The sequence below is a fragment of the Gobio gobio genome (assembly GCF_949357685.1).
Source record: "Gobio gobio genome assembly, chromosome: 9".
Taxonomy (NCBI): domain Eukaryota; kingdom Metazoa; phylum Chordata; class Actinopteri; order Cypriniformes; family Gobionidae; genus Gobio; species Gobio gobio.
The window spans coordinates 19,136,948-19,209,036 of NC_137115.1; the positions used below are offsets into that span (position 1 = coordinate 19,136,948).

Below are 72,089 nucleotides of genomic sequence, written 5' to 3' on the forward strand. Positions count from 1 at the left end.
GTTTTTTCTTTGAATAGGTGGATGAGTATTTCATTAGGCTTTTCATGTAGCACCTGAAGATTGAACATAAAACAGTTTTAAATATATGTTTGCTGTAAATTAAGCAACGTGGCGGTAATGACATACTGTTCTGGTAATGACATAGTGTTTTGGTAATGACATAAATGAAAAGTGCACTGATACATAATGCAAATTTAAAGGCTTAAATAATGACTTCTGGTGAGTGTTGTTGAAAGAAATGGACAGATGTGAGGAGATATATATAAATATGACACAACCATCAACTTGAACATGTTTATTTCAATCATGAAGAAAAATATGTTTTAGAGAATCAATTGTTACAATGGGATAAAACAGCATAAACATCCTTCATAAACTATGACTATTACCATTAGGTGAAATATTATATGTTTGGGTTGCATTGGGTTAAAACTAACAATGCATAATGAAACGTGTTTGCTTTCAAACACACTCAAAAAATTATTTTATGATGCTGTTCACTTTATTTAAGCAATTCATCTTGATTTAACACAATTATATCAGGTTTCTGGTTCAAATGTAATTGATTCATGTTAAACTGACTTAAAACCGTTACTCTTTGACATAACTTGATGTTTTCATTTTGAAATAACACGTTTCAATCAAGTAACCCAATCAAACAAGACTTTCACTTCCCATCATGCTTTGCAAAGGGGCTGAATTCGGAGAGTAAATGTTTAAATAAAGTGCTATTTGATGCCTTTTTAACAAGATGAGAAAATGGAGAGACTTTTTAATGCTTAATGTTTTGTTATGTTGGTATTTAAAATGTTTTGTTATGTTAGTGTTTTTGGAGGTTACCATTGTGGTGAAGTAGAGCATGTGCTTGGGATGAGGACATGCTAATAACAATTAAAGCTATTTTAATAATAAAAACAACTACTTTGGGCATGCCATGGATGTAACAAAACCATCTTCTGGCAAGCCAATAAGACCTTGTAAAAGGTTTTGTAAATGTTGTAAAAAATAGTATTTGACTAAATAAAAAAAATCAATTAAACTGTATTACTTGATTTGGTTTGTTTTTAATATTCATTTTAGAATAATTAAATTGAGTAGTTTTGGACAAAATTAATAATGTTAAACTGATTTAACTAAATGGCATTGAATTAACCTTACGTAAAAAACTTAAGTTTACTGAAATATACAATTTTAATTAAATTCAACATAACCCAATTACGTGGAACCTGTTGACATAAAAAAATTAAGTAAAACCCACGTATCTTTTTTGAGTGCATGTATTTGAACATTCAAAATGTGAATTAGAGATGATAAAGGGAGATGGATGGGATGTGGAGAGAAAGAGATACTGGGCCCTAGTTTAAATGACAGGCATAGTGTAGTCACTCAATGAGCAAAGTGTCCTGAAGATCAACTCCAGCCTTTTTTCTATAATCTCTAGAGTCTAGACCTTTCAGTTGATTTCTTGGGAGCCATTCTGGTTAAAAAATAAGAAAAATTGTTTTAGGAAGTAAGGCATCTCACTTAAGTTTCATTGTAAAATCACACTATTATGCTTCTTTAACTTAATTTATAAACACATAATATGATATAGATAGTGACACAGAATATGTCATTACCACCATCACTTGTCATTACCATCACAACAAGTTGTGTGTTGGTAATGACGTGATGCGGTAATGACATTTTTTTTATTTTTTTCAGGAAAAAAGATGCTAGGTCATGGATTTGTTAACATCATTCAACAGCTAGTACAAAAAGAACTTTAAATACACATAAATCATGTGAATATAAATATATATTTATCAAAATATTGCTGCTACAGCATTTATGGTAATGACGCTGAATAAGTCTACTCCATGATCAGAAGGAATTCATGATTAAATTACTTACTTTTTCAGACATCAAATATCACTGTTCTTCCATGGCTGACATGTGCTCCCCTGCTAGTCTTCATTTCCATGGTTACATCATAAACAAGTCTTACCCTCAAAAAAATCCTTGTTGTAATCATAGACTGTCGCGGTAATGACAGTATTGTTATGGACAATTCTAAATTGTTAAAAATATTCACAAATTGCACAGATATGAACCAGAATTATGCATCAAGTGCCTTTTTAAGTTACTGTTTAAACATATATTGTGATTTTTTAATGAACTGATAACATTTTATCACATTTTCAGAGCAGATAAGTTTTAAAGTCTGGGTTGGGGACAAGGCCTGAGTAGCCAAATATTAGCGATGAAAACATTTTTAAAAATGGAAATCAAACTGATTTTAGTGTATAACATTTTTTGGTGGTGCAATGAACATTATTTGAAATAACTAAACTATTTATTTTAAAATATAGTAATTTTAACATGAATGTATAACCTGGGGACATAAAAGTTCCCCTAATTGAAGAATCACCCATTAATATGTTTAGCCTTTATTTTCAAACATAAAATTGTAGTTCAATGTTCATTTTCTATCCTCAAAACAAGCAGCAACGCAATGACATTCAAAGATTTTTAAGCATGGCATGATTGTCAATACTTCTGGTGTCACAATATGCTCAAGAGTACATATATTGTTTGCCTATATGATGGAGTGTTTCAGTGACTTGACTCATTAGTAATGTTTATAAAAACTTAACTGGACTACAGAGAGCTGAACCCTGAGAGAAATGTTTACTGTCATTTGGAAATAAAGCATTTTTATTCCTTTCAATACAATTTTGCATTCTTCAAGACTTAGTCTATTCCTTTTGTGTACTGCAAATTCAGAGCCAAAAATATTTATTCTTTCTCCATTAGCAAATTATTATTGGTCTGCTGCAAACATAAAAGCAATCTCTTGAGGAAAAATATATTAATTTCTACACAAAAGTAAAACATTTTCATTTGAGCAGGTTAAGTAGCTAGGAAAAATTAACAAGAAAATCTACTTTAAATTAAGCTTCTTACCAAAACAGGGGAACAAAATGACCATATTTAGCAATTAGTTAAATGTTGAATATGATGGACTTGTCCGGTAGCATCCACATGATTCTTACATTATACAAACTACTGCATGAAAACATGTAAAAAAAAAAAAAATCTTAGAGTCACCTCAGTGTTTTCTAACATGAGGATGCAGCACTTAGAATGTTCCATTTAGGCTTTTGAAAATCTTTCTGCTCAGTGAGAGAGGGCATGTCACTAACAGTACTGAATACATGCATCCCATTTAAGCATCTTTAGTTTGTTTAGGTGGACAGGACCTCTGGATGGCTTCAGCATAGATGCAAAACAGATTTATTGATCTCAGGGTTGGTCCAGTCATTTCGTAGGTCATCCAGATGGTTGTCAAAGTCTATAAGACTCTCGTATGATTTGTTTTCTAGAAGAGCCGCTGTAATCTTCTGTGCCTCTAGCCAATCCTCAAAGCAGTCACTGCAATTTAAAGAAAGTTAGACAAAACATTATTTTGTCAAAGCTTATATGATCACATTAATATATATATATACCCAGAACCAAACCTCTGACACGCTCACTGGACACAATCCAACCACTGGACTACTCTGGACTGATAATATTGTATTATGCTATAGTTGGCCATGTTTAGCATGGGAATCCAACTCTTTAACAGTGTAAAATAAGTCAGAATGCATGAAATAGAATTAGACCACCCCTTTAAGACAATAATCAACACAGTCCTCAAAAATGAAAATCACAAAATAATTACTACATGAATTAAATGGCTTGAATCTGTCTTTCATTTTTAAAACGGGTCATGGAATACATTTTCTGGATCTTTTGGTATATAACACATCATTGTATAAAAAACTCAGAACTACATTCTTAGTCAAAAAACAGCTTTTGCTTTTCCTCCTCTTTATTACATGGAGATGAACCACTGCCTGCAGATCTACAGATCTCTGCCTACTACTTAATCATTGCCTTTGGCACCACCCACTAGTGCAAAAGCAGGTCATAGCAAGAGGCAGGAGAAGGATCACTGGATTATATTAGTGATGCACCGAAATTATTATTTTATAGAAAAACAAGCTGAAATTAAAGTTAATTTAGCCGAAAACCTAATACGTAACAGTGCATATAGTGAGCAATAAGCTCCTCTCTAGACCACTTTCAATAGTACTGCCATACGTTAGAGCAGTTTCAGGCCAGCAGTCTCAGACCGGAAAGTTAGGGCAGAGCTGACAATGCCCTAACCTGCCCCCAGCACTAAGCCAAACTTCAGTACAAACATAAACTCCACCATAACGATTACCTAACCTTAACCATAATCTCAATTAGGCAATAATCTCTATTCTAAATTTTGTTCTGAGATGTCTGGCCTGAATCTGCTATCACTTATGGGCTGCATGAGTTGTGAACACTAAATAGCTTACATTTCAGTAAGTTGTACGGTTTCTTTCAACATACCTTCTGATGTTCAATGTTTATTGCGTGTTATAACTAGAGGAAGAGATGATCGGTTCACATGCTCTCTGCACTGACGCTTGGACTGAGACTACAACAACGATCTGTCATGCCATATTAAAGATTTATAAAACTTACAGAACTTGAAAGCTCAGACTAATGGCTCGTTTCCACTGAGTGGTACAGTACAGTATAGTATGATTATAGGCGTGGTGTTGTAAACAACAATGGAGGACATACAGCAGATCTTGTTCTTGCTTGTCGGCATGTGGCTGTTTGTTTAAAGGGGCACTTCAGCGCTGGGAAGATGAATGTGTATTTAAACTAAAATTTACGTAGTAGAAATGTGAAATTATTTTTTAATTTGGTGCCTTCTAGACTGAGAAAAGACAGAAAATGCATTTTTGTCTCATGTGGATGAAAGACAACAACTCCCAGAATGCACTTGCTTCGCTGCCCTACGAGGCCACTCTCAAAGCCACGGCTATTGGTTATCACTTGCCCACCACGGCACCGCCCCCAACGTCGTTTTGATATTCATAGTAATAAAATAATTTCATTCAGTTAGACAATAGGCACTACAATTAAAAACTGAACATGTCTTTTCAATAAAGTGTGAGTGAGCCGAATGAAAGTCACGTCACAGACGCAGCAGGAGTCAGATTTCATTCATCACGAGAATTTCATTCATCACAAGCTGAGCAGAGCTGAGGTAAGCGCGGCTGTCATTCTCGGTGCGTGTCCAGTCTGGCGCGTTATCAGATCGCATGTGGAAGCTAAACTTTCATAGGAATTCATTGAAAAGTTGAAACACTCACTTTGCTCCGTACCGCTCCGTTATGAATGCCCGAGCCGAGCGGCAGCGGGCGTGCGCATTTACATTCTGCCAGGCAAAACACAGCAAGAGACAATTCACGTGCAAGTGACAATTCTGTGTCAACCATTCGACGTTGTGCAGTGAGTCTTGCTCCACCCTTTAGGTACCGTGCTAGGTACCCCAACGGAAGGGTCCCCAAAAAGTGGTACACCCATTTCTACAAATACATTTCCATGACTTTAGAAGCAAATATTCATGACCTAACATTCCATGAAACGTGTATACATATAAAATAAGATGATCATACTATATCTTTAATTAATGTCATTAATTAGTTATTAATTACTAATTAATGTTATTAAGTATAAAAACCATTAAAGCTATGTGGGTTAATACTGAAGGGTGCGGATTCTGAAATATACCATACTAATAAATGTATAAATCAAAGCATTTAATCAATATTTATAATGATTTTTAATGATTCTTTCCAGTTATGATATTACTTAATCGATGGAACCACTGCTGTTTGTTTCTTTATATGTTTTCTAAAGTTTGAATTTGCTCTCTGAGGAGTGACTGAGGGTCTGGGCTAGGGATGCGTGATGTGTCACTAAACACTTGATAGCAGAATATGTTGTTGTGTGTTTGGATTTTGGAGGAATCACACATCCCTAACATGCCAGGAGTGCCTTAACAGTGACAGATGGATATAACTCATTCGTTTACATTATATAAAGCATTAAAGTTCTGCATAATTAAAGGCATGGGCACTTTGAGTGACAGGTGGATAGCCATTTATCTGCTGTCTGTTAGTCATCTTCAGCTCCGCCCACGTCCGGCCTTTTTGCCCATTATCTGTTATCAGGGATTGACCCGTGATGACGCGCTGCCAAGATGGCAACGGCCATCTCGTCCATACTTTGCGCTTCAGAACGGCTCATCAGAATCCTATGGGTGACGTCACGGACACTACGTCCATATTTATTTACAGTCCATGTTCACAACTAGTCTTGGGTCCTAAACTGTTATCCCCTAACAATACAAAATAAACATTTATTTAACGCTGACACACCAGCAAGACAGTTAGATAAAATACAGTTCCCTGTGTCTGATCCTCAGAACTCCACAGTGCAGCAACAGATTAACATACATCAATTGGAGGCAATGTTAAAGTAAATAAAAGCATCCGGTAACACTGACAGTAACTTTACAAGGGGACAGAGACAAACTTTTGGGATACAACATTTGGTAACTAAGAAGATTTTAATACAGATTTGCCTCCTATTTACCATTAATCTCATTGGATAACCATCAATAATCAATAAGATCAGTCCAGTTTTTTTTTCCATTCCGGCAAATTACACCCAAGTACAAACTGCAACTGCCAGGCGTTACCCCATGCACTTTTCCACTTTTTTTAAACCTTTTTAGAGTGCAATTTTTATGATTAACGGTGTTGTTTTTTTTGTCAAAAACTTACATTTAACCAATTATTTAAATCAATCAGAATACTATATAGACTGTTACCAATTATAGAATTATATCATTAACACAAGTCATCTTAACAGTGCAAAGGTGGAACAGAAGCTGCATCTGAAATAGCATAAAAGTTTATTTACACAGACTGTTTAATGTTACTTATAAATTATAAAATGAACAAGAACTCATTACAGGGTCATTGCTGTCAATTAATGTTCTTGATATTGTATAATGATTATTAATGTAGATTCATAGAATACATACAAATGTTTTTGTGTTTGGGGAACTGCACATCATATTCTGGCTACACAGATAAAACAATCTAAGAACCATTTACACATTAGAAAATGAAGACTACACAATCTTATTTTTTACTTTTTTAGTGTACATATGATACGCACTTTTTTCATGCATATGATACGAAATTATACACACCCAACCAATTCTACCCAATGGGTAAATTTTGTGTACCAGATGAATGTAAAAGATTACTTTTGCATATAAAGAGCACCTCAAATAAAAGCATGAACTCATGCTATAGATGCGCAGTACCAGGAGCGATCGTGAGGCTGTCCATAACTTGGGTAACTATTAAGTCTCGGTTATACTCCATTTCGGACGTGTGTGTGGACAGCACAGACAGGATCCCCTTCCAGCGCATGCACAGTTGGTGCTTTTGTAGCCTAGTGACCGCGTACATGGCCCGGTCCCAAATGGCACACTTCATATGCACTTTCAGTCTTGTGGACAATAGCTGCCACGTGTCCGTTAAGTCCACGAGGCGTAGGGTGCACCCCCTTTGTGGTTGATATGCGCCCTCGATGTGCACGATATAATACCCGAGACGTATATTATTTGGGCCGCCACAGTAACAGGACAGTTTTGAGTGTCGTTGTTTGTTAACAGCAAACTAACAACAAACTCTTGCTTGTATATACTCTTGTACTTTTGTTCTTCCTTGCCGTTCGTTTTTTCATCTTAGTTTTATTTTTTTGTGAAATGATTTTGCTTTGCTTCAGCTATGGTAAAGAGACATTCACTCTTGCATTGCATGTTTGTGCATTTTGGAGGCGGAGCAATGAAGGGAGGCCGAGGATGCGTGTATTTGGGTTGATTTCAAATATCAACAGTGCTTCTCAGAAATCGCTTGCTGCACTTTAAAGCAAAGGCCTGATTGTTTCAGAGACTTTGTCACAAGTCCATTATTTTTGAGTTTCCATTTTACTTTTGTCATATATTTTCACACTTAAACATTGCCTTGGTAATCCTGTTGTACCACTGTTCTCTTTTGTACAAAGAAAAAAGATTATTCTCTACCAAGTGATGCCATTGTGCTCAGCATTAAAGGAACACGCCGACTTTTTGGGACTTTAGCTTATTCACCGAATCCCCCAGAGTTAGATAAGTCCATACATACCATTCTGTTGGAAAATGTTGGCGTTATTTTGTCTCTTATTGAGCAGTAGGCTAGCTGGAGCCGTTTATCTTCAGTCTTTGTGCTAAGCTAGGCTATCAGGGGTTTCGACAGACAGAGTTATGGCACGCACGGAGATGGGAATGGTATATGGACTTATCTAACTCTGGGGGATACGGTGAATAAGCTAAAGTCCAAAAAAGTTGCCGTGTTCCTTTAATTCTGAGAATGATTCAGTGGACTACATAACACTTAATTGTCAAGAAATTACTAGGAACCCTTAGAAATAACTAGGTACCCAAATATGTATTCCACATATCGATTGCTGAATTTGTTAACTTTCAGAGGGGGTGTACTCATTTAGTACTGTATATGTTCTGCTAAATATCTCCTTTGGTGCTCAACCAAAACAACAATAAATAAAGTTAAATTAGTTTGGAACAAAATGAGCCTGAGTTGATGACAGAATACACATTTTGGGGTGAAATATGATTTTAATCAGTTTCAAAATAAAGTGTACTCACGTGCTTGGCTCTCTGCATTTCCACTTGTTGTCATGGTGATCATAGATGAAGAGAACAGGTACAAAACACTCCATAGTGAATCTGCTGTTGTCCAACTAGTGGTGACAAACAATGCAGTATTACTGTCTGGCTATCTGACATGGTTGTAATATGTAGTGTATAAAATTACCATAATCATTGCAGCCTCACTGAAGTTTTCTGAGATTCTGGCAGCGACTTTCTCAGCAACCTGGCTTGGTCTGAAACAGTTGTAAAGATCACAGATGAAAAGATTAAACAAATGTAAAGACACATACAGACAACTTATGTAATCATGTAAAGCACATGAAGTAACCCAAATTTTACCTGGCTTCCTTTATACGCTCATTTGCTTGATAATAGCCAGCAATGACATACTTGTTCTCTTTGCACCATGTATCAATCTGAGGAAAGAAAGGCATCAGATCCTTCAATTATTAAGATCACCCGCCTTATACTAATTACAGGGACAGTCCTACTAATTACAGGGACAGGGACTCTTGCCCTGCTAAAAAGATCAGTGACTTATCATGAACAAGCTGGTGGGCCAACATAATCATGCTATTCCCCAGTAAAATTTCAAGGTAGGATCATGGTATTTTGCCAACAAAGATGGTGGGAGTCTCAGCACCCCAACACAACATATGCTGGTGGCAAGCTACTCAAAGTGCTGTGGTGCACTTTTTAAAGCATTGTTTATACTTTCACCTAACTCTGCTTTGCCTCCGCTGACTGTGTGTGCACCTCCCCAAATGAACGAGGTGTAATACCATTGTACTATTCTTTGAAACGACAGGGGGCAAATCTGAGTAATTGTCCTCTAAACCATCAGGAAGCACCTAGAGAATCAGTAAGGTACATATGTGACGATGTTTGTTTTAGCCAGGGCTTAAAAACGGAAAAAAATATCAATCCGTTCACTCCGAGCAGAATCGATATTTTAACGTTTCCGTTTTTGCGTTCCTCATTAAACATTACTGTTCCGAAAACGATTTGATTTGAAAAAATAGCGGTTAATAACGTTATTTTAATTTAGCCTATACTTTAAACAAATATGTATAAATAAAGACTTATTTTCACTCAATAATAATATAACGCATGATAATTAAACTTGAATATTTATTTCATAACATTTTTAAAACCACAACAGAAATACATGCATTAATTACAAAGCATAAACAGCGGGACAAATATTGTTTTAATGGAGCGGAAAGTGGCCCTCTATATGCCTATTCTTTTCAGAAGAGTGATAACATTCTTTGTACATAACTTTTTTTTCAACGAGACTTGTTTTAAAAATTGCATGAATAAAGAATAAATAAACTGGATAACCATTGCTCTTTTAATGCACCGTCAACTGGTATTTTCAAAGCAAACACTGCGCAACACGTCCTTGCATCCCATAATCAAATTCAGTCAGCTAATAAAGCTTGATCATTTAATGCAATATAACATACCATTTAATACGAAGCATCAACCGTCTATATAGAAAACATTGAGCTGTATTGGCAATCTGAAAGACTATAGGAAAAATGTGCGATAGATGCTAGTAACCTACTTGGATAGGCTTAAACGGAATCGACAAACTAGCCTAAATCAGACTATTTGAGCTTAAAGTCCGTACTGCTTATTTAAACATACGAAAAGAATGTCCTTCAATACCTGCGCTTTCATTGTAGACCTCAGTGGGGAAAGAAATGTACTTGAGGCATGAAAATGCGTGCTCTACACTGACTTGCGTTACCAGTAGATTCATAGATGATGGTGCGCGGGCATTTCACTCACGCTTGATCCGTCAACGTCACATGCTGTAGCTACTAGCCTACTCTATTCATTATTGGTCACTGCCAAATTAAAATATTAAAGAGAACGATAAAATAACGCTATTAACCGGTTAATGGTCATTTCAAATTAACGTTTCTGTTCAGAACGATTCAAATTGATTTTGATTTCGTTTTCGTTTTTGTTCCTCTTAAAATTTCATTCGTTTCCGGTTTTCGTTTTCGTTCCTTGAACCGGTTCAGAGCCCTGGTTTTAGCAGACTTCAACAAACCCACACTACAAAAAAAAACGTAAAACCCAGTAAAGCTTGAGATTATTACTTGTGACATTAGAACAAAATACACTATATTGCCAAAAGTTTTGGGACGTCAGCCTTTACATTCACATTAACTTTAATTACATCCTTTTCTTAATCCATAGGGTTTAATATTGTAGTGGACAGCACATTCCAGGGCACAGTTTATGGCCGGGCCCCTCTCTGTCCATAACAGTGGACAAAGGTTTGCTACATTTTGATTGGATCTTGGTGGAGACAAACAAACTGTCCAACGCCATCAGATAAAGATGCTAGGACAACATCCAGACACCTCTTAGAGGGCAAGAAGAAGAACTCTTGTACCAAGCCCAGGAAGGACAAGACAGTTTCTGCCCTTCACCCAAACCCCTAGTGTCCTGGTCTATGACTGCCATAAAAATTCCACAGGACCTCAGCAGTAGTGGGTGAAAGAAAGACCAAAATGATCTATCCAAATCCAGTCATAACTATGTTTGGAAACCTTAAGACTGATGTAAACTACACACATCCATTTCATACTTATTCAGATAAATACTTACATACTTAAATACTTACACAGAATCAGCTGTTAATGAACAAATGAATGAACAGTTCAATATTTTCCCATCATGTTTGGTTTCTATTTGTTTAGAATATTGCCACGGGTATTCTGATGGTGGTTTGAAAAGTGAGAAATGCTTTGGTAAACTTTAAAGACACTTTAAAGACTTCTAACTGTGTACGGTATACAAATGAGTTCCACAGGAGAAAGGAGGGTGAGTCACTGTGGACCCCCTCTGATGCCAGCAGCCAATCGCAACACTGGAATGGAGAAGCGCCAAATTGCAATCTCCTCCTATTCGGAAAAGGATAAAGGTACCCTTTCAACAGACACACCTTGTTCTGAGTCTCCCTTCAAGAGAGACATAACAGATACACCGTAATGTTCTGAGTTTCTCCTTGAGAGAGACAAACAGTTCACTAAGTTCTGAGTCTGTCCGACGAGGATGAGACTGTGACAGAGCAACCAAGTTCTGAGCCTCTTGAAACTTGGTGACTTTTCTTGCATTAGGTATGTAAACACACAAAAAAATTGGGGTCATGATTCGAGCATGCTAATTGGTGGTAAAAAAAAAAAGTAGCGTTCATTGTCTTCGGTCATAAATGACCAACCATAGGAAATGAATGGGAAATCTGCAAAAACACAAAAATTCACTGAATATTTGTGTGTGTACAATCTACAAATCGGCCACAATGCTGAAAAAAGTACACAGCAGTAAAGGGGTGACAGTCTAAAACATCAAGAGTGTGATATTGACACATCTACTCACAAACACACGCACACTTACACACACGCACACTTACACACACGCACACTTACACACACGCACACTTACACACACGCACACACACACACACGCACACACATGAAAAACTGAACCTATGAACCACATTTGGAATTTTTTTAAATCACAGCTTCATCAGAATGATATGAAACTTGGTGACTTTTCTAGCATTTAGGCCATGATTCGAGCATGCTAAATGGTCGTAAAAAAAATACTCCCACTTGTGCTCTTCGGTCAAAAATGACACCATAAGAAATGAATGGGAAATCTGCAAAAACACAAATTCACAGAAAAAAAATCTATATTTCTAACAAACAAAAAAATATCTAAAACTTTATAATAGTCTTTGAGATTTTTTAAATATATATTCAAATCCATCAACAAAAAAAAAATCATTAAATGTGTCCAAAAGAGAACTAGGGAATTCTCAAGCCTCTCCATAGAGACCTTTAGTGATTACACACATGGTTGCATGATTTCTTAAATAATTCCAAAAGAGGGTGCTAATCTGCCTTCAAAAAAATTTATTTTGAAGACCTAGTCTCTATTTTAACCTGAAATACTGCAATAAAATTTAAAAAAAAATTAAATTACAATTTATTTTTAAAAATAATTTTCAATGGCAAAAATAGACCATACTTATTGCATAAATATTAAAAAATACCATAAAATCATCTCAAAATACAAAATTAAAAAGAAAAAATATTATTGAAGAAAAATAAATTGCATTGGTTTTACTGGGGTGGAGGCAGTGGCGCAAAAAGTGGGTATGCGCTATATGCGGCGCATAGGGGCGCAGCACCTTGGGGGCACCAAAGCGATGGTATGAAAACATTTTTTTTTTGTGGTATTTTCTATATGCTGTTGTGCGTTTCTAAATAATTTCTGTATTTCCTCAATATTATATAACATTTTAGAGGACTAACAGGCTAGAATAGGCGCCCTCATAAGATTCCATAATAGAAATTTGGATAACAATGGAATATCGCGAGTAGGCGCGCCGGCGGCAAGCCAAAGTGTTCATACACCCTACGCTTGGGCGGGCGTCTGATTGCGCATTGACACGTCAAAAGCATGCGATTTGACAGCAAAACGCGTGTCCTTGACGCGTGATTTACCACAAACACGATGCAGGTTTTTATATCAAAGTGCACGTCCTCGACGCGTGATTTGCTATTTAAAAAACCGACGCGCGTTTTCCGTGACCCCAGTGCGCACGGGGGCTTATATGGTAAATCGCGCGTCGAGGACGTGTGCTATGAGTCGGACAAAACGCACGTTATTTAGGCTAAACAGATAAACCAAACAGGCAGTGCAAACTTGTGTTTGAAGAATCCAAACAGACTAAAGAATGTGCTCTTTGTGTCCTCAAAATTGCATGCTTACTTTTTAGGGCACACCTCTTATAAAGTAAAGTTACATATTGTTGACCACCTTTTTAAGTCATTACACTATTTACCACGATACACTATGGCTGTTATAAGAATTAAATTAAATTAAATCAGTATCAACAAAATCCATCTTACCATTTATCAAAATCCACTTACACTGTAATTACAATTGCCTAAATAATGTAATGAGATTTTTAGATTTATGTTCTAAATATAATATTTCAATTATAGAAATTTGAAATTATTCCAGACCTATGAAACTATAAACTGCCAGTACATTTGGCGGCGTGAGTGGATTCTAGAATCATTCAACTAATTTGTTCTAACCGACTGTTCAAAAACGGTGAATTATTCCAGAACGATACCTATACTTTGTTTGAATCTATTTTGTTGGAAAAATAGAGCAAAACTGTAAAAAATGACAACTTGTTGTTTATTGAACGGTTGTATAAAATTAATATTGCATTTTGCAATTGTGCTGATATAGGCTACTCTGGAAAATAGCACTCTTGCTCGTATGATACTGCTTAACGCATAATTTCCTCTTTAATTACTTTCAAACAGATGTTTATTTTTATGTTTGTTATTAGCCTATTAATAACTAGCCTATTTGTTTGCTGCTGCTGCTGCTGCAAAAAATTGTTGCTGCATACCCCTCTGGCACTGGGTAGTTGCGCCCCTGGGTGGAGGAAGATCAATTTTTAAGTGTCCGGTCACTTATGACCGGGGAGACAACCAATGCAACCCCTAAACGAAGAGCACCAGAGGGTTAAGGCTACCAACATTACAAAAGGATGTTGCTGAACACTGCAATGAGTTTAAAAACACTTGCAACATGGATCACAGTTCATATCCAGACCAGAGCGAGGGAGTTTCAAGATTTTATGGACCTTCTACTTTACAAAACACATTCACATATTTAAGAAACGGAATATCAGGTAGTTGATGATGTAGCGAACAAGTTTGTGAATATTTTGAAAATGGAAAAAATTTATAAAAGCGATACACCTATCATACGGCATACGTGTGTCACATGACAAGCATAACACGTCGCCATAGAAATAATAAGGTGGTGGTACGTTATAAAATAACGGTCGCCTTAAACTGGGGGGGTCAGCTAGAATATTTTGAGAATATTTACTTGCGTGTGAAAAGGTTAATATTTATTACTCTGTATAATGTGTTGTAGGTCTGGTTTTATTGGTTGTATAAAACCAATATATTCCGGTATTATTATTATTCTTTTCTTTTTTCTGGATTGTAATGGAGTGCTGTAATTTTATGTAACAACATCCTGCCCAGGGACCACAGATGCAAATTAGCTATTTAGCTAACTCTGGCACAGCATTTGTGTTTTCAACTATATTACTGATCTGCCCACATTGACAGTGACATTATATGATAATTGAACTAAGCTGGATGACATCACTGTTTTCTCCAGAGCTGAATCAAATTCTGTTGCATTATTTTCCTGTTACCACTGTGAAGCTGCTTTGAAACAATCTGCATTGTAAAAAGCGCTATATAAATAAAGGTGACTTGACTTTTGTGTTTGTAGTGTATTTGTGGTGTATGGACCATTTTTAAAAACCATGGTTAATTTTCATATGGGTCTCATGTAGTAAACAAAAAGACTAAATTCTCTGACAAGCATGTACATTGAGAGTGAGGGAGTTTCTGGCATAAGGGACTTAAAATTTATACATTTATCAGTTTAAATCTATACTAAAAACATCTCTTTACTATGGCATACACATAGAACATTATCAATTTATATTATTCAAATTAGTTAAGTTAACAAATTAGTTAAGTTTAATGATTGTTTTAGGCTGCATTAACTAGGTCTGCCGGAACCGGGAACACTTCCCATAACACCTGATGTACTCGTTACCCGTCGTAAACCCGTCTCTGGCGTGATGACTCCGATCTTCAGTCAGATGGAACTGGACAAATATTCTGAATATTCCGATTTAATATGACTTCTGACTTGTAATGTTGCCAGAATCATAATCACACACTATTTGTTTGTTTACCAGAGGAGAACTGGCACCCCGACTGAGCCTGGTTTCTCCCAAGGTTTTTTTCTCCATTCTGTCATGGAATTTTGGTTCCTTGTCACCGTCGCCTCTGTTGCCTTTGGCTTTTGGTTTACTTAGTTGGGGACACAAAATATTCAACTATATACTGATCTGCCCGCATTGACACTATATGATAATTGAACTGACCTGGATGACATCACTTTTCTCTGAATCAAATTCTGTTGCAATTTTAATGTCATTCTGTTTTATTTCATAGATGTTTCGTGAAGCTACTTTGAAACAATAGGCATAGTAAAAAGCGCTATATAAATAAAGGTGACTTGACTATGGTTTGTCCATATTTTTATATACTATACATTTTGAAGTTCTGGCACACGCTAAATTAACTTTTGTTTAGTTAATTTGTTCCTGCAAAATTTACTTACAAACTTACTTGTGTTTGTAAAATTGTGTTAATATGGCTCAAATATGGATCTATATAGTAAGCCTAGGGCTGGGCGATATGGAGCAAAAATTATATCTCGATATATTTTGCTATATCTCGATATACAATATATATCTCGATATCTTTACCGGAAAAATAACCCCCCAAAAACTACTGCAAAAACAAATATGCAAAGTGCAAAGAGGTAGGCAGTTCATGTAGGAACAAAGTAGGGATGCAACAATACAGTAAGTCCACAGTTCAATACATACCTCGTTTTTTTTTACCACGGTTTTCGGTTCGGTTCTGATGGCTAGTCGCATCAGATTTTTGCTATTCTATTCTTAGCCGAACAGCAAGAGCTTAAGGAGGAAAAAATACTATTTTTTTTATTGCAATACTCTTTCTTTATTTTACATAAAAGACTTGAAAAACCTTACTTAAACTTAAAACTTTACTTTTAAAAAACATTGTACACATTCCTAGTGTACTGTATAATATAAAATAAATATATATAAAGATTTACACTGGCAGCTCAGAGCTGTACAGCAGCATTTAAGTATGAAATTGAATGAATAAATGTAAAAATAAAACACTACATAGACTTCACTATAAAATACATTGATTCTTATTAAAGCTATTGTATTAGTTTTTCAGTCAAGAGCAGTGAGTGATTTTCTCTTTGTCTTTTGTTGTTGTATTAACATTAAAGGGACAGTTCACTCAAAAATGAAAATTCTGTCATTGATTACTCGCACTCAAGTTGTTTTAAACCTGAATAAAGTTATTTCTTCTGTTGGACATATTTTTAAGAATATTGGAAACCAAACAGTTGCTGGTGACTGGTCCCCATTGTCGGAAATAATAATATGGATGAAAATCGCTACCATCAACTGTCTGGTATTCAACAGAAGAAATGAATACAGGTTTGGAACACCATTAGAGTTGGTAAATAATTACATAATTTTAGAGGTGAACTGTCCCTTTAAGGACAAGTGGCAGCGTGTTCACTATAGGCTGCCCTGCTGTCAATTTAAGACTTGCACGCATCTAATAACTTATACAGACACACGCCGATTTTACTTTCACTTTAGACATAACCGACTGTGTTTATGTTAACCTTGTGTGTATTTGACATTATTAGTGCAGTAAGATTTAGTCCAGTAATCACTTTTGTTTGACAGGCTTTTAGTGCGCGCGCATTACTTAAGCCGCTCTCTCTCTCTGTAGTGTACAGTCGCGGGAGTTCTTGTCTCGCAAAGTAATGCCGACTAGGTAAACTGTATTTTGAATCAAGTGTTTGAGAACCAACTGTCGGCATTCATGGCAGTAGACATCTGTCTGCTGTTCGTCCGACTTCTTAAAACCGAAGTATCTCCATATAATGGAGCCAGTTGTCCAGACGAGTTCTGTAGCCTCCGAGCTGGTTGCGGACGCCGCCATGTTCAATGAGACACGCGAGGGGAGGGGGAAAAAAAGCAAGGAGGCGGGGGGCGAGCACAGCACAGAGAACGCAAACAAGCAAAGTGGCGGAATCAGAATTAAATATAAACAATATATCGATATATACGATATGTCAAAATCCATATCGTGTTACAAAAATATCTCGATATATTTTAAATATCGAGATATCGCCCACCCCTAAGTAAGCCTATGCATTTTTGTTGAATATACTGCCACAAAAATGCATACAGCATATGGGCCCTCAAGGGTTAATAATACTGATAGTGTGGACCTGCTTGACTGTACACCAAGTTGTTATAAACTGAACAAAACCTTACAGGTTTCATAACCCTCAATATCACCAAGTAAATTAGTAACTTCAACCTAGAACTACTATCCAAAGTATAGTTGGATATATACAAGCGATACATATTATAGGTAATCTACCTATATGTATCGCTATATAAATATTAGGGCTGTCACCGGTCCGCATGCGATTAATTTAAATTCCTTAACGCGTAAAAATAATTTAACGCAATTAACACAAATAAATTAGAGAAGTACGTGAAGCTGCGTCATCAACGTAATTTGTGTCACGCAGTTAGATGATCTTAGAAGTCTGGAGTTTACACACTGAGCATCTACAAGCACCTAACCCTGGTAGGAGGAAATTTTCATTCTAACTCTTTAACCCAAATCTGCTTCTCTGTTTGTGATCAGGCCATTTTAAGCCGTTAAACTCTGGGAAAGTTTTCAGTGATCCAGTAATCCAGTAATCGAATTCATTCAAACAGCCCAAAACAGCACAATGTAAAGAAGGCCAGGCTGATTACATCAGACATATCAAAGGGAATAGAGACTCACATTGCGTTTTTAGTGAATTATTCATTCCAGTGTGCGCTTTGCTTTAAAACACGAGCTCTGTCGTATTCTGCGATTGTTTCTTAAGAGCGCAATTTTGGTGACGTACAGGAATCGTACAGTAAGAGCGTGAGTGTCTGTTATATTGATGCACAAAGAACAAACCATGTATGTGCGCGCTCTCGATCACTGATCGCACACTGCATTCTTGTACAGACACACAGTACATTTGTGTTGTTTCCACACATACTCTGGAAGGATAATGTTTGATTTGTCATGTGTACATTGCTGTGTTTAGTAATCATAGGTTTATGCAGTCAAAGCGGTTGATTTAGGAGATTTTTGGCGTCTCCATGTGGTCCTGCTCGGTATCTCAGCTTGATAAGTCTAAAATGAAAACAAGCTCTTTGTTGTTGCTCTGTACACATACTATACACTGAGAATTCTGTAACGTTTTTTCTGTAATGTTTTTTTTTCATGGGTACTTAGGTGTGTATAAATTTATTATATAATATAGTTATATGGACTCCTTATATTTGGTGTCCTTTTGAAGTCTCCAATGATCCTTTAAGCTTGCAGAAAATACAGTTGTTTTCTGATTGTTTACTTTGCTGGATATAGCAAATGATGACAAAATGAATGTTTAATGAGATAAATGGTGTATGCTTAATTTCATGATAAGTGTGCAATTAAATCACAGAGCAAGAGTGCGGTTTATCGCAATTAAAAGATTTAATCGATTGACAGTCCTAATATATATTTATGAAATGAATATATAAAGTATTCACAGCGCTTCACTTTTCCCAAATTGTGTCATGTTACAGCCTTATTCCAAAATTGATTAAATTCATTATTTTTTCCCCCAATTCTACAAACAATGCCAACGTGAAAGAAATTTGTTTGAAATCTTTGCAAATGTATTAAACTGGTGGAGTGCTGCAGAGATGGTTGTTCTTCTGGAAGGTTCTCCTCTCTCCACAGAGAAACGCTGGAGCTCTTTTACAGTGACCATCGGTTTCTTGGGCACCTCCCTGACTAAGGCCCTTCACCCCCAATCGCTCAGTTTGGTCGGGCGGCCAGCTCTAGGAAGAGTCCTGGTGGTTCCAAACTTCTTCCATTTACGGATGATGGAGGCCACTGTGCTCATTGGGACCTTCAATGCTGCAGAATTTTTTCTGTACCCTTCCCCAGATCTGTGCCTCGATACAATCCTGTCTCTGAGGTCTACAGACAATTCCTTGGACTTCATGCTTGGTTTGTGCTTTGACATACACTGTTAACTGTGGGACCTTACATGTGTGTGCCTTTCCAAATCATGACCAAACAAATGAATTTACAACTAGGGATGCACGATATATCGGCAACATATCGTTATCGGCCGATAAATGATTATTTTTGATGTTATCGTTATCGGTCCAATAAGAAAATTTGACCGATATAGTCAAGCCGATAGATAATGTATTATCTCCTTCAGCTGAGACGGACGCGCTGTCCACCATGATGGGTTTGAATTGCTCTAAATATGTTTGGAATCACTTCGAAAAGGAAAATACAGTTATGTGCAACATGTGCAGCGCAAGTCTTCTATAATCTACATAAAATGATAATGAGAATAGAATAGGCTGTAAAAGAGCATTGTGTTTCAGCGCGTTTGTTGAGGGAAGAGCGCGCCCACGGAGTTACACCTTCATGACGAGCACAGTCAAGTTCGCTTGTGCATTCACAGCCTTTTGTGCCATTGTAAGTTGTAATATTATATATATTATTATTCTGTGTATGTAATATCATATAGGATGCGTTTGGTTGAGTTAATAAACGATGCAGTAAAGCACTTCATTGTACCGGTCTTTAGCTTCAGCGCGCGCCCACGGAGTTACACCTTTCATGACGAGCACAGTCAAGTTTGCTTGTGCATTCACAGCCTTTTGTGCCATTGTAAGTTGTAATATTATATTTATTATTTTGTGTATATAATCCCATATAGGATGCGTTTGTTTGAGTTAATTAACGATGCAGTAAAGCACTTCATTGTACCGGCGCGCGCATTTCAAACAGAAATGCACAGCATTAATAACTACTGGGACTGTCCTATACATAACACTGCAATGAGAATATTTCTGTTATAAAACGTAGTGAATTCTCTGGGTTTAGTTGTTTTTCAGCGCGCTGTTGTGGGAAGCGTCAACAACGCATTCTGACCAGCACAGTCAAGTTCGCTTGTGCATTCGCGTCATTTTAAGCATATGTAAGTCGTAATATTAAGTTTTTGTAGTATAAACATCTGATTAAAGTCATATAGGATGTGTTTGGTTAAGTCAATAACCCGCAGTGCTTCACTGTACCGGTGATCATCTTAAGTTTCAGCACGCTCTCAAACAGGGGAAGAGCATCCACAGGAGTTATAACCCTTCACCTATGCGTGATTTTGTGCTAATATAAGTTGTAATATTATATTTATTTTGTATAAATATCTGATTGTTCTCATATATGATGCGTTTAGTTGTTAATTAAACTTCTAAGCGCTTCAGTTTATGGTTTTTCGTTCATTCTCTCCAGCTTCAGCGCGCTCTCAAACAGCAACATCATTCCTAATAGACTAGACTAATATTAAAGATGTTTACTATTACTGTAATATTAAACATATTTTTTTTTTCAAAAACACAGAAGCATTATTTTTTATAATTAGCACTTTTATTGTTCTCGGATCATTTCCATCAACAATATGGTTTGATTAAAACCATTTCTTTATCGTCTGTGCGGAGGTTATTTCATGCACTTGCATTCTGATTCTTTATTATGCAGCCTAAGTAATGCTGTTCAATTACTTGTTTGCATTATTTAGGTATATTATTTTTATTTTTTAGACAATATAATTTTTGGTAACATTTTACAAATAAGGTCTCATTTTATTAATGCATTAACTATCATGAAAAAACAGAGAGCAATAACCTTTGTTTCTTTTAGTAATAAAATGTTTGTGTTTTGTAACAGTCCATTCACAGTTCATACCTAATGTTAAAAGACACAACTTTGGGTCTGAATATGTTGAGATTAACATAAACTAAAATTAATAAATCCTGTTGAAGTATTGTTCATTCATTGTTGGTTAACTAATACTAACAAAAATTAAACCTTATTGTAAAGTGTTAAAAAAAAAAAATTGGCCATAGGACTGTAAAATTAATTTGAAAAGGTAAGGAATCTCACACTGGTTCAAATAGGCTACTGTAGTGTATAGGTTTGATTTATGTTGAAGTGTTTGGGACATGGCTTTTAACGGTGAGCCTTTTGTTTTTGTAATCAGGCTCTCAGAGTTTATTAAAATTTGTATTTAGATTTATCGGCCAATATATCGGTTATCGGCTTTCAAATATTAAGAATTATCGGTTATCGGTATCGGCCAAAATGTTCATATCGGTGCATCCCTATTTACAACAGGTGGACTCCAATCCAGTTGTAGGCTGCGTCCGAAACCTGCAAAATGCTACCTTCGGAGGACACATTTCAAGGCAGGAAGGCACCAAGGCAAGTCTGAATCTAATGTTAGCTTCACTTCCTGTCTCTCGAGAGACACCTTCATCTGATCGATTTTTGAAGGCAGCATATTTGTATCCTTCGCTGCCTTTGATATCCCACAATCCTGTGCTTTCCATTCTGTGACAGTTGAGCTGGAAAAAAAAGATGGTGTCCCAAAGTTGCGTTTGCTGGTCAGTTTGTGTGTAAATGTACGTTTATTTTTATTTATAACATTTTCTACTTCTGATGTAATTTCTAGCGAGAAATTACTAATGTAGTAATTAAATATTTGTTTAGTTCTCACTCTCTATTTTGCTGTAGATCATTAAACAGTTACAACGCCTAAGAAGTCGGTCCGAAATTTCGTCAGGTGCCTTCATGCACAAACGCTGCCTCACAAGACATTGTCTGATAAAGGCAGCGAGGCAACGAGTCAGCTGCCTAGGTTTTCGGACACAGCCGTAGAAACATCTCAAGGATAATCAGTGGAAACAGGATGCACCGGAGCTCAATTTTGAGTGTCATGGCAAAGGCTGTGAATACTTTTGTACATGTGATTTTTTTCGATTTTTATTTTTAATACATTTGCAAAGATTTCAAACAAACTTCTCTTTCACATTGTCATTATCACCAGCTTATTGTTTGTAGAATTTTGGAAAAAAATTATGAATTTAATCCATTATGAAATAAGGCTGTAACATAACATAAAATGTAGAAAAAGTGAAGCTCTGTGAATACTTTCCAGATACACTGTATATAAATTGGACATATAGTAGTCCTACATACAGCATTACCCACATAAACAAAGTAAAATCTTGGCCTTGTGAGATATTTATATAGTAGCAAAATGTAAAGTACAGCTCTCTATATAAAGTTTGACAGGCCTATACAAGTATAGAGTTTACTCACTTAATGCTATGTATTTTCGCCCTATAATATGCTAAAGACATAAAGGTAATACATTAAAGGTGCAGTGTGTGAATTTTAGCTGCATCTAGCGGTGAGGTTGTGAATTGCAACCGTCCAACGCTCACCCCTCCCTTTAGCAGCACAGAGAAGCTACGGGGGCCGACACAGGACAAAAATATTGTCGTCGGGAGAGCAGAGAGTGACTAGTGCTCTGTAGAGAAATTTGTCCGTTTAGGGCTACTGTAGAAACATGACGGTGCAAAATGGCAACTTCACTGTAAGGGGACCAGTGGTGTACGGAGATGGAAATGGCTCATTCTAAGGTAATAAAAACATAACGGTACATTATGTTAAGGTCTTTATACACCACTGAAAACATAGTTATGTATATTATATTGCATTTCTGTCAACAGATCCTCATAAATACTACACCTTTACACCTCATACACTACTGCACCTTTAAGAAACATGAACATTATGATTTTCTGTATTTTTCACAAGGTGTACTGTGAATATCATATCACTAAAAATAAAATTGATTAGACGACTTTATATGTGATTTCGAGTGAGTAATATGTCAATATTTAGTGAATTCTTAAACAAATCTTTTTGATTTGCTCATAATTCAGACAGATTTGTGGTCTGGTTTAACCGATTCACTGAAAAGAGCCGACTACAAAGAATAATACGCTTACAAATCTGACATCACTATGACCCAGAACATTACTTTTAAATTAAATTAACAACTTTTCCATGCCTGGAAAACTCAATATTAAAAATTCTCGTCATTTCCATTTTGTGTGTCTGTGTGTAGCAACAATGAATTTAGCCCCAGAATGAATAAAGAGTCATCTTACCAATGTGAGTGCCACCTCTAGCATGGGGGCTAACGCCAGAGCCCCGTGGAACAGAGGCACACAATCCACACACAGTACTGAGTCTCTCGGGCTGTCCTTCTTTTTTTGTTTCTCGGCCACAAGCAGCCCGTTCACGGCGCAGTGAGGATATTTAGCAGCGTGCAGCAGCATCTTACAGTATGCTTGAGTGGTCAGCTTTAAGGACATGTTTACAGATCTTACTGTAATCAAATGCCTTATTCTCTTGATATCGTGTTACTTGGGAATGAATCAAGTGGTGTAAACTGTGGATTCACTGTCTCTAAACTATAGCATCAGACTAAAGTACCTTGAACACGCTTTTCGATTAATTACTACACGTCAAACACCATTCTAAATCTGACATGAACAGCTCAGCCTTCCTCCCTCGAAATCGGGTCTCTGTCAGGACCCCAAGCGATCCCATTGGCTCAAAATAATTTTAATAGGTACTCTCTTTAGAGCCTGCATGCAATTCCTACAAAACCATGTTATGGTAAATACCATAGGCATAGACAGTAAGGTAAATGCTGTTAAAATGACCATTAATGTCATTAATATCTATATTAGTTAGCTTATGTACTAGCATAGCATTCTCAATTAGCCTGATAGCTTAGTTTATATACGCATCTGCACTTATCATACATGTATTCACAATAGTCTTTAATGTAAGTTGATTTGGTTAAATTAAATGTTTATGTTTCACTTAAAATCAGTTTAGATTTTATTTTGACAAAAACAATGTACACTGAAAAAATGCTGACATAAAATGTACTTAATGTGGTAAAAAAAAATTAACTGTTTTGACTCAAATTAAAAATTATTAGCCTATCATGTTTGAATCAAATTGACTACATTAGGTTAGCTAACTTTAAGGGTTCAGATTACAGCAACACCTTGTTGTCTTGGAACAGAATGGTATAATGATAAATTCCCGCAACGATTGCAGGTCTCGTAATGACAACCAATTTTTTTGGGGAAATAATTAGTTTACATATATAATTTTCTGTTTGATCTCATTATCTCTTTACCCAATTAACGTTAGTATCTAATAGCCTACAAACAGTACCACATAGCCTATGTTTTGTAAATACTGTACAGTCATGCCAATAAAGCTTTGATTATAGGTTATGACTTTTGCCAGTAGGCGCACAGGAATTTTATAGGAAGTTCACTTTACGGGCATTTAACATGTTTCATTTTATTTAGGTTTAACAGGCATAATAACAATAATAATAATAATAATTATAATAAAGACACGTTCAGTGAATGGATTTAAAAGTGAATGGATGATAAAAAATGTTTTCTTGTAGGCCTATATTATTTAATGTACTTATTCTTGTATCATTTAACAAACTTAATTTGAATGCTGTAGGCAACATAATCATTTCTTATGTCCGCGCTTTTTATTAATTAAAAATAAATATTATTATAGCCTATCCATTTCTGATAAGATCGTTATGGTCTCGCAGGTTGTTTACACATTTACCTCGCCATGAGAAAAGAAGTTGTGGCCACAAAAAAAATGTCATTCCCTTAACATATATCTCGAGGCCACACAACTTATCACGTTTCCATGAGTTAATGCCATTCCCTCAACATAGGATCTCCACTACATACACTCTAAAACAAAAATGTTTTTTGGCTCGTAATCATAGGGGAACCTTTTTTAGTGCTATATAGCACCAATTCTTCAGCGGTTCTTCAGAGGTGCTAATATTGACATATTAGACATTCTCTGGTTGTACTGTTTTTGGATTGTTATGAAACACTGCAAACATGTCTTTCCGAGAAATTTCAGTAGACAAAAAAACGGCCATTTTGAGCTGTAAAAAATTATAAGTGATCTTGGAGCTTTATACAGCTTTTTGCAGCGGTAAGTCTATCCCTCACAGCCGCACGGCGCTGCTCTGAATAAGGTCTATGAACTGTAATCTTAATTTTTTTTATGTTAAATTATACATGTTTTATATACAAGTTTGCGTATGTACAACAATATATAAAACACAATATGATGTAAAATATTTGATTTGAACACTTGAATAATCCGTCAGCCATAATGCTCTGCCCATCTATTTCCTGTTCGCGTCACTCACTTCCTTTACCCTTCCTGAGCGAGCAACGGACGGAGGCGCTAGGTCTGTGAGACAATATTCTTTTTGCGGATTTATTTGATAGCTGTGGTTTCTTCGTTGTCTGATTCAAGTAAAGCTTTGTTTATTTAGCTTTTTATTTTGTTCTGTCGAGCGAGTGATTGAGCTTGTTTGAAATTGTGTTAGTGACATTGAGGCTGCAGCGGATTGGGTTTGATGCTGTATTTTAGCATTAGCATTAACGTTAGTAGTAGCAGGTAACGTTACATGTGTCCTAATCTATCCAGCAAGTATTACATCAGTTTAAAATAGACTTTAGTATACACAGTCACTGTGTTCATTGATTTATTATGTGTATTATAGTGTTAAAATGTTATGTTTTTATTTTTAGTAACTTTTAATAAAGACATGACCTTGTAATGTTAGTTAGCCGGTGTCATGACAATTCGGGTCCTGTAGTATGTGCTGACCTACCCATGATGAAATGAGGGTAACCTCAAAGTACTTGTACTATTTGCATATGTATATAACGTTGTATTTATATGGTTTTACAAGATACTTGATGCATGATATTGACCTGCCGGCTTTTTTTTTTTTTAATTGGTGAAGGACTCATCACGTCATAATAATACATGTCATATTGGTAACCGTTTTTTATTTAAATTAGTTTCCTTTTAAAGAAGCTGTTTAATGTTTAGTTTTCAGTTGTGATTTTTCTAGAAAGTATAGAGACAGAGCGACACGCGTCATAATCTGAAGACCACGCCCACCGGGCGCCCGGTGGGCGTCACATATCAGCTTTTATACATTGTTCAGTTTTTTGTAATAAGTCCGAAATGACGGTTTGATTGCCCCCCCCCCGGGGGCAATCAAACCGTCATTTCGGACTTATTACAAAAAACTGAACAATGTATAAAAGCTGATATGTGACACAGTGAACTGCAAACAAGCTAAACAAAACCCAGAAGCAAAAACCCAGACTTTTTTATAAGCTGTTGACCCAAAAAACGAGCGTTTAAGGACAAAAAAGTGGATTCAGGCCATTGAGACAGAGCGCTACAGGTCATATTACACTGATAACTACGGCTACTAGAGCGGAATGTAATCAACTTTAAGGCACTTTAAGCCTCTGACACTCGCTTGTCACACAGAAGGAGAAGAGAGACAGTATTTACGTGCTTGCCAAAACCATAGACATATTATGTATATGGACAAAACCATTAACACACTTTTTGCTAACTGGCAAGCAGCATTAGCAGTTCATCTTCTTCTTTGTCTACTTACTACTTCTTCGTCGTATCAATGTGTGCTCGGCAAGACCGTTTTGTGCTTGAGCGCCACCAAGTCGTGTTTTACTGTCACTTCAGCAGCTCCAGGCACGTGAACAAAAGCGCCGATCTCATTGGTCGGACAGTTTTTTACGCGCCGCGTCAAAATAAAAAAACAAACCCGAGGCGTTTTTTTTAAATGACGCTTTTACGCCTGCCGTTTTGTGCGTCGGTGTGAACACTCACATTGGCGCCCATTGTTTAGTCCCGAGGCGTTAAACGTCGGCGATAAACGCGTGCGAAAATCGTCCCGGTGTGAACAGGCCTTCAGGATCCCAAAATTTACCCATTCATCCTGCTGAAGCGTCACTTTGTATTGCCTGTATCCACTTTTATCTTCTTAAGGCCTGTTCACACCGGGACGATTTTCGCACGCGTTTATCGCCGACGTTTAACGCCTCGGGACTAAACAATGGGCGCCAATGTGAGTGTTCACACCGACGCGCAAAACGCCAGGCGTAAAAGCGTCATTTTTAAAAAAACGCATCGGGTTCGTTTTTTTATTTTGATGCGGCGCGTAAAAAACTGGCCGACCAATGAGATCGGCGCTTTTGTTCACGTGCCTGGAGCTGCTGAAGTGACAGTAAAACACGACTTGGTGGCGCTCAAGCACAAAACGCTCTTGCCGAGCACACATTGATACGACGAAGAAGTAGTAGTAAGTAGACAAAGAAGATGAACTGCTAATGCTGCTTGCCAGTTAGCAAAAAGTGTGTGAATGGTTTTGTCCATATACATAATATGTCTGTGGTTTTAGCAAGCACGTAAATACTGTCTCTCTTCTCCTTCTGTGTGACAAGTGAGTGTCAGAGGCTTAAAGTGCCGCAGCACCATCTTGTGTACCGGGAGCGCATCTACTGAATGTGCACGTTCACTCGGCGCAGCGCCAGTGAAAATCGCTTGGGTGTGAACACTCAAGATGCGCCGAAAAACGGCACGAAAAACGCTGGCAATAAGCGCGCGCGATATTCGTCCCGGTGTGTACAGGCCTTTAAACGCTCGTTTTTTTGGGTCGACAGCTCATAAACTTATTTCTGTGTTTTTTAGCTTGTTAGCTGTACACTTTGTCACATATCAGCTTTTAGACATTGTTCTGTTTTTTGTTATAAGTCCGAAATGACAATGAGGCAGCCTCCCGTAATGCAAAGTCAATGGAGAGCGTTGGATTGTTTCCCCCCCCCCGGTGTGGGCGTGGCCTAAATACGCTCTGTCTCTATAGTGGATTCTCATGAACTGTTTGTGTTGTCTTGCTCTCACACAGAATGTTGGCAAACAGAGTATTTCATCTTGTTGGTAAACGGGCCTTATCCACTTCCATCTGCCTTCGTGGTGGACATGGTAAGTAGCAAGCAAACAGTTCTCTTCGCCTGGTTAAAATAATATGTTTGTCTGTGTGTGTGTGTGTGTGTGTGTGTGTGTGTGTGTATATATATATATATATATCTCTCTCTCATGTACGTACCTCAGTTTTGTGGTCACGTTTTGATACGAGTTCAGTACAACACGGAAAAAGCAACAAATCCCCAATGCTAGGTTTCGTTTCATTTATTTTGAACCGACAGTTGTGCAAATTACAATTTGTTCCCCCTAGAGGCCGTTAGTCCCCCCTGAGGTAGCTGGTACAGTACTGCCTCTTTTAGTGTAGTAAGCACAAATCAGTAAACAGAATGCACTCTTGCAAAGGTCATATTGTTTTGTAGGTCTGATAATAAAAACAAACAGTATTTTGTGCAGGTACAAAACTGAAAAGCATCTCGTGTTATAAAAATAGAATAATAAAAAATAAAACGGCAGGGATTAGTTTTCTTTAGAGGTCGAGCGATAGTCAGGGTACCCGCGGGATCTTAAAAAGTCTTAAATGTCTTTTAAATTTCAAAATCAAAATTTTAGGACTTAAAAAGTGTTAAATTCGCTGAAGTATTGAGTTCTAGGTCTTAAATAATTTTAAACGGGTCTTAATTTTCATACGTCCGTGTAACTCTACCTCTTGCTCATTGAAATGCTCCGGCAGCGCTTTACTGTGTGTGTGTGTGTTGTAGTTCGTTCTTTTGCTAGTCCATCTATAGTTCGCTGTTTTACAACTACAAATGAGACCAGCATGCATCTTATATTGCAGCCAATCAGCTTTCATGTTATTGGCGCGAGGCTCTTTTGGATTGTACCACAGACACCTCAAACAGATTTTATTCTTCAGCTTCAGTTCTCCAGTTCTTCCAGTTCACGCAATCGTGAAAGCGAAGGTGAATCTTTCTTACCTGCCATCTCGCATAATGACCAAATAAAATTATGATATTCCCGATAGCACTAAAAAAAGCGACGTAAACCCCGAACTGATTCGCTACTGCCACACGGACAGATGTCAGACTGGCTGTGGATTCTGTGCATGCGTTTGCCCCCTGTCAGCGCTCGCGTGAGTGAACTACCGAATGTGTGCATTACTGTAGGTCTTAAAGTGAAAGCAACCCAATATAGCTTAGCCTATACACACTCCTGTCTATGTAGTTCATATTGATCAAACAACAACAACGGGGGAAAACAAACAGTAGCCTACCTAAACTAAAGCACTGTTTGTATCTGTATATTTAAGTTGTACTTATTTGTCCTATTGTCAAACAAGATTCATGCATTTTGTTTGTTTTATTGCCATGTGTGACTATTGTGCATCTGACATAATGATATGGTAAATGTGGCATCCTAATTATGAAAAAAAAACCTAAAGAACATGCACATTTCTGAATTTTGATCTCACAAAAAATTATATATATATATATTTTTTTTATAATTGTTTAATTTTTTATATATATATAATACACACACACACTCACTCTCTCTACCGGTCAAACGTTTGAGAATGGTATTTAAAGAAGTCTCTTCTGCTCACCAAGGCTGCATTTATTAACTTTTTTATATTTGAATATGCAGTTTATTTCTGTGATTCAAAGCTGAATTTTCAGCATCATTCCTCCAGACTTTAGAGTCACATAATCCTTCAAAAACCTTTGTTTTACTTTCTATTTCAGATAAATGCTGTTATTTAGAACTTTCTATTCATCAAAGAATCCTAAAAAAAAATTTTACACAACTGTTTTCAACACTGATAATAATCATAAATGTTTGTTGATCATCAAATCCTCATATGAGAATGATTTGTAAAGGGGCATGTGACACTGAAGACTGGAGTAATGATGATAAATTCAGCTTTGATCACATGAATTAATGACACTTTACTATATATTCACATAGAGAAAAGTCACAACAGAACTGTCACAATATTACAGATTTTTTGTATTTTTAATAACATAAATGCAGCATTGGTGAGCAGAGACTTCTGTAAAAACATTAAAAAGTCTTACTGTTGTCAAACTTTTGACCGGTAGTGTGTTTGTATATTAATCCTGATAGGATTGAGCTATGAGGAAGTGCAAGTTTACTAATACTTTGTTCAATTTTAATGAATGAATTTGCTTTGCAAGTCATTTTGTGATTCTGCATTTCCTATTGTACGTTTTTTTTTTTTTTATTGCGTTATATAGGTCTTAAATTTATTTCATAATGGTCTTAAAAAGGTCTTAAAAAGTCTTAAATTTGACTTGGTGAATCCTGCAGATACCCTGCACTAGGTGGCAATACGCACAGTATTGAGCACAGTGTTCAGCCGTCGAAGAAGAGTGCGAAAAGACCGGTTTAAAAACAACACGCTTGAAAGAAAAGAGAGATTTTGATTCTTCAGTGTTTCTTCCAAACTATGTTGCAATGGTGGATGCACTACAGTTCTTCTCCGATCATGCCCAGCGACTGTCCCGTTGATGACAGGACTCAGTGCTGCCCTCCGATGTCTGGTAGAGCATAGAAAAAAAAATGTACCGCGCATGTGTCGAACGCGATCATCCGCGCGCATCTGTGGTGTAGTATACTTTGAAAGACGCACGGACAGGGCTGCGCGTGTGACGTGTCTGGGCGCGGAAAGTGAAGTATACCCCGGGCTTTACAGACAGCAGTAAATGGCTATCCACCTGTCACTCAAAGTGGCCACGCCCTTAATTATGCAGAACTTTAAGGCTTTATATAATGTAAACGAAAAAATTCAAAACAAAATTCTCTCACACGCCACGTGTAGTTTCCGCTGTAATCAAGGGCTGAATCCGAAATCGCCCCCTATAACCTCAAATAGGGCATTATTTGAAGGGACAGCCATTTGTAGTGGTGAACGAAACCATAGTGGACATTAAGTGCACTCATTCAATCCCACATTGCACCGCAATAATGAGTGTACAGGCGATGTACGCACAACAGCTGTCCGAATTCACTCACTCGTTTTCATTCACCCCAAGTGAACAATATAAGTGGATATTAGGGCTGAACGATACATCGAATTTTCATCGTCATCGCAATATGAACTCACGCGATGAACACATCCCAACCGACAGCCTGACATGATGAATAAGGGAAAACTGTTTATTACATGCACCAATCTGAGTATTCTGAATACTTGGATTACTTCCACATTGAATTGCATTTTATAAGTGTAGGAATGCGGCCATCAAATCCTGCTTACTAAATATATATTATAAAATATTTAGCTAACGTCAAACGGGGGCCAATGGCGCTTGGGCTAGTAAATCAGCGCATATGAGAATGTAAAGTTGCACGTCAACTAAGCAGGTTGCACCGGCGATGGTCGGCCAAAACACTTTATTTTTTTTTATGTGAATGCTGTTTTACGTGAATATTATGACACGAGTGAAGCACAAAGCTTTATTTACAACATAAATAATAGGTTCGCAACTAAATGTTACATCGCAGCCTTGGAAACGTAAGGATTCATGCCGAACGAGAGAGGAAGCTTTGTGTGGTGAGCCAAATTTAAGTTTGCTTGCGTTTTGCTATCTGGTCACACGATTTTCCACAAATTTAACAATAGGCTTAGGCTTACTCCATTTTATTCTACTGGACATGGAATCTCTTATTTCCCCAAATCCTCATTTACGTCTCTCACAGGGGATTAAACGTTTCTTCCTTGTTTGATATATTTAGGAGTAGGCTATATTCGCATCATTTACTGTGGTAAAGTAGAAAACAGAGTAGGACTGATAGATTTTACTTCAAACTTTACTTTATTTAACACAGTTTGTGCTTGCTATTAGACTTGGTCAGGTATTTGTGTACAGTGTATTTCATACACGCCGGAGATTTTTAGTTTTGCTTTCTTTCACAGTGCATAATCAAGCAAAGCCTAAGTTCTTGACCCTGCGGAAGATCATTTAGTTCTTCACATTTTACTACAAGAAGCCTATCAGTTTTGTAACATCAGGAGAAAACATGAAGATATTAGAAAACGATGCTTCTTTCCTGCTCGTGTCATCCATTTCAGCGCAAAGAGGCATGACGCACGTCTGTGGGGAAATATAAAAAATAATGTCTTCAACTAATATTTAACTTATATTATTTATTTCGATTATTTACAGATATTTATTTAAATGTTTTACAGGCTGTAGTAGGCTATGTTGTTTCACTGATGGAAGTAGGCCTACTAAAATAAACATGCATGTTTGAGCCTTGTTTATATTTTTTATTTTCAAAATGTAGGCTACTTAATTGATATTGATATATATATATATATATATATATATATATATATATATATATATATATCAATTAAGTAGCCTACATTTTGAAAAAAACAAATATATTTAACAAATCTATAACGAATAATATATATATATATATATATATATATATATATATATATATTATTCGTTATAGATTTGTTAAATATATTTGTTTTTTTCAAAATGTAGGCTATTTAATTGAGATTGAGGTGTGGTGTGTAATTAATATATATATATTATATATAAAAAATAAATAAATAAATAGCCTATAGCAGGGCTCGACATTAACGCTTGTCCAGGACAAGTGGATTTTTTGAAGGGGCAAGTGAAGGAAAATTACTTGCCCGACGGACAAGTATCCTGATAAACCGTCATTAACAAAAATAACTAGGGAATCACCCAAATGCAAGAATGATTCTGCATTCATTACTGTAAGTGGCGATTGACAGTGAATGATAATAATGTAACTGACGGTAACTAACGTTGCACTGTTGACGCTCGCGCAGCCTCTCGAGGAGAAATCGAAACAAATGTGCACCGCTCACACAGAGAAACTCAGTTAACACACTGCCTTAGAAATTTGGAGTTTATTTATATTTATGACATTATATTTATATCATGAGTTGCAACGTCACATTACCAAGAGTGCTGTTTTCCTTCACGACTGAAAATTACACTGATTTCATATGACAGTTCCATAAACAATTATTAACATTAAGTCACTTACATTTTAGATGCAATATTGAGTGTTTTTGTTCTATTTCAGCAGCGAAAATAGTTCCAAAAGATCACAGCAGAACGTGTCACAGCAACAGTGTGTTAGTGAATGATTCAGCGTTTTGAATTAATCAATAGAATCAAAGATTCAATGAACTATTCGTAAACGACTGCCTCATTCTTGAACGAATCAGCGTTTGAACGAATCGACTCAATGACTCTCATTCAGACGGTCACCTGCTGCCACCTACTGGTGGTTTAGTTTCATCTTTCCAACATTTCTTATTTGTATATTAAAAAAATATTAAACCTGTTAGCCTGCACATAATGGCATAATCAGACTAAAACTGTTACAGTTAATGATTCCTTTGCACTAAAATCATAAGTATGGCGTCATTTGAAAGCAGACACTTGGCAGTTTACTGTAAATTCAAAATTATACTTTTCATAATCAAAAATAGCTATAATAAGCTTCAAAGTTTTGTAAAGTTATTAGAAATATATTTGTATGAAATATCTTTATGAAAATAAATAAAATTGAAGTTGGCATTTTAGCAATCTAGAAGTGCACTACAGCTGAAGCCACATGTCTGACCATGTTATATTTCAAATCTGAAGATGATAAGTCTAAAACTCTGAATTTTATTTTAAATGTTTTTCAAGATCATGTCATGATTTTATTTTGAGATTTCTCTAAAATGTTAACTGATCTTTATTGCCATCTCTTCTGAGCTACCATTCAGTTTATTGTCTCTATTGTTTTGAGGTGCAAACTGCCCATTCAGTTTCAGTCTCCCCAGAACACTTTCACACCTCTCTGGCCTGGTTATGGCTCTTATCGTAATTCTTTTCTTTTGTCTTCATTGTAATCACTGACGACTCTCTATTCAAACTGTTCTATTCAAACCTCATTTATGATCAAACTTCTCACTTCACCTTCTAAAGTGCCTCAAATGCCGTTGTTGACAATAGAAACATTTCAGTTGGTTTTTCATTTCAGTCTATTCAAAATTATTAATAAAAATAACGTATTTGCCCAGGTGCATTGGCTAGCTAGCATGTTAGCTTGGCACACAATCAAAATACAATAAAGATTAAAACCATGTTTTTTCTCAAATTATTATATATCACACGTGGGATGTTTTAAATAACCTTCTGTGGTCTCATTTGGCTTCGGATAAAAAAATCAGACAATTTTACAATATTCTGCATTTTGATAAAAGCTATGTCGAATAGCATTGCATTATAAATATAATCTATTATGAATACACCTAACATGGTATAAAGAACACAGACAAACCATACATCGTAGCGATTGTGTGTTTATTAGTCTTCAAATGTCTCAATTTGCATTTTTAGCATATCAGGAAGCTTTTATTATGGACTTCTATTATGGCACATGGTATCTTCTTCGTCTGTCTGTACCATATATGGACTACATGTGCACAGAGCGCCCTCCGGCTGCCAGTATGAATTGAAAACAACACATAAGAGACTCCATCGCTCATGATTAGGCTACATCTGCGCATTTTGAGGAAGTATTGAATAAAAAATACTCCTCTGTTTAGAAATTTGACACAGACATATGAGAATCTATCAATATTTCTCATCTGCACACTTTTGAACTAAAAGCCCTGAGGGATGTTGATTTTGTCGCCAGTCTTCGTGACGAGAATAGAGGAGTTTTTTTATGAATGAGAGCAGCTGAGGCTCATATTACAATCAAACGGTACCGACGCGGTTTTCATATTCATAACTCCTGACACATATTAACAAATTACTGTCACTATAAGACTTTGAGAATAAAACGGAGGTAAAAAATGGAGGCTTGACACTTAGATCTTTTAAATGATGTAAAGTTTGTCACTTGTAATTACTTACATCTGACAGGCATTTGAGCTAATTTAAACAAATAAAGCTTGAGGAAGAATGTGCCCTCAATCCGGTTAAGAGGTTAAAACAATCTCATAAAATTATTTAATGCAGTTGTAATTTTTCAGTGTTAATTATTTAATTTGACTGGTAACAGCCAGTGTTGTCTTCTAATTTAATTTATTGATCCAATTTAAAGGGGGGGTGAAATGCTGTTTCATGCATACTGATCTTTTTGCACTGTTAAAGACTTGGATTCCCATGCTAAACATGGACACAGTTTCAAAAGCTAAGGTGGACGTTTGATGGGAGTATTTCTTTTAGGGATGCACGATATATCGGCAACATATCGTTATCGGCCGATAAATGATTATTTTTTATGTTATCGTTATCGGTCCAATAAGAAAATTTGACCGATATAGTCAAGCCGATAGATAATGTATTATTTCCTTCAGCTGAGACCGACGCGCTGTCCACCATGATGGGTTTGAATTGCTCTAAATATGTTTGGAATCACTTCGAAAAGGAAAATACAGTTATGTGCAACATGTGCAGCGCAAGTCTTCTATAATCTACATAAAATGATTATGAGAATAGAATAGGCTGTAAAAGAGCGTTGCGTTTCAGCGCGTTTGTTGAGGGAAGAGCGCGCCCACGGAGTTACAACTTGACGAGCACAGTCAAGTTCGCTTGTGCATTCACAGCCTTTTGTGCCATTGTAAGTTGTAATATTATATTTATTATTATTCTGTGTATGTAATATCATATAGGATGCGTTTGGTTGAGTTAATAAACGATGCAGTAAAGCACTTCATTGTACCGGTCTTTAGCTTCAGCGCGCGCCCACGGAGTTACACCTTCATGACGAGCACAGTCAAGTTTGCTTGTGCATTCACAGCCTTTTGTGCCATTGTAAGTTGTAATATTATATTTATTATTTTGTGTATATAATCCCATATAGGATGCGTTTGGTTGAGTTAATTAACGATGCAGTAAAGCACTTCATTGTACCGGCGCGCGCATTTCAAACAGAAATGCACAGCATTAATAACTACTGGGGCTGCCCTATACATAACACTGCAATGAGAATATTTCTGTTATAAAACGTAGTGAATTCTCTGGGTTTAGTTGTTTTTCAGCGCGCTGTTGTGGGAAGCGTCAACAACGCATTCTGACCAGCACAGTCAAGTTCGCTTGTGCATTCGCGTCATTTTAAGCATATGTAAGTCGTAATATTACGTTTTTGTAGTATAAACATCTGATTAAAGTCATATAGGATGTGTTTCGTTAAGTCAATAACCCGCAGTGCTTCACTGTACCGGTGATCATCTTAAGTTTCAGCACGCTCTCAAACAGGGGAAGAGCATCCACAGGAGTTATAACCCTTCACCTATGCGTGATTTTGTGCTAATATAAGTTGTAATATTATATTTATTTTGTATAAATATCTTATTGTTCTCATATATGATGCGTTTAGTTGTTAATTAAACTTCTAAGCGCTTCAGTTTATGGTTGTTCGTTCATTCTCTCCAGCTTCAGCGCGCTCTCAAACAGCAACATTATTCCTAATAGACTAGACTAATATTACAGATGTTTACTATTACTGTAATATTAAACTTTTTTTTTTTCAAAAACACAGAAGCATTATTTTTTATAATTAGCACTTTTATTGTTCTCGTATCATTTCCATCAACAATATGGTTTGATTAAAACCATTTCTTTATCGTCTTTGCGGAGGCCATTTCATGCACTTGCATTCTGATTCTTTATTATGCAGCCTAAGTAATGCTGTTCTATTACTTGTTTGCATTATTTAGGTATATTATTTTTATTTTTTAGACAATATAATTTTTGGTAACATTTTACAAATAAGGTCTCATTTTATTAATGCATTAACTATCATGAACAAACAGAGAGCAATAGCCTTTGTTTCTTTTAGTAATAAAATGTTTGTGTTTTGTAACAGTCCATTCACAGTTCATGTTAAAAGACACAACTTTGGGTCTGAATATGTTGAGATTAACATGAACTAAAATTAATAAATCCTGTTGAAGTATTGTTCATTCATTGTTGGTTAAGTAATACTAACAAAAATTAAACCTTATTGTAAAGTGTTAAAAAAAAAAATTTGGCCATAGGAGTGTAAAATTAATTTGAAAAGGTAAGGAATCTCACACTGGTTCAAATAGGCTACTGTAGTGTATAGGTTTGATTTATGTTGAACTGTTTGGGACATGGCTTTTAATGGTGAGCCTTTTGTTTTTGTAATCAGGCTCTCAGAGTTTATTAAAATTTGTATTTAGATTTATCGGCCAATATATCGGTTATCGGCTTTCAAATATTAAGAATTATCGGTTATCGGTATCGGCCAAAATGTTCATATCGGTGCATCCCTAATTTCTTTGCCAAAATTAGTACTTCCTGTTAGTCATAAGTTTCGGAACGTTTTTTTCCATCATGGGTCCGCTTGACGTCAACAGGGCGGAATTTCCTTGTATGGGCCGTACGGACAATTCTACCGGAAGAGCGCGCACGCGAGAGAGAGAGAGTGTGAAAGCAATAGGCTACGCCCATCAAAGCGCTGGCTCGTACAGATGGAATTTGCTTTTCCGGATCAGCAACTGAGTTGCGCAAATATTTATGTCTGTTCCCTGCATTTCGGTGCCGATTGTTTTATAAACAAGGCCCAGTTCGACGACAGATTTTCAGATCGCCTAATACTGAAGGATGGAGCGGTCCCAACGATAAAGGTCCCAACGTTGGAACCGCAGGTTTGACTGCTTCAAATGTCTGTTTTTGCCTATGCCCATCAAGTAGCCCAAACATGACCACGTATTGATCAATGGAGCATGCGATGTATAGTGTGTACATTTGTTTAGCTGGCCACTATATGTGTATGTTTGTGTATTGTAAAAGCACTCCAAACAACAATACACAAAGAGTGGGGAAATATGTTGAACTAAATAAGCGCGCTTCTTCATTAAATGCGCTACTATTCCATGTCTTTCTATGTAAACACTAGCCTGACGCGCAAAACCAGTCCGCTTACTACGAATCATGTCTACACAAACCACGCGTAAACACACACACACACACACACACACACACACACACACACACACACACACACATTGTAACACTCGCGCTTGACATGGTGTTCTAAATCAGGGGTTTTCAAATTGGGTGAATGTGAGCCTCCCCTTAGAGTAGGTAAGGACAGCCGAGCCCCCCCTTCCCCAAAATCCTGTCCGCCTGCTCTAACCCACACACGCCTCGGCAGTAAATGCCATCTTCTGTGTGTTCCTGGCAATGATGAGTTTCAATAACAACTAATAAAATGTAAATAATTTTTCATATTGTATTTTATTTCCTTTTTTTTTTTTTTTAGAAGTGCATTCATAAATCTTTGCAACAGCAAATAACTTCCAACTTTATGCAGGCCTATTTGAGGCTACTTTTAAAAATCACAGAACATCAGTAGGCCTAACCATAAGTCAACAAAACATGCTGAATGTTACAAGTGTGAAACTTGTGTCTGGGTCTTAAAGGGATAGTTCACTTTAAAGGGGCTATATGCAACTTTTTCCCCAAAATAAACGTAACAATAGCCTTTTTATTTTACCATTTATGACTCAAACATCTCCTGATGAGCATACTGACACCTTGTCCGCTCACAGTGGGTGCACCTATAAGCCTGTATCCTATTTTTCCTATTTTCTGGCGGGTTGTTTTTTCCCACGCTGTCTGCGGATGTGACGTCACCACCGCTGCGAGAGCGAGCAGAAAATAAGAGCAGTTCTGTTTTTTGGCCACAGGTGTCAGTTGCGAGTTTAAATTTCAGAAAAACGCATATAGCCCCTTTAAAATGAAAATTCTGTCATCATATAGGCCTACTCACCCTCAATTTGTTTCAAGCCTGTATGAATTTCTTTCTTCTGCTAAACACAAAGCAAGATATTTTGAAGAATGTCAGTAACCAAACAGTTAACTGGTCCCATTGACTTCCATAGTAAGAAAAAATATATATACTATGGAGGTCAATGGGACCAGTTAACTGTTTGGTTACTGACATTCTTCAAAATATCTTGCTTTGTGTTTAGCAGAAGAAAGAAATTCATACAGGCTTGAAACAAATTGAGGGTGAGTATATGATGACAGAATTTTCATTTTAAAGTGAACTATCTCTTTAAGCGCACATTTTAATGCACATCGTCTCGAACAAAATCAGCACAATGGACAGCTCTCTGATCAATGAACGACAATGCTTTTTGTTCACGGAGCGCATAACACATAACAGTCAACTGCATTGAAGGCATGTTATCAGATCAAAAAGATTTGCATTACAATTTTTTTTCAGCCACATACAAGATTTGTATGTGGCTAAAATTATTTAATATCATATTCAGATTTAAACAATAAACAAAATGCACCATTCATGTAATTTGCACGTGTCATTCACGTCATTTGAATTTGAATTTTGAACTTTGAATAACCGCCCATATCAGTGGGAACAATGAGGACGCGCTTTTGACGCGCAGAGGTGTTCGATGCGGGGCTGCACTGCAGAGAGAAATAAACGCAAGTCGTCCTTCACCTGCAGCCTTGATCTGTATTTATTTTTAATCATGGTCAGTGCGGAAAACCCACACTCTCACAAGTGGAGGTGAAGGGGATTAGGACTTGCATAGCCTTAGTGGAGATCTGAGGGAACTCGCTCTCCACAGACAACCAGAAACGCGTGATCGGCATTTCTGCCAGTCTCTGCTTCAAGTCCACATTCGAGCTGAGATCGACCAGTTTTTGTTAAAGCTTAATAAAAATTAAAAATAAAAAAGTTCGATTTCGTGCATTGATTTGTATTAGTAGGCCTACACTAGTCTTTTCTGTCTGTGTCAGCTGCAAAAATTAAGTTGAAGATCGCCATCTCCGTATTGAACACGCCTACAGAGAGAAATGCACATCATGGCCATTCGGATTACATTGAGTAACGTTAGCTAGCCTATTTCTTTTCGTTTTGAATAGTTTCGTTTAAAGAAATGTAAAGCTTTCTTAAATATTCTTCATGTCTATGAGGCATAAACTGAGTGTCGATTAATTTATAATAAAAAATTAGAGATATGAGATATGAATTTATGATGCGCTCCAGTTCACGCGTGCAATGCAATTGATCGCGGCTATATTTGCTTCTTATTTATTAAATCCAGGCAATTTGTTGAATAAACATTTATTAAAATTAAGATACAATTTATACAAAACGAAATTCACTTTAAACTAAAGAGTCTTTCTACAAAACGAAACTTAATGAAGTGGTCAATCATGTCTGACCCACTCCATGTCCCCGATGCATCCTATCTTACTCATGGTGTTCACTTTTCATAATCAACATATAGATGGAAAAAAATAACATAATATTTTAACATATGAAACTAAATGCGTTTATTTAATGGCTACAACACATAGGCTATTAGGCACATTCAAGTTCATTCTCCAATTAATTTTAAAATGATTGAAAAAAATAAACATAGCCTACCCCTTAAAAAAATAATTGTATTGCAGTTTTTTCTAAGTACAAGAAACACTCTTTCTGCGTAAAGTGTTTGTGTTGAAAACAGGTGCCATTCATAAAATCCTTCAGTTTTCGAGTAGGCCTGTGCCTTGAGCACATGTGCACACGTTGAGCCAGAAGGAGCCATTGCTTAATCTGTCAGCATTACTACTTGTCACTAATCAGTCAACTCGTTTGTACCACGACGCGAGTATCCCGCGTAGCTTTTACCCAGTATACCGCGACGCGAGTATATGGTTTATTTTTATTTTTTCTTCACGTCGCGCCTCCCCTGTGGCTCTTGGGCGCCCCCCAGGGGAGGCGCGCCTCACCTATTGAAAACCGCTGTTCTAAATAACACAAGCCGCTAAACATATTATATAGTTAGTGTAACTTATACCACATAGTCTGCTGCTCCTGTTCAACTTCAGCCTCTGGGTCTGATTCCGGATCATAGATGTATGGCTGTATCTGATTAAAAGCCATTTTTTTATATTGAATAAAGTTTTTCCCCGCTTTTAGGGATGACGCAGCTTTCAGACGCACTCAACACAGTAACAGCGGCGCGCGCTCGACATTCTTTAGCTCCGCCCACACGATACGCCCCCAGCCGCACGGCTTTTCTCGGAAAGACTCGGAACAGCGCATCTTTCTTTTATAATTATAATAAAAATAAAGACTTTTCGGAGATATGCAGGATGCAATGCTACTCTATAGGTACTCAAGATTGACATGAGACTGACTGAAACTGAGTGCCCCCCCCCCCCCCCCCCTTTTTAAGAATATAAAAGGAAATCTGAATCATAGCCTATATTTAATAAGATTAGGGGAAAAATGCCCTTTATAAAAGGTAAAAATTTCACAAATATGAATATGTCAAAGCTGATTGAACACGGGTGAGAATATTGCTTCAGAATAAATTTTATTTACAACACGAAAAAAAAAAAAAAAAAAAATGAAAAGTGGATGACAGATTTACTTGTCCGAAGGACAAGCACGTGAACATGCTTAATGTCGAGCCCTGGCCTATAGGCTATATAAAAAATATATATATATAGGCGTGTATAGCCACCACCCCCAACCACCGTGCCACTGCACAGTTACACTGCAGTGTTATATTTCGTTCTCCCTTCTTTCTTTAATATGAAATGCTGTTTGAATTTCCAAGATAGAAACGCATTCTTGCCCTGGCTCTGGTGTTCTGGCTCCATCTCTACCTCTATCTCCCGCTGCTCCTCTTCCGACTCCATTGTGACTGATCACGCAAACCGTGCATATTGTCGTTTTCATATTGGGGCTTCTGAGAAATGCATTGAGTTTCCTTAATTTATTTAGAGAGTAAATAAACTCATGAAACAGAGAAGTATCGTTAATGTTATCCATTGATTTCAACAATGTAACTGTATTATAAATATCAACTATTTAAATTGTAACTGCAACGGAATACAGTTACTTGGATGTATTCTGAATACGTAATGCTGGTACATGTTCCGTTACTGCCCAACACTGAACACGACCTATTAAAGCACTAAGACATGGGAACAGTATAGCTAACATTCACATTTGAATATTTATCGCAAGTCATATTGTCATCGCAATATTAAACAATGTTATCGCACATCGCAGCTTTTCCTCATATCGTGCAGCCCTAGTGGATATCAAAGGGAATAGTGAATGAGGCTTTAGGGGGCGATTTCGGAATCAGCCATAGGCTGTAATGCGATCTCAACTGTGCTCTCACTACAGTGCAACAGTGAAACGGTACCCCTCTCAAACAATAACGCGCTGTGCCGCGTTCCGAACGTTGTTTAAGTGACATATACCGGTATTGCGGTATAATCAAAATTCATATCATAACAAAAATAAATACTGGTATTCAGTATGAACTGGTTTACCACCAAGCACTACTGATATGATACAAAAATTTTACATATACAGAGCTAAACGTGTCTCTGTGTGTACGGGGCCTTAGTGTATAGGCTAATAGCAAGCTCTTGCATGCCTTAACTCTTGTTTTGGGTTGGTGCATAGATCGTCTGCTCTTCTGCTCTTTTTTGTTTGTTTGTTTGTTTTTTCCTGTTGTGGCGGTTAGCAAACAGCGTTGCTTTACCACGTGTACCCTTCTGGATTGGAGTGTGGGTCATCTGTGACTGACTATATGTGACTGACTAAAAGAATGCTTTGTATGAGTTGAGTTGATTGAATTTGTTTTAATTGTCCTCTCAGGAGTTGCTAAGGTTGAGGACTACACACTCCCAGCATACTTTGACCGCCGGGAGAATCCCCTTCCTGACATCAAGTTTGTGCAGCAGCTGAGTTCTGAGCAGAAGTCTCTGAAGGAAAAAGAGAAGGGATCCTGGGCTGTGCTGTCCAAAGAGGAAAAGATTGCATGTGTGTGATATGAGTATTCTTGGAGACTTCTTTTTTGGTTACGAATTTAATATGTATAATTTAATGCATTTTACTTAAATTAAGTTAATTGACATATTTATTTCAGTGTATCGTATCAGCTTCAAAGAGAGCTTCGCTGAAATGGAAAAGGGAACAGGAGAGTGGAAATCAGTTGTTGCAGGAATTTTCTTTTTCATTGGCTTCACTGGCCTGGTTGTGTTGTGGCAGAGGAAGTTTGGTAAGTTTTTTTCATTGACTTACCTCATAAATTATTGCTAATCTTCTCATCCTGGATCATACTAGTGTTCAGTTATTAAAGGTGAAAACATTGAACGATTATATGTCCTTTGTCTTCCGTTTAGTTTATGGAGATGTCCCACATACCTTTGACCCCGAATACAAGCAGAAGGAGGTCCAGAGGATGTTGGATATGAGAATCAACCCTGTCGAGGGCTTTTCAGCCAAATGGGACTATGAGAATAATGCTTGGAAGAAATAAATTATGTACATGACAGTTGATCTGTTGGACCAGGCCCACCCCTCTAATCAATCATCCAATAAACAGATAAGTCTGTATTTATCAATTTGTCCACCTTTTACCTCTGAATGATTTTGGAAGATTACTTCCTCTTAAAGGTTGTGTATCAAAAATAAAATTTCTATGTATCAAATTGATTGTGTTCTCATTTTGTCTGTACACATACTTGTGCAGTATTCGTATTTTTTTTAGATGGTTTGAACCCAAATCGAAAAATCTTATTTTTAAAGCCACAGTATGCAATTTTTTTGCGGCTAGGGGTCGCTTTTTCAAAACAAAACTTGGCTTGATGATGCCTTGATTTCACAGAGCTTTTATTATACCGTAGACAACAGATTCCGTTCATGCTTATGTGGGGTAACACAATGCTGTTTTATATTATGGCTCGTTTCCACCGAGCGTTACGGTTCAGTAGTATGCAATTTTTGCCGTTTTCAATGTCAGATATTGTGAATGGTACCCTAATTCCGTACCGTACCACTTTTTGGCACCCTTCCATTGGGGTACCTCGCACAGTAGTCCGGTACTAAAGGGTGGAGCTAGACTCGCTGCAGAATGTTGATTGGTTGACAGAGACTTGTCATCACTTGGACATGTTTTTTCGGCTGTGTTTTTCCTTGCAGCCTTGGCTCAAACAAAACGGGTCGTTGTCTTGTGACAACAGCAACATGCCGAGAAGCAAGAACAAGGTCTGCAGTATCAAGATGCATGTTGACTAAATTCAAGCATTAAAGAGAAAACAGTGTCTTCACTTTTATCTTTTTACACATTCATTTCCCACATATAATTGAATGAGGAAAGGAAAAACAAAAGAATAAAAAAGCATGTTGACTACTTGAACATACATTTTGCTCTCCTTTCTTTCTGGCCAGCAAATTTCTCAATGACACTCTGATTAAAGTCAGTCATCTCAGTAGTGTCATGATGTTTGCATTTATCAGTTAGATATTTGAGGTCTCTTACCCCCGTTGTTGTCCACAAAACATCAGTACCGACACTTAGAAATAAAAGACAGGGAAAGCAATAAAGGGCATTGCTAACAACACATCCAGCCAGCCAACTGCGTTTCTCATAACAAACTTGTGAAGCTCCGAGTGCAGCTTCGTCCAGTCACTGGCCTGCTGCTGGATTTGTAAATCCCATTGGTCCGGTTCGGGATCCTTTTTTTTCTTCCAACGAACGCCTTGTGAAAGAATTTGGTTTAACTGCTGCCATCTCTACGAAAGTGATCATCCTAATAAGGTTTTGGCGGAGTCGGAGTGACCGTGTCACCCGCACACTTTCGCTTTTGTGGCCAAGAGTGTAAAGTTGAATGACAGGTGACAAGAACCAATCAGATTGGATAAAAAAAACACGCATCCAATTCTGATTCGCCAGGAACGCCACGACCTGCATCCGGAGGAGGATCTTAAGAACCAATTAGAGACCAGCTTCAGGTCACATGCTGCCCAGATATTTTTAGACTCAGATAGACATCCATTTGTCCGGCGTCCCTCATGCATGAAACCGCATGAAACATTGAAGAACATAAAATAGTTAACCCATCAAAGCCAGTTTTTATTAAATGCTGAGGCTCTTACTAACAGCCAGCACATCGTATGAGTAAACTATTTTATTTTTATTTAACTTTTATATCATTTTTGTATACATGTATATTTCTGGAAAGTGCCCTCTATTGACCAGCCGCCATTGATCTCTAGTTATAATGCTACTCTTTTGCGTTAGCTTGGCTGCTACTATGAGACACGTGTTGCACACTGCTGTAAGCTAGATCGATATTAGGCATGGTAAAACATGGTACTCGTGGTAAATCAAGAAAACAAGATTTTTAAACAATAAGACTTAACTGTTTTGAGCTAAATAACAATGATTAGTTTTCTGTCAATTAATGTATCCAAACAGTTTCTCACCTGTCTAATAAAACACAATATATTAAAGCATCTTTGGTATCTATTCCATGGTTTCTACAAAATTAAACCAGAAATTGAGGGTACCGTGGGTATGATGTCATTGATAGGTGTGGCACGGATCCGTGTCCTACTTAAAATTGCTTATTTCTCTGGATTTAAACATTCTAGGAAACATTTGGGATAAAGTAAGTACATAAGTCAACAAAATGTATAACATTGTTCTAGTGGTTTTTGGATATTTTAATCCAAAAATCTTACATTGTGCCTTTAATGAAATATTGCAGTATTATATATTGTAAATTATTAGTGCACATTTTTTTATAATTCATGTGCCCTCCTATTTAATCAATAACATCATCCTCCTTGCAACGACATCTCTTATATGTTTACCTGAGCAAGGGCAGGACAACCTGCAGCAATGTCAAACAATCAAATCAATTAATTGAATTAATGATTTGAATTGAATTAACGATTAATTCCGGATGGACAAAATCAATTCCTTCCCTTACTTTGGCCAACAAGTTGTTGTTGATATCACTTGGATGTACGTCACAGGAACAAAAGATTATCTTCCATAAACTTCCATTTCATGCTGACTTTAACATGCATTTACTCAAATCAGCAATTGGTAGGTTTGAAAATGGAATTAAAGTTGAATGTCTTGGATCCTGCATTTATTTAGGGATCATTTAATTACTATACAATGCTATGGGATTAAAATAAAAAAATTTTTAGATTTCATGATTCTGCAGATAGTACAGCGGTTTTCAGTCATGGTCCTGTGGACCCACAGCACATTTTCTAGATGCTCAATTCAAGAAGCCTCCCTTAAAGGTCCCATGGCATGGCATTTTTCTATTATTTTATAATGTTTCCTGAGGTGTACTTATATTGTTAGTATGACTTTTACATCATAAAATGTCATAATTTAGAAATAAAAGGCATTTTTTATATACTGCTGTTTGCCCTGTGGCTGAATGCCCTGCTTCAAGAGGCGTGTCTGCTGTGAGACTTCAGTAAAAACGCCCACTGTTGTGATTGGCTGACATCTTTGCATTTTAAATGAGCGGAGGGGCGTGGTTTAACGAGGTCTACGAGGCAGGAGCAGGCACGAGCTGCTGCCAGAGAGACGGATGGACCTGAGTTCACTTCACATCAGTTCTCAGCATGTCTGAACTGTTGTAGTTACAGCATATACTTCAGGTTATTAGTCTATTTCTAGTCGGAGGGACTGTCACTCATGTCAGAAAGTTAGTAACTTTAGTAAATTATGGATCAGCGCTGACTGGAGACGCGAACCGTTTAGAACGATTCAGTCGGATTTGGTGAACTGATTCGGTTCACTAAAAAGAACTGGTTCAAAAGAAAGATCGTTCGCGAACCGGCCATCAATAATGTACCAGAGACTGAGCGATTGCTAACAAAATTATTTATAGTAACTACTGAGTTATGAGAGCGCTGTCAGTCAGCGCGAGTTTATTGTGTTTGTATCTGAGAGTTCTGAATAAACACGAGTCCCAGTCCGTCTTCATCATTATTACCAACTTTGTAACACATGCAAAGTACCATTACAGCTGTCGAGATGAACGAGTTAAAAGTAAGTGTTGATAATAGCATTATTTTTAAAATAAAATAAAAGCGTCAGTGACGCGCGTTGAGTACACAGCGCAAACAAAGACACAACAGCAGTAATCGAATGTAATCCAGTTTATTGTGGGGCTAGGCTGGCTAGCCTGGATATGCTCACGCTTACCCCCCTTCTGCTTAATCTCACGCCGCGTTTGGTGCCTCCGCTGTGGGCCAGATGCAGTACTGGGGGTCGGGGATGTTGAAGGCCACCGGCCAGTGCAGTCCGAGCTTCGGCGTGTGTGAGGTTTATCTCTAAAGATCTGACTCTGCCATGTTGAGCAGAAACTCATGACTGTATGCACATTTTAGAACCGATAGACGCGACGAGGACGTACAAAAACACTGACTCACAAGATAGAAAACACCGTTCTGTCGGGAGAGAGAGAAGCCGCATTGTGTGCACGAATAATAAATAATTAGCTACACATCAGAAATCACTGATCACAGATCAGAAGGAACTGAAAAAAGACTTCTGTTTTCATTTGTACATCCAAACACTGAGAAACTGCCAGCGTTCACTCGTTCACAAGCAATGATGCAATGATCTCTCAAGCGTTTGCATGGGCGTGCCAGATTCTCTGGGCGGAGGAAAGGGAGGTAACCGTTCCTGCTTGGACGTCAAACAAGGAGACTTCAGGATTGGCTCGTCTGGGCTGTCATTTTCTCAAAGGCAGAGAAAGACAGCCAGAACTCGGTTTTACACCGATCAACATTTCTATCCACTTGGGGACAATATTCAGGCTAGGGGAACTCATATTAATGTTGAAAAACCTCATAAAATGAAAATTTCATGCCATGGGACCTTTAATGAGCTGATGATCTACATCAAGTGGGTGAAATATAAGAGACAAAAAAATTACAGTGCTGTGGGTCTCCAGGACCAGAATTAAAAATCACAACAGTCTAACTAATGTTTTTTTTTTGGTTTGTTTGTTTTTTGTAACCCCTTGTGCTGCCACACTTTTGGTGTAGTCTGAGAGAGGCAAGTTTCCTTGATAGCCTACCATGGAATTTTATGCCACGTTGTGGACGATATGGGCAAATTAAGTTCGATCACGTTGTGTGTCAAAGTCATGAAATGGTTAAGTTCTGTCCTACTGTGACGTCAAAAGATTTGATGTTTTGATTTCGACAGAATTCCGGAAGAAAAAAAATAAAGAATTCCGGAAGCCTTGTCTCATCAACTGTATTCATTTAAATTCTTGCTGAATATAATTTGGTTTAATACAATTGAGAGCAGCGTAATATTCGTTTTAGTGACGTGTCGTTGCAATGTAATGCATCGTTAAATCTGAGATCTTTCTGCATGTAAACCACTATAACAGTAGTACATAACCAATGAATCATGGGCAACGGCATGAATAAGGTAACCAGCGTTACATATTTATGAAGCATTGCATGTCACGATTTACAGTCGTGTCTGTCGGTGTCGAATGTCAGTATCTTTATTTATAAATGTGACATTTAAAGAGACGCACACTGAAAACCCTAATAAGTTGACTGAACTAAATTAATTGAGTAAACTCGTTGCCTCAATTTAATTGAGTAATGGAGCCTCCCAAAACTTGCATATTTTAGTTTATTTAACTTGGCGGTTTTGTAGACTATACTTAAATTGTTCAGTTCACCAAACTTGGCATTTATTTAATGTACCTAAACAATTATGTTCACTTAACTTGGTATTAATTTCAAGTGTACTTATATATTTAAGTTAACTCAACTTGAAAATGTAACTGAAACTGAATTATGTTATTTTTGACTGCAAGCTTTGTGCACACTAAATTGAAATAAAAAAGTGAACAGCGTATTTAATCTTTGATTTTTTATTGACAATGTCACAATATTAATGAAAATACAGTAAACACTATACTGGAATGGAAAAGGGTCACAGCCACACTGTAAAGGTGGTAACAAAATTAACTAGTGCAGTACATCAATTGTACAACTTACGTTGCAAATATATACTTCACTCAAGTATCACAATTATGTTAATGTAAACATAACTATTACATTTGACTGTTTAGCTTTGTGCAAACATAGCAAACTAAAATAAAACATACTCAGAGTCTTTAACCAGAATTTCAGTTTTACAGTACTAAATATACTGTAGTGGAAATATTACTGGTTCACAACCACACTGTAAAGGTGGCAAAAAAACAAAACAAAAAGTCCATTAACTAGTGCACTTACATCATTTGTACAACTCTGTGCACTTCTTAATTACTCTTTTTACACGTGACAATTGTTAAATGTACTGAACATGTAGGCTAAACATAATAAGAACTACATTCTTACTGAATTTCACCATTTAAGCTTTGTGCAAACACAGCAAACTAAAATAAAACATACTGAACATGTTCAGTGTCTTTGGTCCAAATGTCACAATATTACAGTACAAACTATACTGTAACGGAAATATTACCGGGTCACAACCACATTACAGAGGTGTAACAATGGCAACAATATCTCAAATTAACAACTGCACATCAATTGAATAACAATTTAAACACTATTCTCCATAAATGGACAATGGAGTAAATCGAGGGGGAAAAAACCCAATACAAAGGATGGTGTTTAAGTATCACAGTGATGTTTCTTAACCAAATAGCTGGTTTGCCAGAGACTGCACTCTAGGCTTGAGAGCATTTTGTCCCATTGACATTAGTACACGCTGGATGAAATCAAACGTGTTGGCGAGTGATTTTGGGTAATTCAGGTCTAGTGCGTAAATTAGACCGAACAGAAGACAGATTGCCTGTGGGAGGTCCTGCATTTTGTCCATCACCACTTGGCCTTCAAGAATGATTCCAATCGAAGAAGTCAAATGCAAGGAGTTTGGGGGCTGAAGATCAGTGTCCTCGAATAAGATCCCCACTGGCACATCAAGGATAGGATAGTGTTACGATGATCAGACACCAAGTGAAAAAACAGGTATAAATATAGTATTGTGATTAGGAACCAAAGGTTTGTCAGTGCATGCTTATCAGACTGCACACTAAGTTTATTAAAAAAACAAATCACTAACCCTAATCCACCATTATACTGACATGTATACATTTGAATTTATGTAAATGTAGATGCTTCCTACAAAGAATTTGGTAAACACTTTTTAAAGTATGCATTATAAATTACATTTATTATTTCGAAAACTTGGAACAGAAACGTTGGCTACATTTGTATATTAAAATAATGCTTCACCCAAAAATGAAAATTTACTCACACTCAGGCCTTTGAATATATAGAGTTTGTTAAAGGCCTTCTGAAGTTACTTAATGGGTTTTGGTAAGAAAAATATTGATATTTAAAACTTTTTTAAGTAAAATATCCAGCTTTTGGAGCAAGTGAAAAAGCGCAAGTGATGTGACTTATAATGTAGGATGTACCTCAACGTTTCTGAACTGTGAGAGGCATTACACTTCGTAAGTTGAATATGGAAGGCAGTCCGTCGAAAGCTAGATAGTTCACTTTATAAAGTTTTAAATACGGATATTTTTACAAACACATTGATTCACTTCACATTGCCTTAATTAATACCCTGGAGCCATGTGGAGCAGTTTTATGATGGATGGATGGACTTTTTTGAGCTTCAAAATCTCATCCCCCATTCACCCCCATATTTAAGGCTTGGAAGAGCCAGGATACATTTTATTATAACTTTGATTGGATGGCTTGAGGGTCAGTAAACCATGGGGTAATGAAAAAATGATATAAATACTGTTCGGTTTCTCACACAAACCAATCGTTTCGTGTCTTAGGACATTAATGTCTCGTCACGAGCCACAGGGTTTAATTTGGATTTGTCTAAGACACGAAACGATTGGTTTGTGTGAGAAACCGAACAGTATTTATATCATTTTTTACCTCTAATACACCACTATGTCCAACTCCGTTCAGGATCGGTTAGTGATGTCTGATCGCGCTCTGACAGCGGAAGTGATGTCTCGCACTCATTGAAGTATATGCGCGAGACATCACTGCCGCTGTCAGAGCGCGATCAGACATCACTAAAGGAGTGATGAATGCAGTTGGACATAGTGGTGTATTAGAGATAAAAAATGATATAAATACGGTTTGGTTTCTCACACAAACCAATCGTTTCGTGTCTTCGGACATTAATGTGTCGTCACGAGCCACAGGGTTTAATTTGGATTTGTCTAAGTAAGGTTTATTTACTCTTATAGCCGAAGTCCCCATCTACTCCTATTATTTGAATGACAGACGGCAGCGGTTGCAGTTAAAAATCCTTATTTGTGTTCGACTGAAGAAAAAATGTCACTTACATCTTGGATGCGCTGGGGGTATGCAGATAAACATCACATTTCCATTTTTGGGTGAACTATCCCTTTAAGATTATCTATCATAACAGATTACTGATATGAAAATATAAATTCAATAAATTACATGTTGACAAAATTAAATGACGAATGAACCCAAAAATGACAATTCTGTCACACTTGAAATAGTTTTGTTCAACAGTGGCAGAGACAATGCATGTATCTGATTCAATTGCTGAACGATTTCTTGAATAGAACTTGCCAGAATATGAAGAAGGCTTTGCATCTTTAAAAAAAGGCCAGCCAAATTGTGTTCCAACTGATTTGCTAAATCAGAATTAGTTACATCAGCGGAATCAGCAGAGTCACCTTCATTATCTTCTGTTTCAATCTCATCAAAATAAATATGTTCTTGTCCTTCACTCTCATTTTTGTCACTTTGGCCAGAAACTATTTCTGGCTTTAGCATTCTCCAGTCATGTTCACTATGTTTCTTACATATATGTGCATTAAAGGTCGCATAAACACTGCTTTGAAACTTGCAATGTTTATAGGGACACTGTATCTTTTGATTTTTACTCAAATGTCTACTACGCAAGTGCTTTAGAAAATCTGCTTCTTGGCCGGGCTCAGAAAATTCAAAATGCTGACAAGTAAATGTAAGTGGTACTATTTCCTGATCGTGTCCCAATCGTATTTTTGTATGAATTTTTGCCAGATGAACTTTTAAACTACTTATGGAGTTGAACGTACAAAGACAGTCATTGTGTATGCATGGAAATGGTACAGTTTTTGTTTGACCACCATGTTTCAAACGATAATGTTTGAGAACTTCCCCTCTTTTTGCAGAGTCAAAAATGCAATACTTACATTTCCACATCTCCATATCTCACCTGTAACAGAAAAAGTTGAAAATATTCAGTTTAACGAAGTCAGTGAAAAAATATTGTCAATTAATGGCGACACTGACAAAGTTTGACCGGGAAAAAATAACCCACATGGTCTTAACGTTAAGCAATAGCTGCCATGTAACTTATTTTCTCTCACAGGAAAGCGATTAGGCGACTTCATCAAATATGTATACCTCACTGGTAAAATAAGGAATAAGTTGTCGTTTCAATAATCATACCATCACAAAATCATTTAGAAAATATCGTTAATTAATGGCGTGGTTGTCAAAGTTTGAGCGGGGGAAAAAATAACGTTAACTGATCTCAAAAGTGGTTGCCATGTCGTTTCCCACAAAGTGAATTAACTAAGATGTTTCAGTATTACAAATCAAACAAAGAATCATTTGATATCGCAGTTATCATACCATCACAAATCCATATCGTTAACCTACTTGATGGCTACGCTAGCAATATTTTACCGGGAAATATTGTAATTATGGCTGCGTTGTCTTTTATTAGAAACGTGCCACAAGGATTTAAATAGAGATATTTCATTCTTAAAAATCACACAAAATAATTTTATATCTACATAATTTTACTCACCGAATATACATGGATTTCTCGGCGACGTCATCACTGCTTGCGCACGCACCCGAGAGGCAGAAAGAAGAAACCTCTCGTGTTGTAGGTTGGTAGCGGCGTGTCTGTAAGTCAAAATGCCAAGGAGTTGCTGCGTGGTTAAGTGTACCAACAGAGCCAGTGCTGGGTGCCTGATGTTTAACATACCTAGGGGGAAGCATGCGTTTGCCAAAAAATTATTTTTGTTATTGCAGGTACATTTTGATAGGTAGACGTACCCTGCCATGCATTTGCAGTTAGCTGTGAGGATGTACCCAAGGGCCTTGTGGACATACACCCAGGCATCATAAGGCTTGGCTTTAATCCCTTGCCTTTGACTAGGGAGCACACCTGACCTCAACACGCAAAAATCCGGTGCAGCATCAAAGTATTTAACAAACTGCACATGACCGCACGTAGTTGTATGCATCGAGGGATTTGTACGCTCTAATACTTTCTCTAGTATACACACTTGGTGTCTGAATTAGATAATTGTATATATCAAGCGATTCAATTGCTGGCCATTTTTTGTCATCCACAATCCACAGCTGGTCATATATAGCGTAAGGATCTGGCAAGATCTCACCATTGCTGAGAGTAAGTTTTTTTATATATATAATCGGCACGGTCGGAGGTACTAAGGCTTCCCACGTAATCCATTGTCAAATATTTTATTTACAGTTTAGTATTTTGTGTATATATGTGCAGTCATGAAATGTGGCACGTAAATAAAAACAAATTTGCGCGGTCCAGTAGATGCGGCTAGTACATTACTAGCCTAACATGATCATTCATACATGTATCACAGCAACACTGCAAAATTAAAGACAGACAAACAGATCCAACTAAAATCACGTTTTATTGAGTCAGCAGTTATATACAAACAATAAGGAAAGCTTCAATACTTAAGGTTGTTGCAGTAGCGGACCAGCTCAGCGATCTGTCTTTCTGCCTCCAGGATGCGCACGCACCCTGTAATGTTTGTAAACAGGAAACCCGTGTATAGCACACGAAGAAAAACTTCAGTCTTGAAATTTGGTGTCATCAGCAGCCAGCAACTGAACAGACCAGGACCAATGTTGTAATCCACCAATCAGTGCATTAGTTCTCTTGTTGCTGGGCAGAACTCCTTGCAACGGCCAATCACATTAGAGCAAGAACAGGTTAAGCAAATTTTTTTAACTGATTGTTTGTGGTCGCACATACATACAAAAAAGGTGTATTTTCTTCAACCGTTTGCACTATCAAAATCATTGAAATTGTCCCGATTGTACACATCATGCGCTTGGCGGAAATATACAGCTGTATTAAAGTAATTTCACGCTGTCCATCTGCAAATGACAGCCGCTTTCGGAGGAAAGTGGGAAAGATTTGAACATAGGAACGGAGCGAGGCACGTTTCTGATCGCATGAAATAAAAAGAAATGAACAAAACCATATCGATAACAGAATGAGGCGATTAGGAGGATTTTTGATGAAACGTGGGAGGAGGCTGTGAGGAACTCTTTCACGCATTTTATCATGTGCCGTTTATGTGTGTTCATGTGTTCGTGCATACAAAAGGCTTTTTGAGTAAAAACTGTGCAACCCATTGTCACAAAACACTTGTATATGTATTAAAGTTAATCCACTTTGAAAAGTTTTCCACAAATAAAAATAAGTATATTTATTCCCATTATGGTCAATAATTGTAATTGAAGCCATTTGTTTTCTGATAAAAAAAGAGAGAAAAGACCTTGCACAAAAGTTGCACATTGTATTATAATTTTACAGTCAAGAAGACTACATTTGTGAAAATTACCTTTTTTTTCCCCAAAGGATTAATCATGATTTTGAGCTCACATAGTGTTTTATTATATTATAACTGCATGTTTTATTGTATTGTACTGCGTTTGGTGTGTTCTTTTCTGCTAACCTCTGTCGTTTTTGTTTGGATACAGCAGGCGTGTGTGTGTGTTTGTTTGTTTGTGTTCTTGCGTGCGTGCATGTCTGTGTGTTGGTGTTTTTTTAAATGTATTTATTTATTCTTAGTTTTATGTCACAGATTATCATCTTTGAGACCGTGAGAGCATTTTGGACACGAGGGGAGCACGCCTGCAGAGATGCCATACATTCCATGAAGATCTGAGCTTGCATGAGGCAGATGAGGAGAGAGAGACATGTAAAGTGTGCTAATAGTTTGATATTAGATATTCTTATTATATATGAGTGTGAGTTGTAATATTAAAGAGCTTTATAAATACTATAACACTTGTTTTGTCTTTATTTGCACAAAGTTTAGTTTCATGAATTGCAAAAACACTATATACACTATAAAAAAAACACTATAATGTTCATGTCTCAGCAATTATTCACAAAATTATTTTAAATCTGGATAAGGAATAGAACAGCTCTAAGTGTAACCTTTCATTAGAGCCCAAAAGTATGTCTGTACATAAAAGCATTCAAGAATAGCAGCATTGTATGTGTCAATGGTTACAAAGGGTCATTTGGAGTCTCCAATTGGCTTTTTTTGGAAAGCGCCTAGACATAAACTTAGATAAGCATGTGCAAAACACTCATTTTCTAAAGGTATAGTTATCAAATAAGAAATTGGACTTGGTAAGGCTTCATGCTGTGATCCCATTGTGTTTTCCAGCTAATAGCTCCCAGCTACAGTCATATGCAGGCATCTTTTTACAACATTTTTTTTAGCGGAATTACACATTTTCTTTTTTTAGTGTTTTAAAAGTTCTATTACTCAATACCAGTATGACTTGCAGTGATTCTGACTGTTTAGGAACAAACCTTAGATTGTCACCTTTTAAAAGAGACCAAAAATAAGCATATACTCCAAATGGTTCAAGAACAGCATGCAATTTACTCTGGGTATGTTTTTTTTAGGCGTTTTTGGGAAATTTTGCAGGCATGATAAGGGGTTAAAACAAGCTAAATTATCTGCCAATGGGGTGAGAAAAATAATCTAGTTTCTGATTAAAATCTTATTTCTGTCCCAAACAGAAATAAGATAATTCTTCTCACCCCATTTGGCAGATAATTGTGCTAGTTTTAAGCTAAAACTCACTTCATTTTGATTTTCCCCCCCAGAAAACAAGGAAAAAATTATCTAATGTCATTTTACTAGTAAATACATCTTGATTTAAGAATTTTTTGATGTTTAGACTGGACACAAGAAAAAAAAACTAAATAAGAAGAGCATTTTTTGCAGTGTAAAGACAGAGGTAAAGTGGTGTAATGAATGAACAGTTTATTTAATTGCATAGTAGTAAAATACTAATGTACGCTAATTAATTCCAGTTTTACCTTAAACTATATGCAAGCAGCTATTCTGGGTTCTCCAGTGGCCACAGATAGTGTATTTTGTCAAAATTTCATATCTGATTTTTAAACGCATGTAATATCACTTTTTTTAATAGCCTAATGTTTTTATTCTGCAGTTTTAAGGGGACATATGGACATTTTACAAAGTATTTGCCGAAATTAGTAATAATATTTATATACAGGTTTATTTAAAATAGCAACATTTTATGTAAATTTCACATTAAATATCTAAATTTCTCAGTTTAATTCATGGTGAAAACATGAATGTGCATATTAGTGGAAGTGTGCTGCCATCTACTGGAAAACAAACACTTTTGCTAGATCTCAATAGTTTGTGCATGAATGCTAGATGCAATTACTTGTTATTTGTGTTTAGGCTGTAATGTGGCGTAGGTGCTATTTTTGTATAGTTTAACTATCATCAGCCTTTTAAAAAAAATTAAATAATAATATCATGAACATAATGACGGGGTAGAATGGACTGGACATCATATAAAACAACAATAAAAATTAAAAAACATCAATGCATTAAAAAAATAAAAGTACCAGTGTTTCCACAACTTGGACTGAAAACATGTAGTGCTAAACCTTGATACAAGGGGCACCAAGTAAAATCTTGCCTAGGGCAGCAAATTGGTCAGGGCCGGCCCTGTGACTGGTACTATATTTATAGCATCTGAGCAGATATTTGCGAATAAAAGCTTTATTGATGTGACATTAGGCTCTTTTACAATAAACACGTTATAATCTGTCCAAAACAAGCCAAATAAATCTTGTCTAAACAGTATTGCGTGTATGACATTTAAAGGATTAGTTCACTTTCAAATAAACTTTTGCTTATAATTTACTCACCCCCTTGTCATCCAAGATATCCATGTCTTTCTGTCTTCAGTCGAAAAGAAATGAAGATTTTTGATGAAAAGATTTCAGGATATTTCTCCATAAAATGGAAGTCAATAGACTCCATATGTTTCAAGGTCCACATGAGAGGTTCAGTACAGCTTCAAAAGGGCTTTAAACCACATCAAACGGTACCAGACGATCAATAAGGGTCTTATCTAGCGAAACGATCTGTCTTTTTTTTTTTTTATAAATAAAGTTTAAGTTTTATAAGCATAAATGTTCGCCTTGCTCTGTTGACTGAAGACAGAAAGACATGGATATCTTGGATGACAAGGGGGTGAGTAAATTATAAGCAAAAGTTTATTTGAAAGTGAGCTAATCCTTTAATGTTGCAACAGGATTCATATTTAAACTGTCTTTTTGTATTTAATATTCACAGATGCTAACAGAATAAACTGACCTTACAATCAGCGGCGTAATCCTTTGCTCCTAGAAATGAACAGCTTTTCATGAGGAGAATACAGGATTCTTGTTCAACGTCTCAAAACGATGTAGCTGAAGTAACGTTACAGCGCTTCACTAGATGTTTATATGAGTTGATGTGTGGGCGTCGACTCTGGATCGTCAGTATTTGAATCTCAATAGAGCGCGTGCTCTGTGGGCGTGGTTGCATTAGTGGATAATGAAGTGGCTTGCGGGTGACTGACATCTATTGCTTTTCAAACAGATTACATAAACACAGAATATTTGTTTTCGATTTAGTTTACATTGTTTAAAACCTTACATTTCAGCGTTTCTTTAGACATATGTCTCATGTTTGTGAGACAAGTATTCACTAAGCTAGAGTTCATTTTCTGAAGAATATCTGAATGAATGTCTTTCAGAGAGAGACTGCAGATCGCGTTGTTTTCTTTATTTTGCAAAAAGCAAAACATTTTGTTTTTATTGTAACTGTACACAATTTTTTTTTAAACTTAACAGATTATAATGATGTAGTATAACACTTGCCTGAATGATAAAAACCGACATAGTTATTTGAGTCTCTTGGGCACTGATAAGAAAAAAAGAGAGCCGATTGCGCCGGAGCGACCGCCGACTTGAGGGGGATAAGATTGTCAAGCATTAGAATGTACAAATCATTTAAAGGGTCACTTCAGTGGTTTAGCATTAGGCTTTGTATCAGTAGAAACCAGGTAGTATATTCAAATTATGGTACTTTCCCCCCTCATATCCCCCTGAGACGAGAGAATTATGCATTTTATTTCTGGAAAAATTCCTCCGATGACGCAAATATCATCATTTTGCGTCATCTGAGGATTTTTTGGCCAGAGGCAAAGACTACAGTCACTAGATGGAGCTGTTCCGCATGTTATCAACCCGCCCATAGGGGAGAGATCTCACCCACAGAATGTAACGTTAAGACAGACGGCCGCACGGACAATCATAATAACGGAGCGCGATGCAGAGTGAAGTGAGTGTTTCAACTTTTTATGAATTCCTGTGATAGTTTAGCTTCCATATGTGGTCTGAAAACATGCCAGACTGGCGCTTAACGTTACCTCAGTTCTGCTCAGCTCTTCGTGTGAATGAAATCTAACAGTGCTGTGTCTGTGATGTAACTTTCGTTCGGCTCACTCACACTTTATTAAAAACACGCGTTCAGTTTTTAGCTTAATGCTAAATCACTGAAGTTACCCTTTAACTCCTCAAACTCAATGAGATTCCAGGCATTTTCAGCCATACTCCATCACCATGCCTCTCCTCTATGCTACGCAATCACAACCTTAAAACCACTTCCTCCCTTTGTTGCCCCCTAGAGGACAGGATTTAAAAATGTACCCCCTGTAACAGGGTAACAGTTACATGCTACACAGAGTAAAACATGAAAGAGCACAAGTGCTCAAGAGCACTGAATGAATCACTCTAGCCCCATGGTGTTGTCGTAGGCCGGGTTGCAGCCGCAGTGCTGGATTCAGTCTGTGGCGATAAGCAGTAAGCAGTGCCTGTTTGTTCCATCCGCTAGCAGCAGGTAGAATTCTGAACTTGAGAGAATAATGAAGAATATCATAATTTCCTTGACGAATTTTCATATACGTTTTTCAACCACTATGCTATCAATCAATAGAGTAAACACAACTACAAGCCAAATATACTTAGAATACCTAATTATACTTTTAAGTATATCTGGATCAAAAGATAAAGAACATGTATTGCCCATAGGCCATAAAAAACATGGATGAAGCATCTTCGTTACCTTCCACTGAAGAAAAGTGAAGCCGCCAACGTCTGAATATGGCGCTGACATCTTGCGCACATTTGGGACAGAGTCTGTGCAGTAGTAAACTCGGGATCGGAGTCTGCGTAGTAGAGAGCAGGAAGTAGAGCCGCGATATCAAAACCCCGCCCGCACTCTCGCAGATGCAGAACAATTCATTATGTCGGTGTGAAATAAGCAGTTATGGAAATGTAGAAATTAAAGCTAAAGCTCCAATCTCCTCCTGAAAATCCTGAAAAAAGTCTGTTGGTGCCTCAGTGACAACTTCAATCAGAGAAGCTGTCAATCATGACGTTTTTATAGCATGAAATAACGAACTAAAACCCAAACTTATTTAAAAAACGAACACTTGAAATGAAAAACACTTAAAATCAGCATGATAAAAACTGCCTAAGAAATGATCTTTGGGAAAAATTATTTGAAGTGTAATTTGATTGTTTAGTTTGTCTCGCATGCATTAGAATACATGGAGGGGCAAGGTTTATGAGCTATGGGACCAACCACCTGGCGGTGATCGAGACGCTTTGGCTTCAGTTTTCAACACGAGTACGGCATGCTTGGTATAGCCCAAATATACTTAGACTTTTCTGTCAGTATGTCAAGTATACTTAAGTGCAATTTTAAGTATATTACCGGGAAGTAAATAAAGTATATTTCTGAGAAGTACATAAAAAGTTTGCTGAAAGTATACTTTCTTATTTTTAGTTTAAATAAAGTATACTAATAGCACTCTTATTTTTTGTAAGGGATTATGGTATTAAACCTGTGTGCTGTTACACGGGAAGTTGTAAAAATACACACGAAGATGAAGATAAACGTAAACAGGCAATATTTAAGTCCACAAGATAATCCACAAGAACAGAGTAGCATACAACCCACCCATGAACTGACGACAATGGGCAAACCAATTTAAATGGAGCTGAACATTTAAAGACACGATAATGACATAATCAATTAGTGCATAGCAGAACATAATCAGTGTCCATAATAACAAATGACTAACTCCGACAGAAGGTGGAGAAACACAAAAAGTTAAAACTAACCGTGACAGTGTCTCAATCAGCAGCTCCCTATCTCCCAAGGTCTTGGATCAGTGTGGACAGTAAGTACCCTGGTTCACTACACATTGGGACACTGATAACTGACGACATAAAGTCCTCATTGTACAACATCACTACTGGAATTTATGAACAACAGCAGAACTGATATCTTTCTGACATTATTTGTTAATGTTCTTTAAAGTACATCATGATAAATATCTTGCTTGTTACATATATGTGTAACATCTTAGCCATAAATAAATTATACATGTTAGCTAGATTATGTTCATTACTGTCTAGCGATTTATGTTTATGTTAAACTATAATTAAATAATGATTTGTATTAAATAAATTTGATATCAAATTGAATTTGAGCACTTAAGGTAAGCATGCTAAACACAATTCTGTCATTAAACAGACTCGGAAAACAGAGACAGTCTGTCCAGCAATGGCATCACCCATATCCTCTCCGTGTGCAACAATGCCAAGCCTGTGTTAGAGGTAAGAACATCGTTCCACAGAGACCACAGGGAGAGAACTTTTTTTAAATGCTCTGGCACTGTAATGTATTGACAATGAGGAAATGTAACTTCTTAATGATACATGTTCACAAAAATAATGTGACTGTATAATAACTTTAATCAAACAAGATTTAGTGGTTTATTTCTAGGAATGTTAAAGCTAAATGATGCCGCATGTTGCATTAAGTTCAGTATGTGTGAGCAGCAGGGGGCAGTGATGATAAACTGTACAGCTTTTGTTCACTTTACTTTCCATTGTGAGTTCCTCCTAAACATTTTATCATACATACAATGGGTTATTTCTGGAAACATTGCATGATAATAATAGTCAACCTTTTATTATTTAATTCATATTTCATCCAATTTAATAGGCTACGTTTAAAAAAAATGCAATGTTTATTATGTGGTAATCTGAAAAAAGCCCCACTATGGTAGTGCTGTATATCAAAATCATAATCAGTTTTGATGTCTAATTAAATGTTGTTTCACAGTATGCTCTTAAAAAAAAGCAAATGCACTTTTGCAATTATATGCTGGGCCGGTTGATTAAATGAAGGTATCTCAGTCTTGTTGCTTTTCTACTACCATATGCAAGCAGCAAATATGCAAGAATCATACCCAACACCGTGAACAGAATGACACATAAGCACTGCAACACTTAAGCACAGCTGAGAAGGTGTATTTCAATTATCTAATTGTTTTTACTCTCTCCGTTAGGACATGACCTATCTTTGCATTAATGCAGCTGATGCCTCCAGCCAAAATTTGTGAGTCACATTCACTGCAGAACACACAAGCCTTTCCCAAACACACACACACACACACACACAAACACAAACACACACACACACACACACACACACACACACACACACACACACACACACACACACACACGTATCAGAAATATATAGACTGTACTTATACCAAAATAAATTTGTCAATGTTTAAACATTCTAAAATCATATTTAGAATGGCTCACTGTTGATTCATTTGTCATTTGAAAACTACAGCTGTTCCTCACAGTCACATGACTCTCTTATGATGACACAGAATATTGCAGAATTATAACGTCATTAATTTATTTGTGTGTACTTGTTTAACCTAGATTGGGAGGACCAAATTTCCCCACAAAAATAGTAAATACTGAATTTTTTTGACATTGTGGGGACATTTCGTTTGGCCACACAAGGAAAACAGCTTATACATCATACTAAATTGTGTTTTATTTTGAAAATGTAAGAACGCAGAACGTTTTCTGTGAGGGTTGTGTTTAGGGGAACGGGTAACAAAATTGAATTAGCTAAGTATAAAAGCATTACGCCTATGGAAATTCTACATAACAATATAAAAACAAGTCTGGCTGTGTGGTTCAGGTATGCCCTATGTTGTGGGGATAAAAGGAATTTTGTTGGTCCCTGTGGGGAAAACAGATTATAAACCATATTAAATTATGTTTTTTGAAATTTTAAAAGTACAGAAAGTTTTATGTGATAGGTTGGTTTAGGGGATAGAATATACAGTTTTTACAGTATACAAATCATTATGTCTATGGAGAGTTCCTTATAAAACAAGGACACCCGACGTGTTTGTGTTCTGTGTAAATTAAGCAAGTGTACTTGCTCAAAGCACGTTTTATGTTTGTTCAATTAACTCCTAGGGTTTGGAGGAAGTTTTGACATGCTCTTAAAGTTGTGCTTTTAAACATATTAATGGCAAAAGTGTCATAACACTGTATTCACCACAAACTGGGCTACCATAATATGTGAGTAACATGTATGTACATGCTTGTATTTTTGAGAGAATAATGTTTATGAAACGGTTATTGAAAAAAACAAAAAATGTAAGTAACTGAAATAAGGCCACACAATACATAGTAAATAGTGTCCACAAGACTTTTTGCTAATGTGTTGTTGCCTAGAGTTTTTGCTTCAAACTGATGTGAGAATCATTGTGCCTACTCATTCTCATAAAACAATATTGATTTAAATTTTGAAAGACAATTTTACAAAGCCAATATGTGTGGGGGTGTGAATCATCATGAATAATGATGTGATTCACACCTGAGAAGACAAAGACACGCATAATGAGCTGTGAGTTCACCATCACCATATTCAGGTCATATTCGTGCCAGTATCAGGTACTGATGGCCTAATAGGCCTTTTGTATAGGCCTATTATATTTTAAATTATATACAGTACCGGTCAAATATTGGACACATTACTATTTTTTATGTTTTTGAAAGAAGTTCCATGCTCATCAAGCCTGCATTTATTTGATCAAAAATATAGAAAAAACAGTAATATTGTGACATATTATTACAATTGAAAATAATGGTTTTCTATTTTAAAATACTTTAAAATATAATTAATATTTTTGTGGATTCTTTGATGAATAAGTAAAAGATCGCTCTCCAGTTTTCAGTATGAATGAATAACAGTACACGAGAGCGTTCAGTGGTAATGCACAGTCAAAGCAGGAGTTTTTTGTTAATGGGAGCGGCTGACGGTCATAATTGATTTTTAAAATATTGACTCTGTTTTTCATTTTCATAACTCTTGACAAAGATTTTCTGAGTAAAATAGAGGTAAAATACTGAAGCTTGAGTCTTAGAACTTTTTAATGATGTATAGTTTGTCAAGGTAATTACAATTGTTTACATTAAAACTTTGAACTAACATAAACAAAGAATGCTTCCGTGTGCCGTCTGTTTATGCATCAAAAACACGTTAAAGGGTTAGTTCACCCAAAAATGAAAATTAGACCATAATTTACTCACCCTCAAGTCATCCTAGGTGTATATGACATTGTTCTTTCAGATGAATAAAATCTGAGTTATATAAAAAAAATCCTGGCTCTTCCAAGCTTTATAATGGCAGTGACTTGTTGTTTCTTGTTGTTTCGTTTTGAAGTCCATAAAACTTTAACTTTAATTTAAGTGGGAAAAGATTCTTAGCTCCGCTATCGCATTGTTCTTCTTCTGAGGTACATCCATATTCCTCACAGTGCGTCTTCCAAACTCGATAAAAAGCAGAGGAATGATAAAGCTTGATGTTTGTTTACTGAGGTGATGGGGGCGTTTTAGGGTAGCGTTCCTTCACGTGGACGATTAGCATGTGAATGCTGCGTAGCGCGTGGGTGTTGTCACATTACGGTTAATGAGCAGACATTTGAGAAACCGTACCTCTCGTTGCTTTCATACAGATTACATAAACAGATAATATTTGTTTTTGATATGAATTACTTCATTTACAAGTAGACACTTCAGGCTTTCTAAAGACATATCTCTCATGTCTGTGTGGCAAGTAGGCTATTCACTAAGTTACAGTTCATTTTCAAACGCATTTCAGAACGGATTTCACTGAGAGACAGATGGCAGAACGTACATCATGTTTGTTTTATTTATTTTACGAAAAGCACAAAACTTTGTTTTTATTGTGATACTTAACAGTTTTGAATATAACACTTATATGTATGACAAATTATTTGAGTCTCTTTCATAGTTATCAGTAAAAAACACAAGTGAAGTTGCCGGCGACTTTTCCAACTCCAGGGAGTTAAGCATTATGCTCCCCTGTTGTTTGCATTTAACACTGGTAGTACTAAGTAATTATGGTTTTGGGGAGATTGGGAGTGTTTAAGGTTCCACCACTTCCAAAAATTTAATCCATGAATCCCTATATTTAGACAGGTGAACTACAACCTACTGACATTTTCAAGGGAGTCAAGGGGCTCTTTCATTGAATAAAAAGAGAACTCAGTGAAAACCGTGACTCATACAGCCACTCTTACTGTAGTATTACCTAACTTCACTTTTTCCAAAGCTACTGCACGAACCTCTGGTCTGTCAGTAAATGTGCTTTATACTGTCTGTTAGTTTTATTATTCATTTATTATGTTCAAACTATATGGCTCTGCTGAATTCTTGTTGCTGATTGATTTACAGACATACCGATGTGTTTGATTTTAAAGGAGTCATGAACTGGCTTTTTAAAAAAAATGTATACTGTTGTCTGAGGTCACACGTCTGCGTGGTTTTTACACAGAGCCGGCCCTAGACCTTTGGGGGCCCTAAGCAAAATTTGGTTGGAGGCCCCTTTGACCGTTTTAAGTAAGGCCTAAAGAAAAGCAATGACTACCTTATAACTATACTGTACACATTATATCTACTATGTTTTTATTTTATTTTTTAGTCTATTAAATTATGTTTTAATTATTCTATGTATACTGTATGCTAATTTTCTTTTTGACGCTGCTGGTCCTGAGTACGTATTTCGTTCTTATGTGGCAACATGTACAGAATGACAATAAAAGACCTTGAGTTCTTGAGTTGAGTTCCATGTTTGATGTCTAACAGTATAATTATGATACCACTGAGCTGAATGGCAGTGCAGTGCAATGAACACACTGTGATGAACTTGCTGAATAAAAAGACTGATAAAGTGATTTTCACTGACAATCAAAGAAACATTTTTCATTGACACAAGAGTTTAAGAGGCACAAACAACAGCCTATATATAATTGAAATGAAAGAGCAAATAGAATAATATTTAATACATTTAAATAAACTATTATATAAAATAATAAATAGAACATTTAAATGGTTTAACTTTTCAAATAAACAAAATTAACAATATCTAAAACACCACAAACAAGATTAAAAGTAACAATAATAATAATTAGGTAACATTTCAATAGAACTATTAAAATCCAAACTTGTGTATTTGTGTCTTCTTGGGTGACATGACTGTGTTGTGAACCAGGAAAAGAAGTGGTTGATGGAGCTGCAATAAAGAAAATAATTATATATAAAGTTAGACTTAATTTTTTAAAATGCAGACGGTTATCATTTTACAGTACCTTTTATATTCACCAACAGCTGGAGCTTTGCTAACTGGCAGCATATACTTTAATAGTGCCCCTGGAAAGGGGACATAAGGAGTAAATTAATGTTAGCCCTTTAGTGAAGAAGCCAAACTGGGGTTGTATTGTTCTGTTAAATGCTTTAACATCACAGCAAATGGTATAATACTAAACCAATTTTATGCAGCATGTTATTAGCATTTATTACATGGCTTGGTTGAATTCCAATGTAGAATGCAGGTCTGTTACGTCTTGATAACAGCCCGCTGTGAAGTAGCTATAACACACCGTTGAGCAGAGCGTTGCTATGGACGCGGAACGGACTATTTTCTTTAGCGGAAGCAACAGTCGTTTTTAAATCAATAAACTCCTTTTTAAATCAATATTTTGTGTCAAATTATTAATTGATTTGGTAGGTATCCATGTAATAAGAGGGATAATCTATAGCGAGCTGCGAGGCGGTTTTTATTCGCTATAACAACCGGCTCGCTATACTGCGAGCGAGAGAGACTAACTTATATTTAGACTGCAGATTATCCATACATACATAGGTATCGGAAAATTAAGCCTACAGGTTTACGTACCTTTATCTTCTTGCTTCTTTTCTTCTTCCAGCCTCTTCTTTTGTCGTTTTTCATGGCCAGAAAGATATTTTCGTTTCTTGTTGTCAGACATCGTCGACGTCGGAGTCACTGACTGACAGGTGACGAGTGACATGATGTGACTGACATCACAGGGTCAGTCAGGGGTCAAGATTAGCGGGGAACTCGCCATAATAAAGAACTAAATAAATAACAACTTTATTTTATTTTATTTTAATTTATTTTATGTTACTTTTGATGTATGATTTTTTTTCAGCAATGACTCTAGGGGGCCCTCTGCTGGCCACAGGGCCCTTTGCAATTGCAAGGTTCGCTTAGTGGCTGGGCCGGCTCTGTTTTTACATTCAAAAACATCATAATGAATAAGTAATAGGCTATTTTCTGACCTGGTTTTGAGGCTCTATGAAGACACGCTCAGATTTTGGTGGGTGTGCCGCACTGAAGACTTGAAAGTAAAAGCCCACAGCTAGGATTGGATAAGATTTTCATATTTAATGAGCTTCTGCTCCCCCTGTCAGTGACAGCGTGTGGCAAAAAGCAAACCGGAATGAATCGCCCAGCCCAGAGCCAGGGCTCGCAAAATGTCTTTATCAAACAAACACAATGATTCATCTCTCATCCACCCGCTATTGATTGGAATGATATTTTGTATTAACGTTACTTGGCCCGCCCGATCGATGAATATAACCGCGAACCGTACACACACATGCGTGCGCGCAACCTTTCAAATATCGAGTCAAGAGAGTGAACAACGCACATCAAGACAGTAATGAACCAAGAACGCCACAAATAAAGTATTCTCCAGCCTGTGACAGCGTGCTAAGGTATGTTCTGTTAGACACGTACACATAATCCATAGATATCAAACGATCTGAAACAATGCAATACTATAGTGTGTTGCTTCATTCGTTCATGTAATCTCATCCTGTCTGCAAATCCAGTCTCTTGTTTACAAACGACTCTGCAATGTGCATATGTGCGACATATGAGCAATGTCTTCCCTACGTGAGCTGGATATTCGTTAAAAATAAAGTTCATCCATGCATTCATAATATTGAAATCCGAATGCTAAAAAAATCAGAGTCCGAAAAGCTTATGTTGTATGTTTACTGCTTAGAAATTCAATGCGGTTTAGCTCTATGCTGCTCTTAGCTGTCATGTTAGTGGGATGAGTCGGTGGGCGGGCCTACATAATCAGGCGTTGTTCTTCTTCTGTTGAGGCGGTGCTTCACTACACTCTCACGCCATAGCCGGGCACATTCTGAGATCAATCGTTTGCTGGGCCTGGTGTCAATAAAAGCTTTTCTTTGACTCTGAAGTTTTCAGCTCTGAAACTTACAGGATATTCTTTTATTACCATGACCTTTTATATATCAAAAGCTCCAGGGAAAGTTGATTTCTCAATTTATCTCCCCTTTAAAAGCATTACACTTCCATATCACTACATCAAATTCTTGAAATGTTGCTAATGTGACCACATTTATTAGAGCCATAAAGCTCTTTGAAGCCAAGCAAATCTTATAAAAATTACAAACCAAAAAAACCAAAAAGTTTTTATAGCACTGCAATTGCAGTAGTGGAGCGAAATCTGAATGGAACGAGTGTCCAGCCAAAAAATGTTAACACCAAATAATGTATGTGACTGTAAGTCATAACTAAAACAATCTCAATAACTGCCTCTGAAATGGCATACTCTATGAGTACATTTGAATAGGAACTTACTTCTTGATCACTAAAAAACGGTTCGACGCATGCACAATGTCCCGTATGTTACCTCAGACAGTGGGTGTCCTTTTCACGCGAAATAGAGGTGTGTGTGGACATATACAGTAAAAGAAGTAAAAGACAGTAAAAGTGGAGTGCTGCAGGTTACGTCACGTGTAGAAATGGCAAGTGGGACTGTGGGAGAAATAAGGAAGGCTGCCCGGAGTTGGAGGATGCGCCAGCGTCGTGGAGATGCCGGCTTCGAGTGATACGGAAAAAGAGAGTTTATGCTGAAGTTTATGTTGTGCGATGTGCACACCGTTTGTTTATTGAGCAACAAGAATAAAAAGAGTACTCACGAGTCCCAGTACGCCGACCCCATCTTCTTCCTTCCTACACCCACAAGAGCCTACACTACAGGCTGCATAGGCTATATCTACTGCAAATGCAACCATGTTCCACTCTGTCCCAAACAGGCATGCATATAACATGTTGTATATAAGTAGTTCACATGATAAATGTAACATTAAAGTTAAGATATGCTTCTAGTTTTAATAATTTAAACAGGCCTTTGAAGTTTGGGCAAAAACTTCTGGCAGTGTTGTGTTTTCGTGTATTTTATTTTTTTCACAAAGTCATATGGTGATTGTGAAACGGAACACTTCACTACATGATTACAAGGTGAAATGTGTTATTTTTCATGTTAATCAGGTCAGCTGCTCACGCTGAATTAAAGCCACAGTGCATTATTCTGATCAAAATTGACATAATTAACATGAAAAATGTTATGCCAATGTGTCGGACTCGGTAGACAGCGTAAGCAGGAGACAGCCAGTTAGGACCCACTTCTACATATAACAATTTTACACAAACATTTATATAACAGTTTTAATACGGTATCCTAAATGGTGGATAATTAAGCTATATATCATTCGCTGAAGTAAATTTCTGGAGTGTTAACGATTAAAAGAAAAAACAACAACAAGAACCGTAGAGAACCGAAAACCGTGACCCTAAAACCGTGATACAAACCGAACCGTGGGATTTGTGAACGGTGCCACCCCTAGTATAAATGTGCGTAATGTGAGGGAAATTCAGATGCATTGCATCTGCCATGTCATGTGACGTTGTCAATTGCGTTGCCTCACTGCCAATTTCAACTTCTCTCCTTTGGCCTCATGGGATAATAAAGTGTACATCAGATGCCTCTCCTTGAACTGTCACCTTATCGTGGTGGAGGGGTTTGAGTACCCGAATGATCCTGGGAGCTATGTTGTCAGGGGCTATATGCTCCTGGTAGGGTCTCCCAAGGCAAGCTGTTCCTTGGTGACAGGCCAGACTAAGAACAGTTCACAAACCCGTTATGACTCCAATCACAACAAGGACTGAGACATCGCCCGGCATGGCACAGCCGGGGCCCCACCCTGGAGCCAGGCCCGGGGTTGGGGCTCGTATGCTAGCGCCTGGTGGCCGGTCCTCCCCCCATGGGGCCAGGCCGGGCTCAGCCCGAAGGAGTGACGTGGGGCTCCTGTGGGCTCACCACCTGCAGGAGGGATCGTAAGGGGCATAGTGGATTGGGTGACAGTCGAAGCAAGGCCCCCGACGACCCGATCTCTGGACACGGAATCTGGCTTTAGGGTCGTGGAATGTCACCTCGTTGGCAGGGAAAGAACCTGAGCTTGTGCGGGAGGTCAAGAGGTACCGACTAGAGATAGTTGGGCTCACCTCCACGCACAGCTTGGGCTCTGAACCACACTTCTTGAGAGAGGCTGGACTCTCTACCACTCTGGAGTTGCCCATGGTAAGAGGCGGAGGGCTGGAGTGGGTTTGCTTATAGCCCCCCAGCTCAGCCGCCATGTGTTGGAGTTCAACCCGGTGAATGAGAGGGTCGCTTCCCTGCGCCTTCGAGTCGGGGATAGGTCTCTCACTGTTGTCTGTGCCTACGGGCCGAATGGCAGTGCGGAGTACCTGGCCCTCTTGGAGTCTCTGGGAGGGGTGCTGGAAAGTGCTCCGACTGGAGACTTCATAGTTCTACTGGGGGACTTCAACGCCCACGTGGGCAGTGACAGTGATACCTGGAGGGGCGTGATTGGGAGGTCTGTTGGGAACGTTTGGCCGAGTCCCCTGTCAGAGAGATCTTCAACTCCCACCTCCAGCGGAGTCCGAGTGGACCATGTTCTCCACCTCATTGTCGATGTGGCTGCTCGGAGCTGTGGCCGTAAGGTCTCTGGTGCCTGTCGAGGCGGCAATCCCCGAACCCGGTGGTGGACACCGGAAGTAAGGGATGCCGTCAAGCTGAAGAAAGAGTCCTATCGGGTCTTGCTGGCTTGTGGGACTCCGGAGGCAGCTGACAGGTACCGGCAGGCCAAGCAGACTGCAGCCCGGGTAGTTGTGGAGGCAAAAAATTGGGCCTGGAAGGAGTTTGGTGAGGTCATGGAGAAAGACTATTGGTTGGCCTTGAAGAGATTCTGGCAAACCATTCGACGCCTCAGGAGGGGGAAGCAGTGCCCTACCAACACTGTTTACAGTGGAGATGGGCAACTGTTGACCTCAACTGGGGATATCGTCGGGCGGTGGAAGGAATCCAACCGACATGTCTTCCATTGAGGAAGCAGTAGCTGAGGGCTCGAAGGTGGACTCGTCCATCACCCAGGCTGAAGTCATCGAGGTAGTTAAAAAGCTCCTCGTGGCAAGGCACCGGGGTTGGATGAGATCCGCCCTTAGTACCTCAAGTCTCTGGATGTGGTGGGGCTGTCTTGGCTGACACGCCTCTGCAACATCGCATGGCGGCTGGGGACAGTACCTCTGGACTGGCAGACCGGGGTGGTGGTCCCTCTTTTCAAGAAGGGGGACTGGAGAGTGTGTTCCAACTACTGGGGGATCACACTTCTCAGCCTCCCCATGAAAGTCTATGCCAGGGTACTGGAGAGGAGAATTCGGCCGATAGTGGAACCTCGGATTAAGGAGGGACTCCTCTTTTGTGGTTTTCGTCCCGGTCGTGGAACACTGGACCAGCTTTATACCCTCTCCAGGGTGCTGGAGGGTTCATGGGAGTTTGCCCAACCAGTCCACATGTGTTTTGTGGATTTGGAGAAGGCATTCGACTGTGTTCCTCGTGGCATCCTGTGCAGGGTGCTCTGGGAGTATGGGGTCCAGGGCCCCCTGCTTAGGGCTGTTCGGTCCCTGTACTACCAGAGCAGGAGCTTGGTTCGCATTGCCGGCAGTAAGTCAGACCTGTTCCCGGTGCATGTTGGACTCCGGCAGGGCTGCCCTTCTTGCTTCTGCAGTAATGCGGTCGATGTACCGGTCTGTCGTGGTAAAGAAGGAGCTGAGCTGTAAGGCAAAGCTCTCGATTTACCGGTTGATCTACTCTCACCTATGGTCATGAGCGAAAGGACAAGATCCCGGATACAGGCGGCCGAAATGTGCTTTCTCCGTAGGGTGGCAGGGCGCTCCCTTAGAGATAAGGTGAGAAGCTCGGTCACCCGGGAGGAGCTCAGAGTAGAGCCGTTGCTCCTCCATATCGAGAGGAGTCAGCTGAGGTGGCTCGGGCATCTATTTCGGATGCCTCCTGGACGCCTTCCAAGGGAGGCGTTCCGGGCACGTCCCATCGGGAGGAGGCCCCAGGGAAGACCTAGGACACGCTGGAGGTATTATGTCTTCCGGCTGGCCTGGGAATGCCTCTGGGTTCCCCCGGAAGAGCTGGAGGAAGTGGCTAGGGAGAGGGAAGTCTGGGCATCTCTGCTTAGGCTGTTGCCCCCGCGACCCGGCCCCGGATAAACGGAAGATGATGATGATGATGATGATGATGATGATGTTGACGACATCAGATGCACATTTCAAAATATTGGCAACAGTAGTAGGTCATCCGGGTACATTTTTCCCACTGTTTTTTTAAAACTGTCAATTAGAACATACACATAAGTGTTTTGCCTTTTATATAGTAGGGCAGTTGGCATATTCTGATGCAGTGGATCTCTCTCTCACACA

General features: G+C 37.6%; 2 protein-coding genes across 2 annotated transcripts; one reads left to right on the forward strand and one right to left on the reverse strand.

Moving 5' to 3' along the window:
* Nucleotides 1-281: 281 nt before the first annotated feature.
* On the reverse strand, nucleotides 282-23,923 carry emc8 (ER membrane protein complex subunit 8). The gene is made up of 5 exons (XM_079824723.1): nucleotides 23,499-23,923; nucleotides 8,984-9,060; nucleotides 8,808-8,877; nucleotides 8,639-8,733; nucleotides 282-3,414 (listed from the first exon to the last, which is right to left on the reverse strand). The coding sequence occupies exons 1-5, from the start codon at nucleotides 23,703-23,705 to the stop codon at nucleotides 3,255-3,257; spliced, it is 609 nt and encodes a 202-aa protein (XP_079680849.1). The 5' UTR covers nucleotides 23,706-23,923; the 3' UTR covers nucleotides 282-3,254.
* Nucleotides 23,924-25,607: 1,684 nt separating this feature from the next.
* On the forward strand, nucleotides 25,608-43,742 carry cox4i1 (cytochrome c oxidase subunit 4I1). Its single transcript, XM_079825238.1, has 5 exons — nucleotides 25,608-25,654; nucleotides 28,199-28,275; nucleotides 42,907-43,071; nucleotides 43,178-43,309; nucleotides 43,434-43,742. The coding sequence occupies exons 2-5, from the start codon at nucleotides 28,200-28,202 to the stop codon at nucleotides 43,568-43,570; spliced, it is 510 nt and encodes a 169-aa protein (XP_079681364.1). The 5' UTR covers nucleotides 25,608-25,654; nucleotide 28,199; the 3' UTR covers nucleotides 43,571-43,742.
* The last annotated feature ends 28,347 nt before the right edge of the window (nucleotides 43,743-72,089 follow it).

Bases quoted from the DNA above. Each gene is read 5' to 3' on its own strand.
- cox4i1 (XM_079825238.1), top strand. From the start codon at position 28,200: ATGTTGGCAAACAGAGTATTTCATCTTGTTGGTAAACGGGCCTTATCC. The intron at 28,276-42,906 runs GTAAGTAGCAAG...TTGTCCTCTCAG, and splicing joins CTGCCTTCGTGGTGGACATG to GAGTTGCTAAGGTTGAGGAC. The intron at 43,310-43,433 runs GTAAGTTTTTTT...TCTTCCGTTTAG, and splicing joins GTTGTGGCAGAGGAAGTTTG to TTTATGGAGATGTCCCACAT.
- emc8 (XM_079824723.1), bottom strand. From the start codon at position 23,705: ATGTCCTTAAAGCTGACCACTCAAGCATACTGTAAGATGCTGCTGCAC. The intron at 9,061-23,498 runs GTAAGATGACTC...TTCTTTCCTCAG, and splicing joins TAGAGGTGGCACTCACATTG to ATTGATACATGGTGCAAAGA. The intron at 8,878-8,983 runs GTAAAATTTGGG...CAACTGTTTCAG, and splicing joins GAGCGTATAAAGGAAGCCAG to ACCAAGCCAGGTTGCTGAGA.